The sequence below is a fragment of the Muntiacus reevesi genome, chromosome 2, assembly GCF_963930625.1.
Source record: "Muntiacus reevesi chromosome 2, mMunRee1.1, whole genome shotgun sequence".
Taxonomy (NCBI): Eukaryota; Metazoa; Chordata; class Mammalia; order Artiodactyla; family Cervidae; genus Muntiacus; species Muntiacus reevesi.
In genome coordinates, this window is record NC_089250.1 from 204,843,979 (window position 1) to 204,906,291 (window position 62,313).

A 62,313-nucleotide genomic window follows, 5' to 3' on the forward strand; every position below is an offset into this window, starting at 1 on the left:
AGTGGGAAAATACAGATCTTTATATATGAACTATCTTAATTTTTAAATGTTGGGAATTAAAATTTGTAAAACCTCTCAAGCTTTTTTTGAAGTTTACTTTTAAACCTGAGGGCCAAAATACTTCTGTGGCCTGGATCTGGTCTGTGTGCTATAAATTTCCACCTAGGCTACTGGGCTGTCAGAGATGCTATGACAACACTTACTGTGGAACTTAGGTAAATCAGTTTACCTCCTTGAACTTCAGTTAGCTCATCTGTGAAATGGACCCACCTTTGTGAGGAGATCAGGGGTGTAAAAGGCTTAGCATAACGATGGCGCCCAAGAGGCGCACCACACAATAAATGGCAGCGATAACTTGGGTGCCTGTTGGTAAGTATGTTCTAAAGGGGCAAGGTATCCCAGAGACCAGGAAACCCGAAGGCAATGCCGGGAAAGCAGAAAAGATGGAAGAAGAGGCAAAAAGAGGGAAGGAGAGAGGTAAGGAGGCAACAGGGTCCGCCCTCCAGGCGGGGCGCCAGCGAGAGGCCCAGGCAGGGGCGGGAGCGCACGTGGCCTATTTCGGGCGGAGCAGACGCGCTTGGCCGCCACGGAGACCTCCGAGCCGGCCACAGGAAACGAGCTTTGAAGGTAGGTCACAACTAGACTGCGAGGACGTTGAACACCGAGTAGGCCGGCCTGGGGCCTTTGGGAGTTAGGGGATAGCTGAAGGCGCTGGGTGTGGGCTTGCCACCCTCCCAGGGCAGTTTGGGCCGGACGCCTGGGTCCTCTGGCCTCTCCCCCTCGGGGGCGGAGTTATGTGTTCTGAACCAATGGCCGGTTGCCTCTGAGGCCCCGCCCACGCCCCGCCCCCGGAGTCGCGGCGTCGCAGAGTGCCCAACCGCCCGGCGCCCTGGCCTGGGGCAGCGCGAGCGCCCGAACCTGCGGCTGGTGAGTGCGCACCCCCCAGGGTCTCCGCCCCGATCCCGCCTCCAGCCCGTGCCCTAGAGCTCCGGGCCGCTGACCCAGGCTCCTGGGAGTGACTCAGCGCGGGGAGGGTGGCGTCTCACCGGGGCTGGAGATTCGAAGTGTTCAGGGCCTTGAATGCCAGGATGAGTAGCGTGAACGAGTCTTTCGAGCTGGTCCCGGGACAAGGCTGGGGCCTAGGGCCGGGCTGGGATACAGGGAAGAGGGTCAGACACAGATCTGGGCACGGGAGGAGAAGCCACGGCTGCATCGCCTTGTGTGGGCCAGAGCCCTGGTCGGGAAGGGGGGCGGGTCCTGAGCTGACTCAGCTCCCTGCCCCAGGACACCAAGATGCCCGGTGAACAGCAGACGGAGGAGGAGGAGGAGGAAGAGATGCAAGAGGAGATGGTGCTGCTGGTGAAGGGTGAGGAGGAAGAGGGTGAAGAGAAGTATGAAGTGGTGAAACTCAAGATCCCTATGGACAACAAGGAGGTACGTGTCCCACACCATGGGGGTCCCATCGGCCCTAAATCTGGTGCAGGTCCAGCCTCCCTCAGTCAGAAGCCAGGGATCCTCCCCCTACTTTCCCTGGACTCTCAGGCTTAGAATCTCAGAGTTGGCCACCCATCCTTCTGTCCCACTGTCCATGCTGCCACAATACAGATGTCACGCCTACTGTGCCAGGCTCTGTGCTGGGTGCTGGAGAGTAAATGCCCTCCTCGGTTTCTCGTGGAACTTGATGTATAGCAGGGTTAGACTGACAAGGGTGTGGAAGGTTTAAAGAGGGGAGTTTTAAGCAGATCAAAGTATGAGTTAGATTTCCCCTTTCGGGACCCTAGCTGCCACTAGGTATATTTCTATTTCCCAGAACTCTACAAGACTCCCACCCCAAGCCACAGCAGCCCTTGTGTCCTTATGCAGGGTTTCTGGGCCCGGGTTCCCTGATTTCTTCCTGCACAGTGGCCAGTTCCCAGGAAAAGAAAGTTCTGCTGCCCCCTAGTGGGTGTGGTGGGGCCTGGGGGAGGGGGCTGGCTTCTGTGGCCTCCTCTTCCAGTCAAAATAACTATTTAGGGAATTCCCTGGCGGTTCAGTGGTTAGGACTCCATGCTTTCACTGCCTTGGCCCGTTTAGTTCTGTTTTTCTCAGGCCTCCTTGGCCCATCCTCCTAGCTCAGCCTGCCTCTTCCGGCCCTGTGAATCCCCTGGTCTCCTTTGGCCTGTAGGTTAAGAAAAAGACTCCAGAGTTAGGGTGAACTTCCAACTCCATCAGTTACTTACCAGCTGTGTGAGCTTTGGCAAGTTTAACCTCTTTGTGCCTCAGTTTCCTCATTGGTAAAAGTGAAATCATAATAGCACCTACTTCTTGGGATTGGAAGGATTACATGAGTTAATACTTGTAAAGAGTTAGAGCTGTGTCTGGCACACAATAAACATTCTGTGATATTTGTTGCTATTATTATTCATTCTTCCTCCTAAAGTTCAGGACTTTGGGCTAGGTCATCCTTCTGGAGATGTTTCAACTCATTTTTATCAAGGCCTCAATAAGGCTGAATCCTGGGGCTGGATGTGAACAGGGAAACCAACATGGAGGCCTAGACAGAGGAGCGAAGGCAAATAACTCAAGGCAGTAGGAAACGTTTCAGGGAAATAACTTTGACATGGGCCTTGTAAACTTAGTGGGAATATGGCAAATAGAGGAGGAGGAAGGGCATTCCAGGATGAGGACACAGCAAGTGCTCAGAAAAGATAAGGCCAGAGAAGCAGATGGACCAGAGAGTAAAAGGTGTTTGCGTATAGTCAGCCTATAGATTTGTACCTACTGTGTTAGGTTATGCAGTGCCATGAGACGCTTCAAATCAGAGAAGAGGCATGATCACATTTCATTTTTAGAAGAATCGTTGGCTGTTATGGGGAGACCAGGTCAGGTAAGGCTGATAGCCTGCTCTAAGGTAGTGGCAGCAGTGGTGGGAAGATGGAAAGGAGATATTTGGGAACATTGTTTGGAGTGGTTGGAGCTAAGGATGGGAAGGGTGGGGGTAGGCATGGCTAGTCATGAAAGGGCGGTAGGGCTACACTCTGAATGGTGTCACTTAGTGGTTAAAAGCATCAGCTCAAATCCTGACGACCACATTTACCAGCTTTGCCTTAACAGCTTTCTCAACTATAAAATGAGATAATGAAAGTAAGATCCTTGAAATCCAGAGTAAATATCACGTGGGTGACTGGATTTGGAGGAGAGTAGAAATATGAGTTACACACACACATCCCACAAAGATTTAGCACGGTGCCCACAAAATAGCTCATCAACTTGCTGTGTGGTCTCCTTGAGTCTGGGTTCTTATGAAATAGTGGTCTCCGAAGCTCAGTGTCCACATTCTGTAAGTCTCAGCTCTCACGTGGCCAGTCATTGTCCAGGACAGGCCCTAATTATGGTGCACACAGGGATTAGAGTAGTCTCTCACCTCCTATCAAAATCCAAACTATCTTTAATGAATAGAAAGATTTTCCCAGAGGGCTCTATGTGCATCCAATTCTGTCTTTTCCTGCTTAAAATCGAACCTTGAGTGGTTTTGTTCCCCTAAGCTCCCATGCCTGGCATTCCAAGCTCTTCATCCTTCAACCTCATGGCTTCATATCTAGTTGGTCAGCATCCTTCCCATGCCCCAGTTTCAAGTACACCTGACCTTGAAGACTTTGCCCGTGTGGTCTTTTAGCCTGTAAAATGCTCTTTACTTTTCCCATCTGCTTTCTCTGGGAGAGTAGTGTGCCTCTCTTCTAGATCAGTTTTCATTTTTAACATGCATACATTCCACTTGGAGATCTTGCTAAAGTGAAGATTCTGATTCAGTAGGTTTGGAGTGGGATTTGAGATTCTGCATTTCTAACAAGTTGCCAGTGATGCTGCTGGTCTATGGACCACCCTTCTTGTCGCAATGAGTGAGGGAGGTCAGGATTGTATTTTATACTCTGTACTCCAAAGAAGGGAGATTCGGACAGCTAAAAGGATCCAGGGGAGGGAGACAAGCTGTGGAGGTGACCTCAAACTTGTCAGTGAGATAGGATTGCATCATGGCTGAGAGAAAAGCCGTTTTGGACAATGACAGCCTTCCAGTGTAAACCCTGGCCCTGCTGATGGATCAGCTGTAGGGCCTTGATGGTCACTTAATTCTGAGTCTTCTATCCTTATTTTAAAATAGAGCTAATACAACCTAACCCAAAGGGTTGTGAGAATTTAAAACAAGAACATGGGTGAAAAGTATTTATTGCAGTTCCTGGCACATAGTGAGTGCTTAGTAAATGGCAGTTATTTATTAATTAGAAAAGTAATGGTTGAAGAAGAAACTGGAACATTTGCTCTTTTTTAAACTTAAGCAGAAAGGCAAAAATCACTAACTTTAAATACTTGGATTATCATATTATTAAACTATATTGTATCCCCCTAGTGCTCTCATGTTAAGAGTGCAGATACCCATTATTCTAATTTTAAAATCTGACAGTCGTGGAATTGAAAAGACATGTAAGTCTGGTATTTGCCAAACTTCATTCACGTGTCTATTGCTCACCTGTTGTGCTCATTTATTTAGTTGCCTTCTTCAAATAGATTCACGTTGTTTTGATAAATAAATTTACCTTCATCTGAACAATAATGCTGATAAAACTGTGGGTTTCATGAGATCTGTTGTTTTTCTAATAACCATGAAGATAAATACATGATGATCATGATGATAAAAGTAAGCCTACATAATACTTAGAAGCCTCTTGCATTCTGTGATGTGCATACTTCAAGTTGGGAAATACTTGATGTTACCTAGCCTACCTTGCCCTCCTTGGTTCAGTGAGGCAGGGGGAGGGAGGGATTTGCCTGGGGTCTTAATGAGCTAGACTCAACCCCTCACCAAGATTCTTCCTGGGGCACCCAAGGCCTCTCCTCCTGGAGTTGGAGACTCCAAGGGTACTTGTGTGAAGAATTTCTTTTTCCCAAATTAGTGAATCCAGGGTTAAGAAAGTCCTCAGGCTGGTCAGTCACCTAAAAGAAGGGTGCCAAAGAAAAAAAAAAGGGCCAGAAAAATATAGATATAATGAGAAAAATTCTTTCCACGATATAAACCTCATAGTTGTTAAAACCAGGGCAAGACTGGAAAGTGTGACCTTGAATTCAGACTGTGCCAAATTGCTGTGGGGAGTTTCTCAATTTAAAGTATCAAGTTGTATTTTAACCTTGAATCCCTCTTGGAGAGTGCCAGGCACTTGGAATCCAGCCGCTGGCACATCTTGGCACTCTGAGTGCAGGGAAGCAGTGTAGCCTACTGATGAAGGATGAGAACTCTATACAATCAGTCCTGACTCCCATGGGCTATATCAATTTAATCTCTCTCAGTTCAGTTTTCTCAGTTTCCAAAAGATAATGCCTGATCCTGGGGGTAGGGGTGGGGGAAGAGGGGTGACAGGAAGATTTAATACAATAATGTATTGTACATAACAACACTGTCAAATCTTACACTCTAATGTTATTATCACTAATATCATTGTATAAACTGTTGTAGCCAGGGTTGCCTTGGTTGGTGACTAATATTTCAAACTGCTTTGTTTCCACATTTCTGAAAAAGTGAAAGTGAAAGCTGCTCAGTCATGTCCGACTCTTTGCGACCCCTTGGACTATATACAGTCCATGGAATTCTCCAGGCCAGAATACTGGAGTGGGTAGCCTTTCCCTTCTCCAGGGGATCTTCCCAACCCAGGGATGGAACCCAGGTCTCCCACATGGCAGGCAGTTTCTTGACCAGCTGTCCCACGTTTCTGAGATGGTTACCAAAAAGCTGCTGTCTTTTTAAAATTAATTAATTAATTATTTTGGCTGTGCCAGTTCTTAGTTGTGGGCTGTAGGATCTAGTTCCCTGACTAGGGATTGAACCTGGGTCCCCTGCTTTGGGAGCATGGAGGCTTAGCCACTGGACCACCAGGGGAGTCCCCCAAAGCTACTGTCTTTAACAAAGGATCTTGAAGGCCCTGAAGCTGCTGTCAACAACTTCAGAAAAAGGCCTTACTACTCCCTAGTTGTCACCTCTCTTAAGCTGTTTCTTTATCTATAAAAGAATAATGATAACTACTTAGAGAAGTAGAGAAGAAGAATATGGTAGAGAAGGAATATGGGGAGACAGAAGCTAACGCTGTGTTATCCTTAATACATGCCTGGTTTTTCACTTGGTCATGAATTAATATTCTATTTACTTAGTCCATGAAAGTGAAAGTGAAGTACCCCATGGACTGTAGCATACCAGGCTTCTCTGTCCATGGGATTTTCCAGGCAAGAGTACTGGAGTGGGCTGCCATTTTCTTCTCCAGGGTATCTTCCCAACCCAGGGATCAAACCCGTGTTCCCACATTGCAGACAGGCACTTTACCATCTGAGCCACAGCGAAGCCCTGCTTAGTCCATAGTAGAGATTCAACATCATTTTTGCTAGGATGAGCCTTCTCTTTTCTATGAAGGAAGCAGTGTGTCCTCAGTACTCCTCTTTACTGTTAGTGCAAACTGTTTTCCCTTCATCTGCCTCTTATAAAGCATTTCTTTTTCTGATTTTATCTCTAGAGACCCAGACCTCATGAAACCGACTTATTCTCCAATTTTTTTCATTTCAGGCCTCAGAGTATTTGGGTTTCATGCTTGCTGCCTTTTGTGCAGCTTTAAAAAATGATAGGTGCTTGCTCTTAAAAGTTTATTAAAGAGTCTGAACTTGATTGTAGCCTGGCTGTAAGACACCATGCTCTCCTGGGTCTCTGACCTCACTGGCTGCTCAGTCTCCTTTGCTGGCTGCTTTGCATCTTGCCTCCCAGTTCTCTCTAGTCCCTGAACTCTTCCAGTCTCAAGGCTTTAAAAATCCCCCGCAGGCTGATGTCTTCCCAATGTACATCTCCAGCCTGGGCCTCTCTCCTGAGCTCCAGATGTGTCCAGGACAACTGTGGATAGGATCAGAAACAGACCACAGGTACCAACTCTTTGTTCCCCCACAACACGCCCCCCCTCCCTCCACCATTCTGTAGATGACAACACTGCCTTTGCAGTTGTCAAGCTCAAAATCCTTGGAGTCATCTTGACGCCTCTCTCTCATGTCTAATCTATCATCAGGTTGGCTGTCTCCAATTGCAGAATATATCCAGAAGCAGACCACTTCTCACCACTTTCACTTTCCACCTCTGTCACCTGGGTCCAAGCCATTGTCTTCTCTGGCCTGCAGTACAGGGGCCTTCTCGGTGGGTTTCTGCCCCTTCCCTCCTTCATTCTGTGGAACCTTTTAAAATATGAATCTTATCTGTCCCTCATTGCTCAGAACCTTCCGACATCTCCTCTACTGGTTCCTCATCAGATTCTCATTCAAGGATCTATGCTAAAATAACGCGCCTTAAGGACCACTTCATGGATTACTCCTCCCCGACAGCGTTCTGCCCTAGGCACTTTTTCTTGCCATTCCTGGAACGAAAAACTCCTGCCTCAGGGCCTTGTTTTCCCCTTTTGCCTTCTGGAAGCTGCTCTTTCACCTCCTTTAGGTAAAGGCTCAGATGACAACAGTGAGGTTTCTTAACCCTATTTAAGTTTGCACCATCCCCCTAGCACCAGCACCCCTTTTATCCATTCTTCCTGAAATTATGAATTAAAAAAAAAATGTAATGCTGAATCCCCAGTTCCTAGAACAGAGTCTGGCACATTACGCGCTCAATAAATTTTGGCTGAATTAATAAAGAATAGCTGGAACGACACCAGGCATTGTGATATGTGCGTTAATTATCTCATTAGACGCACACAACAGGACTGAGCGGTGCACCCCTTGGCCTTAACTACTATACAAACGGGGGACGGGGAGGCTGCAGCTGGCGGAGCCCCAGGTCTCCGGCTCCCGGGTCTCTCCGTCAGGGCTGACCTGTCCCCCTCTCCCCGCAGGTCCCGAGCGAGGCGCCAGCGCCGTCGGCGGACCCGGCGCGCCCACACGCGTGCCGGGACTGCGGCCGCGCCTTTGCACGCCGCTCCACACTGGCCAAGCACGTCCGCATACACACGGGCGAGCGGCCCTTTGCGTGCACCGAGTGCGGCCGGCGCTTCTCGCAGAAGTCGGCGCTGACCAAACACAGCCGCACCCACACGGGCGAACGGCCTTACGAGTGCCCGGAGTGCGACAAGCGCTTCTCCGCCGCCTCGAATCTGCGGCAGCACCGGCGGCGCCACACGGGCGAGAAGCCGTACGCATGCGCACAATGCGGCCGCCGCTTCGCGCAGAGCTCCAACTACGCACAGCATCTCCGCGTGCACACGGGCGAGAAGCCGTACGCGTGCCCGGACTGCGGACGCGCCTTCGGCGGCAGTTCATGCCTGGCGCGCCACCGACGCACGCACACAGGCGAGCGGCCGTACGCCTGCGCCGACTGCGGCACGCGCTTCGCCCAGAGCTCGGCGCTGGCCAAGCACCGGCGCGTGCACACGGGCGAGAAGCCGCACCGCTGCCCCGTGTGCGGCCGCGGCTTCGGCCACCGCTCCAACTTGGCGGAGCATGCGCGCACGCACACCGGCGAGCGGCCCTATCCCTGCTCCGAGTGCGGCCGGCGCTTCCGCCTCAGCTCGCACTTCATCCGCCACCGTCGCGCGCATATGCGGCGCCGTCTCTATATCTGCGCCGGCTGCGGCCGAGACTTCAAGCTACCAGCTGGAGCCACTGCCACCGAGCGCTGCCCAGATTGTGAGGGCAGCTGAGCCGCCGTTTCTTTTCTCCGCGGGGTGCGAGCCTCCAGCTGGGGAGGGGCACTCTGGGATTCCAACCTGGGGCTGCGTTAACCTGGACAACTCCCCGCCCCACCACCAGCGTCTTGAATAGGATGGGACTGGCAGGTCTGGCTGCCCTGGAACTGGGAGGCAGGATTCCCCTACCGGGATCCCTGGAAACGTGCCCACTTCCCCCTCATTACATCCCCTCGGCCCATGTTAGACTGAATAAAAGTATTATATCCTCACCCCATCCGTGCCTGTGAATGAGGTGGGCGGGGAGAGGCGGGCAGTTGGGGGTCTCCCTAGGCTTAGTTGAATTAAGTGAATCGGCATGGATTCAAGTGGGGCTATAAGCCCAAAAGGGTTCCAGGAACTGGGTTTGTGGGTGTGGAGTCATTCTACACTTGCTCCTTGGCTATGTCTTCATGAACTCAGATCTAGAAGGGTTCATAAATTTGTCACATCCGTGATCAACGGGTAATGCATTTTGCAGAACTTTGGTGAGTGGGCATGAACCTCATGCAGCTCAGTCTAGCAGAGAAGCAATAGTGGCAGCTTTGTGTGCAGGTGTATGCTCAGTCATGTCTCTTTGTCAGTGGTAGCCCACCAGGCCCCTCTGGCTATGTAATTTCCCAGGAAGAGTACTGGAGCAGGTTGCTATTTTCTTCGGAATCTTCCCAACCCAGTAATTGAACTCAGGTCTCTTGACTTTCCTGCATTGGCAGGCGGATTCTTTACCGCTGCACCACCTGAGTTTAAAGGCCTTCAGTGCTACATTATTACTAGCTCATTTTCATCCTCAAAGCATTCCAAAGTTAGGTAACTCACTTTACCTCTATTTCTGCAGATAAGCAGATAGGTACTGACAGCCAGTCAGTAGTCCCTTAGGGGACTGACAGCAGGCCTTGTCACTGGGACAATGATGGTGGAGCTATTGGATAGGAGAGGTCCTCAGTGCAGTCTTGGAGTTTAGACAAGCTCTTCTCAGAGGCGACATTTTTTTTTTTGGTGTGCCCTGGAAGGATCTTAGTTCCCTGACCAGGGATTGAACCTGCACCCCCCTCCATTGGAAGAAGCGTGGAGTCTTAACCACTGGACTGCCAGGGAAACTCCCTCAGAGGTGACATTTGAGCTGGTCTTAAAGTCAAGAGAGTTGGAGTTGGGGAGGTATGAAGAGAGCCCCGGAACCTGCATGGCAGACTTGTTAGAGCTTGCAGGCGTCCCTGGGGGTGGAATGTAGAGACAAGAAGCAAGGAGGTTGGCAGGAGACAGACCACTAAGGACATTGAAAGCCAGGTGAACGGTTCAGAGGCCACACAGAAACCTTGAGGGATTAGAGGGGAGGGAGGGATCTGACATATTATGGAACTAGAATTCATAGGAGTTAAAGTGGACCTGGGACACGGGAGAGTTGGGCTGATTTCACTTCTTAGCTTGGGGGACTGCAGGCAGTGTCACTGAGATGGGGACACAGGATGAGGAGCAGGAGGGGTTAGGTGCAGCCATTGTTGCAGCCCAGTCTGGACACAAAAATTTGGAGGCATCAGGGAGGTGACAGAAGTAACAGCTCAGGGGGGTCAGGTCTGGAAGCTATGGCACCACATCCAGAGAGGGTACTCAAGAACTTGAATCTGTGAATGAACAGCCAGAGGTAGAAAGAAAACCGAAAGTGTCTGGGAAATCTAGAGGAAAGTGTTTCCCAGAGGAAATTTAGCTGTCAGATGCTGCGCTGGTGACCACTGTGTGTGTATGAATTCAGGGAAAGCAAAGAGAACAGTTTCAGTTGAGGTGTGTGCATGCTCAGTCGTGTTGTGTCTGACTCTTTGCGACCCCATGAACTGTAGCCCGCCAGGCTCCTCTCTTTGTGGAATGCTCCGGGCAAGAATACTGGAGTGGATTGCCATTTCCTCCTCCACAGGATCTTCCTGACCCAGGGATTGAACTCGCGCCTCCTCTATCACAGGTGGATTCTTTACCCCTGAGCCAACAGGGAAGCCCCTCCAGGGAAGGGGTGGGGGTGAAAGCCAACCTTGAGTGGGTTAGGGCAGAAATGAGAGAATAAGGAAGCAGAGTGGGTGGCTTGGCTGTGAAAATCATGATGGAAGTAGCTGGAGTTTTGTTATTTTGCCTTATCAATAGGGAAGAGGCTTGATGATGCTTTATGGGCTGGTGGGAAGGGCTAATGGAAAGGAAGAGACCTTAATTATATAGAGGAGAGAGGAGATAATTGATCAAGGAGACAGGATGAAATAAGAGATCAATAAGATAAAGCTCTTGCTATCACTAATGGGAAGGTTTGGAACTTAAAGCAGTTCCAACCTGATGGATTCTCTTACCAGGGAAGTAAGAGAGGTCACTGGTTAAGAGGGAGTGAGGTCGTTAATAAGAGGACTGAGGCCAGTAAAGTGGAAGGCTTCATTTCACTGATGGAAACAGGGTGAAGGAGGCAGGCCACAGGTATCTCTGAAAAGGAAGTGATGTGCCTGAGGTCACACAACGTGTGAATCATACATTCCCAACAATACCTTTAGATAGAAGTGGAACAAACAAATTTGCCTTGGGAAGGAAGGCCGTGACGGGTTGGGGGGTGGGATGGCAAGTGTTAGGTATTCCAAGGTCCAAAAGAAAATAAGCCTTGTTCTGCTCCACACCAGACAGACCTGACCCTGATCTGTGTTGGGGGCCAAGGGAGAGGGGCAGAGGGCTCTCACAGCTCTGGGGTCTGATGGACAAGAATGGGGCCTGGGACTCAGGCCCAGGCTGGCCTTAACATATTTCCTGCCCTGGGCTCCTGAAAGTTTTGAGTTGAAAAGCAAACTGATAACAACTGCAAACTTAACAACTACCTACTATGCACCAGACACTATCCTAAACACTCTACATTTTTTTTTTTTTTTTGACTGAGTGGCATGTGGGATCTTAGTTTCACGACCAGGGATCAAACCCAGGCCCCTTGCATTGGAAGTGTGGGGTCTTAACCATTGGACCACCCGGGAAGTCCAGCACTCTATAATATAATAGCTTACTTAAACCTTACAACCCTACTAAGCAGATACCATTATTTTCATTTTAGATGAGGAAATGGAGGTACAGAAAGACAAAAATATAATGCACATCATGTTGCATGCTAAGTTGCTTCAGTTGCGTCCAACTCTTTGCAACCCTATGGACTGTAGCCCATCAGGCTCCTCTGTCCATGGGATTTTCCAGATAAGAATATTGGAGTGGGTTGCCATGCCCTCCTCCAGGGGATCTTCCCCACCCAGGGATCAAAGCTGTGTGTCTTATGTCTCCTGCATCGGAAGGCGGGTTCTTTACCACTAACACTACCTGAGAAGCCCCATAATGAACATCATCTAGTACCAAAGATGGCATCTGAGCCCAGATAGCCTGGCTCCAGAATCTGGGCTCCTATCCAACACTACATAAAGCCTCTGATCTTATTTAGAGAAGGGGAAGGGACTTAACATGAGATCAGACAGGGAACTTTCTAGAAATCAGATCTCTGCTCTGCAGGTGGGAGGTACAATAGAAAAACTTGGGAGTTGGGCTTACAGGCATTCTGGGTCCCCCTCTCCAGCATGGACTGAGACAGAGCCTCTCTGGCTGCCCCATGAAGAGTCTAGAAGCTGGTAACCGAAAGTTTTATTGAGGGAGAAAAAAACAGGAGGCTATCTTCTGGAGGTTCTGGGGCCTTAGACCTCAAGAAGTGTAGCCCCCAGGTCCATGATCTCTTAGGAAAGAACTAGAATGAGGTACCTTGGCCAGGCACCCTCTGCTCCTCAGAGGCCATGCTGAGCTGCAGGTTCTGTGCCCATGTTTCTAGGTTGAGACCTGACCTGTAGACTCAGAGGCAGGGTCTGTAGGCCCCACGGCCTGGTTTTCAGAGGTGGCCCCGTGGGGCAAGTCTGTATACTTGCAGGCAGAGCCACGGGATAGATGCGCTGGGTAGCGTCGCCGGTTGATATCCATCTTGGAGAGCACTGCTTGGGGCAGGTCTACATGGCAGCGGGCTGCCAATGCTACCAGGTAGATGAGGACATCACTGAGCTCCTCTTGAAGGGCTGCTCGTTCCCTGGGGGACCAGGCTTGGGGCCCAGGCTCCTCATCGGGCTTCCACTGACTGGGGACAGAACACATAAGACAGGCACACACACATAGATGCTAGCGAGGACAGTGGGTTCCACCTCTCTTAGGAGCAGCCCACACCTTGAAGCAGTGAACGCCCACTTCCTAGGAAGTTTCTTCCAGGACAAGTCAACTCATCTGGGCCCTGGACTCCTTATGGTGGGGAGGAGACCTCATCAGATGATTCATCCAGCCCTCTGTGTCCCTACCTAAGCCAAGGAGAGGACATTTCACTTTTTGGGACCCAGTCCTACCTGCCAACCCCCAGCCACTTCTACCCCAGACTAAACCTTAGACTTGGACCACTGCAAAATCTGCTAATTCATCTTCTCTTCTTACCCTACCATCTTTTAAAAGAACAAATTACATTTCATCCCTCCCCTGCTTAAAACTCCCCCAACTGGACTTCTCTGGTGGTCCAGTGGTTAAGAATCCACCTGCCAGTGCAGGGGACATGGGTTCAATCCCTGGTCCGGGAAGATTCCACATGCCATAGGGGAAGCTAAGCCCGTGTGCCACAACTTCTGAGCCCATGCACTGCAATTAGTGAAGCTCGAGTGCCCTAGAGTCCCTGCTCTGCAACAAGAGAAGCCACTACACCTAGAGAGTAGACCCTACTCACTGCAACTAGAGAAAGCTCACATGCAGCAACAAAGACCCAGCACAGCCAAAAATAAAAACGACACTCCTCCAACTGTGCTTGGAATAAAACCCAAACTCCTACCATGCCCTCCAGGTTCTGCATGAAATGACTCCTGTCTCTGCCAATGTCATTATCCACCATGCTCCCTCTCACCCCCCCTTAAAGTCACTCATTCTAGCCTCTTCTGTCTTGCAAACAGGCCAAACTGTCACAGGGCCTTTGCACTTACTGCTCCCTCAACCTTGAATGCTCTTCCTCCATCCATGCTTCCCATCAGGTCTCAGCTCAAATGTTACCTTCTTAGAACAGCCTTCTCCCTCTTTTTCTTCCCTCTCCTTCTTTCTCAACACCTCGTGTTATTTGCCTCCTAGAACTTGTCACAGTTCCATATCTTTTAAAGTTAGTTCACTTATTTATTGTCAGTCTCTTTGCACTGTGAGGGTATCCATCTTGTTCAAGGCCATATCTTGACTCTAGATGACCTAGCACCCAGCCGGTGCTCATGGACTTGTAATGAATGAATGGATTGCCCTCCCACACATCTGTGCCCTCATTTCTCCATGCCCCTGAGACTACCCTGGTTTGATCCTCATCACCTTTTGCCTCATCTACACCAGTCTCCTCACTGATCTCCCCTGACACAATTCTCCTAGGGGATCAAATCCACTCGGCAGGTACAGTGATCTTTCTAAAACTCAAATCGGGTCAGGTGTTCTGTCCAGAACTCCATTACTTCCCAGCCAAATCCTACCATTCTGTGTTCCTATCCTACCCATCTCTTCCGCAGCCACAAGAGATATATGTATTGAGTACTTAATGTGTCAGGTACTTGGGACACACCAGAGAACAAGACAGATACAAAATCCTTGCCCTTTGTCAAGAAACTTACACTAAAGGAATCTTACATAATCGCTTAAATCCTACATTCTCACTGAATTTAACTTGCCCTTTTCCATCTCACTACCTGTGCAAATGTGGTTCCCCCTCTCTGGAATGCCTTCTATAGAAGACCAGCCTTTCTACCCCAGAGGCAGAGGTAAAGGAAGGTTCCCACCACCCCTCCTCAGACCTGGGTCTGCCTTGCTGTTTTTACACCTTTCTCCCCCAGGAGACTGGGAGCCCCTAGAGGGCAGCAGACCCATAAGTCATCTCTCTGAATGCCCAGCAACCAGGTACAGAAGAGCCTGGTAGTGAGGAGCAGAAACTGGATCCATGGATATTTGATGGTCAAATGAATCCTCCCCTCCCCTCCCCTCCTCAATACAGACTCTTCCAGAAAGCCTGTCATCTACTCACAAGAGCTCTGCCAGCTCCCCCACTTCCCCCACCAAGGCCAGGAGGAGGTTCCGAGGCTGATGGAATTGCTCCCAATCTCGTTCAGCAGCGAACTCAGCATGGAGACGGCGGCTGGAATGGGAGAAAGGGGTAGAAGTCCAGGTCCCAAGGTTAGGGGATGGGGGAGGAGATGCAAGGCCCTGGCAGGTACTCAGTGAGATGCAATGGGAGCATGCAAGTCAGAGAGGATTCTCCAACTAATTCTTTGGATGGCCTAAACAAGTCATCTCTTTTTTAGAGAATTTGGTTTTCTCATCTGTAAAATGGGTGCATCCTTACAGACCCGAAACTATCGAAATCTAATAATACCCCCATTTTCATTATTTCACTTCTTGTTGCTGCTTCTGCAGTTTTCCTCCACCCGGAATAACCCTGTCTCTGCATATCTAAATCCTACTGATTTTACAGAAAGCAGCCCCAGGACACTTCCCCCAAGAAGCCCTCCTGGATTTCCTCCAGAAAGAAATGTCTTCGACGTCTCAACACTACATCTGCTCCCATCCTACCTCCCGCTCCTGGAGGACTGAGGCAGGGCAGAAGCATCACTGTACTCTGGTATGTCCCCTGCCTCTCATGTGTATAGTTAAGCCCATTTTGCAGAGGAGAAGGTTAGAAGTTTCGCCTGGGGTCAACCCCCCGAACTAGAACCTGAGCACAGCTACTAGCCTTTTTTCCCGAACACGTGGAGGGACCCTCCCCGAAAGGAGGGAGTAAGGGCAATCTCCCCAGCTCAGGCTGGGCAAAGACGGCTTACATGTCCTCGAGCGTTGGTTCCGAGCTGAAGCTGAAAGAGCCAGGAGCAGTAGCGTTCTCTCCTCTGGCACCTCCACGCGTCTCTTCACTCGCGGACATGCCGCCCACCCAGCTGCAGCCCGGATGGTCCGGGAGAACCAGGAGTCAAGCTCGGAGCCCCCGCCTCCACAGCCCCTGACCAATCACAGGCGTTTGTGATTGCTTCACAGGGGCGGAGCCAAAGGAAAGACCAATTATTTATGTGGAGTTCGCTAAATCCCTCCCCTTACCCGGACTGGACCAACCTGAGAGGACTTCAAGCAGGCGTTCCTTGGCTTCCGCCCCTGAATTCTTGAATCTTGACCGAGAACCTTAAAGATATAGGTACCAGATTGGACCAGGGGAAGAGACAAAGGGCAGAGGGTGGAGAGCGCAGGCGCGTCACTTTCCCTTTGGGACGCCAGATGGCGCCAAAGCGAAATGACAAAGCGGGGAGCCTCGTGGCGAACCCCAGAAATGAATGGTTTAAAATAGAGAGGGGAGTTTGTTAAAACGATACAAGAATGTCTCCAGGGTAAAACTGAGCCTGAGGAATGAACTAGAACTAGGGTTTTTGTTCAGTCCGTCAGTCGTGACCGACTCTGCGACCCCCTAGACTTCCCCATGCCAGGCTTCCCTGTCCTTCACTATCTCTCGGAGTTTGCTCAAACTCGTGTCCATTGAGGACTTCTCTATAACCTAAAAAGTAAAGAATCTGCCTGCAATGCCGGAGACGAGGGTTTGATCCTTGGGTCGGGAAGATACTTTGGAGAAGGGAATGGCAATCCACTCCAGTATTCTTGTCTGGAGAATCCCATGGACAGAAGCCTGGTGGGCTGCAGCCTGTGGGGTCGCAAAGAGTTGGACACGGCTGAGCCACTAAAATACACACACACACTTCCACTGAGTCGATGATGCCATGCAACCATATCATCCTCTAGGGGAACTAGGGAAGCTGTTTCAATTTTACATATTTAATCCTCACAGCTATTCATTCAGTCCTCAAATCAGCCCTCTGAGGTAGTTAATATTATAATCATCATCTCCATTGTACAGACACAGAAACTGAGGGATTGTGTAATTTAACAATACAGTTAGTAAAGTCGTAACCAGGTTACAAATTTAGGCAGTTTGGCTTCTGAATCTGGATTAACTCCTACACTATATTGTCTCAAATGGTGGTAAGTGCTATGGTACATAGCAAGATAGAAAGGATCTGGATCCTTGATAATACTGCTGAACCACTTATTTTTAAACAGGTTACAGAGATGCCCTGATTTAAAACTCTGGTTATATAAGATAATAAATCCCTTTATTGGTCAAACCACTTTTAGGGTTTTGTTTTTGTTACTTGTCTTTGAGAAATTGGACATTTAACCTGAGTAATTATTAATAAATCAAGGGGAATAGGGGACTTCCCTGGTGGTCCAGTGGCTAAGACTCTGCACACCCAATGCAGGGGGCCCAGGTTCCATCCCTGGTTAGGGAAGTAGATCCCACATGCTGCAATTAAATATCCCAAATGCCTCAATTAAATATCCCAAATGCTGCAATGACAGTCAAAGATCCTGCATGTTGCAACTAAGTCCCGGCACAGCCAAATAAATATTTTTTAAAAAACGTTAAAGGAAAATCAAGGGGAATAGAGTACTAGGTAGAGAGAACACCAGTGCTTAAAGCAGGGAAGGCTTGGCATGTTCTAAATGCAAAAAGAGTTCCAGTGTGGCAGGAATGCAGTGAACAAACAAGCAGGAGAATGGTGGGATGTGGTGTTGGAGAACTAAAAAGAGGTGAGATCAGATCAATCAACCATCGATTTTATTTCATATTTTATTTTATTTCGGATTTTAAATATGTGGGAGACTTTTGACGGATTTTAGGCAGTGGAGCCATATGATCATAGTTTGTATTTCTGAACCCTCTTACTGCTGTATTAAGAATGAGCTGGAGGAGGGACTTGTCTGGCGGTGCTGTGGATAAGAAGATAAGGAGGTGTCCATCTGCCAATGCAGGAGACACGAGGCCGATCCCTGATCCAGGAAGATTCCACATGTCGGGTAACAACTAAGCCAGTGCACCACGACTGCTGAGTCTGTGCTGCAACTGCTGAAGCCCACATGCCCTGGAGACCACGCCGCACAACAAGAGGAGCCACCGCAGTGAGAAGCTCTCATTCGGCAACTAGGGAGTAGCCCCCACTCGCCACAACTAGAGGAAGCCCTCACAAAGATTCAGTGCAGCCAAAAATAAATAAACAAATACTTTTAAAAAGAATGAACCAGAAGAGGGCAAGAGTAAGAAGCAGGGAGATGAGGTACTGCAGTTTTCCAGCAAGAAATGTTGGTGAGTTGGCCTGGGCTGATGGTGGGTGAAGATGAAAAGAAGTAGATGCATATCCTAGAGACAGACCTATAGACTTTGTTGGTTTTGAGCTAGTGAGATGGGAGAAAGGTAGGATCAAGCATGGCTTGCAGGTTTTGAGTGTTGAGCAGCTTGGTGGATGGATGGTGACTAATACTGGGATGAGGAAGATGAGGTGCAGGATTGAACACAAGAGGCATCAGAAGTGTGGTTTAAGACAAAGCAAGGTGAAGACCCATATCAAGTTGGCAGGTGGATTTATGAGCCTAAGGGTTAGAGGCAAGATCAGGGCTAGAGATTCAGATTTGGTAGTCTCTGTCATTAAATACTACTTGAAGTTAGGGAATTCAAGAAGAATAACTAGTACAAGAATCTAGGTAGGTAAGACTAAGATTTGGGATACTCCGACGTTTAGCAGTTGAGCCAAAGAGAAGAAAAGGGCTTCCATGGTGACACATTGGTAAAGAGTCGTCCACTTGCCAAATCGGGAGACAAAGGATTGATTCCTGGGTTGGGAAGATCTCCTGGAAGAGGAAATAGCAACCCGCTCCAATATCCTTGCCTGGGAAATCTCATGGACAGAGGAGCCTGGCGGGCTACAGTCCATGGGGTTGCACAGTCAGACATAACCAAGCGACTTAACAACAAGAGAAGAGAAGGTGAGGTAGGAGGAAAATTGACAAAGTGTGAAGTTAAGGACACTAAGAGGAAAGTGTTCCAGAGTGAGTGGACATATGATGCGGCTGAGCACCTGGGTAAAATGAGAGCACAGAATTTGCTACTGGATTAGGCAACATGGAATTTAGATATAGGAGGTGGGAGGAAGAGGGAGTCCTGGGTAACTCCTAGGTTTCTGGCTTGAGTAAATAGATAAATAGTTTTGTTATTTGCTGAAATGAGGACATAGAAGACCTAGAAGTTGTGGTAGGAGGGAAGATACTGAATTTACTTTGGGACAGATTGAGTCTGAGATCTAGGCAAAACATCCAGGCAATGTCCAGCAGGTAGGTGGATATACAGGTCTGAAGTTTGAAGCATTGAGCTGCCCTATGGATTTGGGTACTGAAAGTTTCAGGAGCCAAGTACCACCCCTAGCACCTTCCTTGGTGTTTACTAAGCTTCTCCAGTTGTGTGTGTGTTCAATCGCATCTGACTTTACTGCCCCATGGACTGTAACCTGCCAGGCTCCTCTGCCCATGGAATTCTCCAGGCAAGAATACTAGAGTGGACTGCCATTTCCTACTCAGGGAATCTTCCCTGACCCCAAGGTCGAACCCACATCTCTTGTGTCTCCTCCACTAGCAGGTGGATTCTTTATCACTAGTGCCTCCTGGGAAGCCAAGGTTCTCTAGACCAGAAGACAAACTCTTACTGGAATATAAAACACCACTTGGAGAGCAACTTTCTCAAGAGTCCTCTGCATCGCAGATTTTTTAAGAGTCAGGTTTTCAGGACTTCTAGAGTTTACAAATGGTCCTTGGAGACTGATCTGAAGGAGGAAGAACTCTCCCTGAGACTGCCTCTGCCCATCACCCACCCCCACCCCAGGAGGTTCCCTGGCAGAGCTGTAAAGCTCTTCCAAAGCATCCTGCAGGGACATCCAAGTTCTTTGCTCCCACGACATCATCCTCTAAAGACCAATCGGGACTTCTCTAGCAGTTCAGTGGTTAAGACTGCTTCCACTGCAGGGGGCCTGGGTTCACCCCTGGTTAGGAAATTAAGACATGTGTGCTGGGCAGCGCAGTTAAAACAAACAAAGGTGTTTCTCCATTGCCAGCTAATAAATGTGTAATGACAGAGTGGACAGAACTTTTTGCTGGAACAGGCAAACATGTAAATGCACACATACACCCTTGAACCACTCAAGAGTTTGGCCACCTTCCCCACTAGAGCCAAACAGGTGCAACTGGTTTCAGTAAGGCTCTTTGGGGAACCTTGGAGTGGAAGTGGCTGCAGCAGCTGGAGAACAAAGCAGCAGAGACCTGCAAACTGCAAAGGTGGTGTCAGGGTAGGGGAACCTGGGTCAGTCAGAGCTCCCAGAGACAACAGAGAGAGATGGGAAACTAGGACTCAGGTGATTGATTGGGAACCTACCTGCCAATGGCCTTGAGAAGACCGTTTCTCATCTTTGAGCCTTGATTTCCCTATCTATATAATGGGGATCTGGCCCAGGTGGCCTCCAAGGACACTTCATATGTGTGCTAGGAGGACCAGGACAATATGTATTTTGTCCATGGCTGGGTCCCAATAATCTACTTCAGTTCTGTTTTCTTTTCTTTTTTTGCCTCGCTAAGCAGTTTGTGGTATCTTAGTTCCCTAACCAGGGAACCTGGGCCCTTGGCAATAAAAACTTGGAGAGTCCTAACCACTGGATTGCCAGGGAATTCCCAGTGCTGTTCTTATTGGAAGTAGATCTGTAGGCCTTATTGGTTTTGAACTTGGGGATGGAAGAAAGGGTGCTGCTATAATTAAAATGTGCTTCCCAGTTGGTACAGTGGTAAAGAATCTGCCTGCAGTGCAAGAGACATGGGTTCAATCCCTGGGTCAAGAAGATCCCATGAAGGAGGAAATGGCAACCTGCTCCGGTATTGCCTGGAGAATCTCATGGACAGAGGATTCTTGCAGGTTATAGTCCATGGGGTTGCAAAGGGTCAGACACAACTGAGTGATTGAGCATGCACACATATAAATTTTTCAGGGGTAGTCATAACAGAGCCTTTTTCAGAAACTCCAGCCTAGCCTTGTCAGGCCAGAGAGTCCCCAACATCCTTAGAAGTCCTTCGCCAATCTATTTATCTGGCCATATCCCCCTACACACAGGCTGAAATCCACTCTCCCTGCCTTTGCTCACCCACTCCCCTTCTTCTGGAATGCCCATCCCCATTCTCTGCATATCCAAATCCAAATTCCACCCATCCTGTAGAGCCCTGCTTCAAAGCCTCCTCTAGGAAGCCTTCCGAAACTTCCTCCAAAAGGACAGAATTTGGTTTTATATAGTACTTCTTTCACTCTTACTGCCATGGCACTTACCACTTCTTACTTTAATTTGGGGGAGATTGATGACCCTGTTCTAGATCCACCCTCAGTCCAGTCTCCTAGAGAACAAAAGCAGTGTCAGGTTGTTTCCCAGGACCTGGTACTTGAATTATCTATACATACTAATTTAGAGGAGGGTATCTCATGGGATCCTCTCCATGACTTGCCTGCCATAGGTGAGTATGGCTATGTCTATTTTACAAATGAGGAAACTGAGACCCAGAGAGGTCTGGAGACTCATCTGAGATCATCCAGAAGGGCAGAGGCTGAAGCTCCCCAGAATTCCCCAGTGCTCTTCAGCAAGGAGTAAAAGGAGGCAGCTCACATGTGCCTGAGTATCTGCTGAGGTCACCTGGCACTCAGCAGGTGTGAGTGCTGTCCTTCTGTCCTTCTTTCTGTCCCTCTTCATCTTCCTCTCTCTCTACTTTCGATTTCCTCTCCTTTTTCTTTCCTTTCTTTGGCTCCCTTTTTCTTCCTCTTTCTTTCTCTCCATCACCTTTTAAGAAACACTTTTTTTTTGCTTTTTCTTTATTATTATTTGGCTGTGCTGGGTCTTCATTGCTACCCTCAGGCTTTCTCCAGTTGCAGTGATCGGGGGTTATTTGCTAGTTGCAGCGTGCAGGCGTCTCATTGCTGTGGTTTCTCTAGTTGTGGAGCACCGGCTCTAGGGTATGCAGGCTCAGTAGTTGTGTCCCATGGGCTTAGTTGCTCTGTGGCATGTGAAATCTTCCCAGATCAGGGATCGAACCCATGTCCCCTGCATTGGCAGGAGGATTCTTAACCACTGGACCACCAGGGACATCCTCCTTCACCTTTGTTACACCTCTGTTTATACCTGTGATTCTGTTCTGATTTCCACCCCAGGCCTGTCACCTCCCATTACCTGTTACTTCCACTTTGCTGCCCAGGCCCTCTTCAAGGAGTAGTTGGATGCCTACCTCACTTCCAACCCCCTAACCCTTCCTAGGTTAACTAAGAGGACCCAGGCCAGGGAAGCATCCAATTGTTTTCCGGCCCTTTTCTACTGTCCAGTCCAAGCAAGAAAATAAACCAGTTAGAGAGTTGTGTTCATTGATAAGCAGAACCAAGGCCCAAATTTCTTATCCAAAGCCTTGTCTTGAGAGATTGGTGGTACCCATTTCCACCACTAGGAGACACCTAGAGCAAGGAAAGTGTGAAAACAGACGGTGCTGGAGTCCCTGGTGTGTCTCACTCACTCACTCATTGATTCAGTATATCCTGAGCATTAACTGTGGGCCAGACTCTATTACAGGTGCTGGGGATATAGAACATCCTCTGCCATCTTGGAGCTTACACACTTGCAGAAAGGGACAATTAAAAAGTAAACTAAGAAGGAACTTTCCTGATAATCCAGTGGATGAGACTCCGAACTCCAAATGCAGGGGCCCTAAGTTTGATCCCTGGTTGGGTAACCAGATCCCACATACCTCAAACTAAGACCTGGCATGGCCAAATAAAAAACAAAATATCTAAGAAGCCAAGAAAGGGCTTCCCTGATGACTCAGCCATAAAGAATCCGCCTGCAATGCAGGAGACCTGGTTTTGATCCCTGGGTCAGGAAGATCCCCTGAAAGAAGGTATGGCACTCCAGTATTCTTCCTGGGAGAATCCCATGGACTGAGGAGTCTGGTGGGCTACAATCCATTGGGTCGCAGAGTTGGACATGACTGAAGCAACCGAGCACGCAGACACGCTAAAGCTAATAAATAGCATGATGAGTTGGAGAGTTGCCAGGTGTTGGCTGAGGTCAGAGAGGGCTTTTATGAAGAGGTTTTATTCTAGCTGAGCTAGGACTGAGAGTCAGCCAGTTGGATAGACAGATGGAGAATAAAGGATCTCGATTTGTTTGAAGCACCATAGAAAGGCTAATGGGCTAGAGTTCAGTGAGAAAGGCAGTGAGTGTGCCGTGAGATGAAGTGCCTTGAGATGAAGCAGGGGTTTTGTGGAAAGTAATTTGAGAGCTTTGAGCTCTGAGAAAACCTGATTGAATTTATCTATTTATTGTTAGATTACATTTTATTTTTGGCTAGAGTGGATAACTGCCTCATTTTTTTAAAATTTGCTAATTTTCTATGTTGTTGTTGCTGGCGTTTAGTTGCTCAGTTGAGCCTGACTCTTTTGCGACCCCATGGACTGCAGCCTGACAGGCGCCTCTGTCCATGGGACTCTCCAGGCAACAGTACTGGAGTGAGATGCCATGTCCTTCTCCAGGCGATCTTCCCAAGTCAGGGATTGAACCTGTGTTGCCTGCATTGCAGATGGATTCTTTACTGCTGAGCCACTGGAGAAGCCCCAATTTCCTATTAATTGTCAATAATTCTTTTTACATCTTCCGATTACCTTCCAATACAATTTTTCACACAATTAAACATATCAACACTCTATCAATTCAATTTTCCTATTCCTAGAAGCCTTCCAAGCTTCTGCTCCAGCATGAGCTGGTTCTTCTCTGTGCCTGGTGGACAGCTCTTAGCTGGAGAGCTCCCTTCACCTTTCAGCTGTGCTGGATTGTATTTCCTGGACCCTGTGTTTTTCCTCTTTCTCCGTTTGCTCCTTTGTTTTGCTGGAGCACATCTTCCAGCAGTTTCTTGAGAAAGAGTGAATGTGATGAAAACACTTCAATACCTTGCATGTCTTAAAAATATCCTTAGGCTATTTGTTTGGAAAAAAAAAAAAAGTTGCTATAGAATTACAGAGAAAATCACTTACCCTCAGAATTTTGGAAGTACTTTCTCATTGTCTTTTAGCTTCCAGTTCACTGCTGAGAAGTCTGATACCAGACCTTTGTGATCTCCTCTCCTCCTGGAAGCTTTAGGAGCTCACCATGATTGGAAGCAAGGACTTTAGCACCAGGTTGTTTAGTTAGTAGACTGCCAGTGCAACCTTGACCAAATTTCTCAATCTCCTTGCACCTCAGCTTCCTCATTTGCAAAATGGGGTTGTTGGAAGTTTACAGAAGTTAAACAGTGCCTGGCAAAGAGTATTATATAAGCATTTGCTATTGTTTTTATTATGGTCTTTTAATCCATGGTATTTTCACAATAGTTAATAATAAAATGAATGTAGGCCTTTTTCCACTCCCTGTGCGGGGAACCCAAAAGGCATGTTAACAGACACAACTTTTAAATTTCAGAAAACTTTCTTGTATAATTCTTTGTTTTCTTCCTTTTATATGCTTTATTACCTCTTTCTGGAACTCTCATATGTTAAACATCCTGGCCCATCTCTGATTTTCCTGTTTCCCCCCTTCATTGTGCATCTTTTTGTTTTGTTCTCCTTTCTGATAAATGTCAGCTTTACCTTCTAAATCTTCTACTGAGGACTTCCCTGATGGTCCATTGGTTAAGACTCCAAGCTTCCAATCCCTGATGGGGGAACTAAGATCCCTTATGTCTTATGGTGCAAATAAATGACAACAAAAGCTTCTGAATTTGAAGATTTTTAGCTGTATTTTTATATTCTAAGTGCTTTGCTCTCTTATTATCTTTCAATGGTTGCTTTTTCTTCTTTTATTCCTGCTTTTTTTTCTTTTGCTCCCTGTATAGTCTTTTTAAAGAGTCTTTTTTTTTTTTTTTTTTGCTTCTTTGCTTTGACTTCTTTCCAGTTGGAACTTGCCTCAAATGTCTGGTGATCCTTGACTGCTCCTATTTGACAATGAGGCATTAAAAAGAATGTTTTTAAGTGAAGCTTTCCAACTGGGAGGCTTCCTGGTACAGGGATTTTCACTGGGGGCTCCCTAAATGTTTGTATTTACAGGATTTTTTCCCCCTGAGCAGATGTATTTTCTCCAGAGATGTACCTTCCACCTGTGCCAGGCAGGGGCAATATAAGCTTCCCAGTGTTTCTAATAGCTTAGCTGAGAGAGTGGGCTGGACAATCTCATTTTTGTCTTTATTCTTGCTTTTCGTGAGGCTCCCTGTCTTCTGCTCTGCTAATTGCCCCTGACTTTATAGTATTTTTTAAATTCACATTTTCCAGAGACCAAACTGCCCTTTACCTACAGAGATGAGAGGCGTCATGTGGCTGTATGACACGGTACGGGGAGAAGTTTGAGAACTGTGAAGATCTAATTATCCTATGCATAAAGTTTTAACCAGTATCTTTGACCCCATCTTCCTTGGTGTATTTGGAACCTATCTCTTTGCTTCTTGTTAAGTGTTCCCCAACTCTGAAGGCATTTTTTTAGGGGGCAACACCTTGCAACTTTTGAACTGTGGTGTTGGAGAAGACTGTTGAGTCCCTTGAACTGCAAGGAGATCAAACCAATCAATCCTAAAGGAAATCAGTGCTGAATATTCATTGGATGGACTGAAGCTGAAACCGAAGTTCCAATACTTTGGCTACCTGATATGAAGAACAGACTCATTGGAAAAGACCCTGATGCTAGGAAACATTGAAGGCGGGAGAAGGGGACGACAGAGGATGAGATGGTTGGATGGCATCACCGACTCGATGGACAGGAGTTTGAGCAAGCTCTGGGAGTTGGTGATGGACAGGGAAGCCTGGCATGCGGCAGTCCATGGAGTTGCAAAGAGTCAGACATGACTGAGCAGTTGAACTTAACACCTCACGGCATGTGGGGTCTAATTTCCCCAACCAGGAATGGAACCCATGCCCCTGCAGTGGACGTTTGGAGTCTAACCATTGGACCACCAGGAAAGTCCCTCTGAAAGCATTTTTACTTTGGCCTCCTTTGTTCTAAGTTAATTACCCCTCTTACACCCACTTTCCATCTTCCAAGAATGGCTGACACCTTTCCTTTGCCATTTCTTCTCCCACCCTCTAGGCCTTGGGATTTATGACTGTTCATGATCCTTTGCTGTCAACACCAAATGTTATCAGTTGGTTCATTTTATAAAACTGTAAAAGGTGAATAATTCCAAAGATACAAACATTCGCCAGAAGAATTTTCAACAAAATTATTTCACTAGAAATCGCTTTATTGATGAAATCACCAGGAATTTTCAACACAAGATTTAACATCTTAATGTCCACCAAGGCCTGGGCTCTGGGGTTTGGTCTGCCTCTCCCAGTCCTTGAAGGGGTTTAGAGAGAGACGTCATTAACAGAGACCAAGTAAGGTGGTTGAAGGTCCTCCTTTCCCAGTCATTGGACAAGCTGCTCAATTCTTGTCCAGAGTAGGAAAGAGCCAGTGTTTCAGAGTAATCTAATAATTTGACATTGCATTTAAATCTCTCATAACAATTTCAATTTATCAACAGTATTGGTCCAAACTTATTTCTGATCTAAGTGTTTTTCATTTTGCATTTTTGGTGTAATTTTAATAAATAATCTCACTCCCTGTGCAGAAATCAATTAACCCCGTGCCAAGAAAAATACCTCAAACCTGAGTAATCTCCTCTTGCTCTTGGAAAGAGGAAATAGGGGGTTTTCTGCTTTTTCCACTCAAGAGATGACCAAATATACACCCCCGACCCCCCGAAGTCCAAAATGTTACTTCTGGCCTTGGAATGTGCAGCTTTTGATGGGCTGATTCAAATTACCTAGGAAGAGCAGCTGGAACTACTATGCAGGCAGCCTTCTTTGGAAATTTCTTCCTAAAATCAACTCTAGCGAATGGTCCATGCTTGTGTACAAAGGCTGTACAGTCCAAACAACTTCTGCTGTTCCATTTCACAAGCTAGGCTCAGAGGAGGCACTGGAGTTCTCAGGAGCAAGGGGAGTAGCAGTGGTCCCACGAGGCAGGACCTCAATAACGCGAGGCTTGTCAATGATCCGGGCTGTCCGGTTTCCCTTTTCCACAATACCGACGATCCACGCTTGATGACCCTCTCCATATTTTGAAGATTTGATTTCTGAACAAAAGCGAGCTGCCTGTTCTCTTGGCAGACAAATCAGTAGCCCCCCAGAAGTTTCTGCTGAGGTTCCTTGCAGGAGACCGAAGCGCCCACTGGCCTTGCTGATGGCAGCCATCTTGGCAATGATGGGCAGGTTATGAATGACAAAGGAGACCTCATTTCTTTGTTGTTTTGCAAGGTTCTGAGAGTGACCCAGAATGCCAAAGCCGGTGATATCTGTGGCTGCGTGGGCATTAAACGTGTGCATCAGTCCGGCAGCAATTCTATTGAGTGTAGCCATGTTGAACATGGCTTCCTGATAACCCAGCTCTACCTCTTCTCTGGAGACCACCATCTTTATCTTATTCCATCGTTCAGGATTATCCAGCCACTGGTGGGCATTGACGGCAACTTGGGTTCCTAAGGGTTTGGTTAACACGAGCACATCCCCAACAACGGCGCTGTCAGGCAGGATGAATTCATTTGGTTGACACACCACAGTGGCAACTCCACCGATGATAATCCAAGGGTTTACCACCGTTTGCCCACCAGTCACTGCAGTCCCTCCTTCCTCGGCAGCATCCCGAAAACCTTTAATCATGAGTGGTGTTATCTTTTCTCGCTCCTCCTCAGGCATACTCTGGCTGACGCTGAGTAGCATCAACATGTTGTCACACTCAGTAACGCCCATGGCGTAGAGGTCACTCAGCACGTTGGCGCACGCGATGCGCCCCATCATGTAGGGATCTTCCACCAGGGGGTAAAAGAAGTCGGTGGTCTGGACCAGGGACAGGCCCCCGTGTCTCAGGGGTATGACACAGGAGTCCATCCCAATGCCCAGGGTGGGGAAGGGAGGGCTGAGTTCCGCCCTCACGGGCAGACCGGCTTCCTGGGCCGTCTCTTCAAGGCCTCCGACCAGGCCCCGGCCCGGCGCGGGCAGCACCTCCGGTCGCGTCAGTCCCGCCAGGAGTTTGAGCAGCGTCTCCTGGGGGACCTTGCAGCCTCAGCCCTTCATGCCAGAGAAGCCGGTGAGACGCCAGCTCGGGCTGAGACCCAACGCCTGGGGTTCGAAAGGCCGGTAGTTCGAGAAGCCCCGGCCTAGAGGCAAGCACACCGGGCCCAAGGAGCCTTCCCCTGCCGCCACTGCCGCCATAGCCTCTCCGCCCGCGCCAGTCGCCGCGACTTCCGCCATTACGCCGGCCCGGCAAGGAGGGGGGAAAGAGGATGGAGGAGGAGAGGTCCCTTTTACTTTCCACTCCAGTTAGTAAGGCGTAACGACATTACCGCAGAGACTCTCTCTGGCACGACTCGCGCAGCCCAACTGCCGCCACACCACGCGCTCCAGGACGTCCTGAGGGAGAAGCCGCTGGCCTCTCCCTATTTATCTCGCTGGTGATTGACAGCCGTAGCAGCCAATGACGGCTTCGCCACCGAGGGGCGGGCTTCCTTTGGTCTAAAAGAAATACTACAAATCAACCACCAGCTTGCGAAATTGATCTCGGCAAGATTACTGAGCAAATGCTTTGGTTCACTTCCCTTGATGTAATTTAAATGATCTCTTAGGAGTGGTTGGCGGAGCTCTGATTCCCTAGAGGCAGTTTACCAAGTCCAGCATTTTCAAAGACAAGGGCAGATCGGTCACTTGGTCAACCTCAAGCCGGTCAGATTTGTCCAAGGGTCACTTGGTTGCGCACATGATCAATCCAGGGTAGAAAAATAGCCCAGGGGAAAAATCGGAAAGAATATTGGAGAGTTAGATATTAAGTTACTACCACTATGTAAGCAAACTGCAGCATCAACATAATGAAATGTTAAACGAGGACTTAGTCGGACACGACTGAACAACTAAGCACAGTGACTGAACAAGGACTTTAAAGCGTTTTGAAGGTGAAGGTGAAGTCGCCAACCCAGGGATTGAACCCGGGTCTCCAGCATTGGAGGCAGATGCTTTACCGTCTGAGCTACCAGGGAAGTCTTTTTAGGATTCTTAAATCCAGACACCTGCTAGGGTTTTGGTGCTATTTCCACCACTAAGCCTGTGCCAGTCACTTCCTCTCTCTTGGCATCAGCTGACTCATCTGAACAGTAAAGTAGCTTTACCTAGGGTTCCTCTAGTCTAAATTTTTTTTATATCCCTTTAGGTTAACATATATGAGAGTGTGTGGTGTATTCATGAAGGAAAGCTTGTCAATATCCGTTAAAATGATAGCTGCACTAAATACCTTTGACCCAGCCATTCCATTCTAGGACTTTATCTTTTAGATATACTCACCTATGTGAGTGGGAAATGATAGTTGTTTATTGCTGTGCTATAAACATACCTGAACAACTTAAATGTTTATCAATTATGATTAAAGTAAATTGTGATACATTTATATGATGGACTATAAGACAGCCATAAAAAAGAATGAGAAAGCATTGATATGATTATGCTGACAATAGTTACAGTTCTAATAGGCAGGATCCTAAATGCTCTACATATATTAACTAATTTAGTTATCATAAAGTTAGGATTCCTTCCAGATTTTTTTTCTTTTTTTTCTTTTCTTCCTTCCAGATTTTAAAGATAAGTAATATAAGACACAGAGAGATTAAATGACCTAATCAAAATCACCACCAATTTAGCATGAAGCTGGATATGAATCCAGGCAATCTGCTCCAGAGATCACCAAATTATATTGCCTATAATGTTTAAGAGAAACAAACAGACTTCAGAGAAGTATGTATAGAATGCTACAAGTTGTTGTAAAAGGGGGAAATATATGCAAAAAAATACTTCTGGAAGGATGATCACCAGAAACTGGTAATTTTGATTATCTCTGGGGAGACAATAAGATGATTAGGGGACAGAGATTTTTTCATTGTATTGTCTTTTTTATCTTTTTGTGTTAGAACTTAAAAATAAAATTTAACATTTGAATGTAATACTTAAAAGTAAATGCCTATGGGAGTATAAATTGGTGCAAACATTTTGAAAAAGAGTCTGACCTTAACTGATAAAGTCGGACATATGCAAACCCATGTGATTCCACCCAAGGACATGCCCTAGAGAAAAATGCTGCCCTTGTGCCGCAGATGATGTATACAAGAATGACTGTAAGAGGTCTGGAGAGGATTGTACAACGATGTGAATGTACTTAACACTACTGAACTTAAAAGTACTTCAGATGAAAGAAAGTAGTTAAGATGATAATTTTATGTTATGCGTGTGTGTGGTGTTTTGGTTTGTTTGCTTTTTTCTGGCTGAGCTGAGAGGTATGTGGGATCTTAGTTCCCTGACCAGGGACCGAATGAATCCCCTACAATGGAAGCACAGTGTCCTAACCACTGGATCACAGTCACAAATATAAAAAAAAATAGTAGATACTTATAGATTTTATAGTCCACCGTTACATTTGGTTTTTATTACTGCATAGTACAGTATGAAGTCCTGGAGTGAATTGGAAGGAACCAGAATGTTAGATTTAGTCTGAGCTGTCATTTTGGCTCTCCTAACAGCCTTAGCTGAGTTGTCTAATAGGTGGCTGTGTGGCCTAATGGATAAGGTGTCTGACTTCGGATCAGAAGATTGCAGGTTCAAGTCCTGCCACAGTCCCAAGGGGATGGGTTGCTTTTTGAGGGCTTCCTGGGTGGCTCAAGCGGTAAAGAATCCACCTGCAATGCAGGAGCCACAGGAAATGCAGGTTCAATCCCTGGGTTACCTCCTGGAGAAGGAAATGGTAACCCACACCAGTATTCTTGCCTGGAGAATCCCAAGGACAGAGGAGCCTGGTGGCCTACAGTCCACGGAATCACAAAGAATCATACATGAATGAAGTGACTTAGCACAGCACAAATCGTCTAACCTCCAGGAGCCTCAGTTTCACTGTTTAAAAGATAATAATACATATCAAATAGGAATGCTAAGAGAATTAAAATTTTTTAATGTGTGTAAAGTTCCTGGCTGATGGTAAACTCAAAATAAATGATAGAACTTTTATCATATAGTACTGATATTGTGGTTGTAGGTACTGAAGTTTAAATTCACAAATCTTGTAACATCTTCCAGAGTTTTTTATAAAAATAAATTCATGCATCTTTCAAAGGAAAAAGAAGAGCTGTAACAGAAAAACACGGAAATGATCCAAGTTCTTATTAACCTAAGAGTGCACAAATAAGCTGTGGTGTAACCATACAATGGAATATTATTTATCTTTAAAAATGAGGTATAGGCATCATCAATATGAATAATCTCAAAAACAGAATATTGAGAAGAAGAAGCAAGTTATAGAAGAAAACATAAACTAGGCTACCATTTATAAGCAAGCAATAATATTTTATTATTAATAAATATTAATATTTTATTAATAACAAGCAATAATATTGTTGAGATGCATACTTGATAAAGACTCTTAAAAGGTAAAAGAGTGAATGATTAAAAAAAGAATGAATGATTAACAAAGGAGTTATTAAAAGATTAGCATAAGAATTACTTCTGGGCAAGGATAAATGAAAGAACTTTTGGGCTATGTTAAATTCTGTTCCTTGGACTGAGTAGTAGTTACATAGATTTTCTTTAAATCATGCACATATATTTATTTTCCCAAGCTTTTTTGTAAATAAGCTATATATTTCAACATTTTCAAAAGAAGAAAATAGGCTATATTTCAGAATTTAAAAAAATGAGATACTGAAAAAGCAATAGATGTGGAAGCAAAGGACCTCTGGGTTTTATCTAATCTCTGGGTTTGCCCTCAATGAGTTGTCTGGCCTTGAGGAAGTTACATAACCTCTCTACACCTTAGTTTTAATTTCTGTTAAATAAGTATCATCTTCTCTGCTTCAGACCACATGAAAATCTCAACTACGAAAAGTTCTTTGCAAAATGTTCAGCGTATTGTTCATGTGAAGGACTCTCATCATTGAGTGAAAAACAAAAACAGTCTATGATGTCTGTAGTAACTTCATCTGGGTTAAAAACTGATTCGATTAGGTGGCCCTGGTTATATGTTCTCTAAGTTCTCTGGACTTTTCCTTCCCAGTATCTGGTGTAATTTGTACTTCTTTATTCGTGTGGTTACACCATGACTATCTATCTGTTCCACTGATCTGTAAGCTCCACAGAGCAGGGGCTGCTCAGTTTCACCCACCCTACCATTTATATGGCAAAAACATTCTTTGAATGAATACTTTATTTTATACAATACAGTTTGCTGAGCACACGAGTCATATGATGTGTGCTAAGTCACTTCAGTCATGTCTGATTTTTTGTGATCTCATGGACTGTAGCCCACCAGGCTCCTATGTCCATGGGGTTCTCCAGGCAAGAATACTGGAGTGGGTTACCGTTTCCTCCTCCAGGGGATCTTCCTGACCCAGGGATCAAATCTGCATCTCCTGCATTGCAGGCAGATTCTTTACTGCTTGAGTCACCAAGGGAGTCCCCTGCGTCATATGATAGTGCTGAGCATTTTGCGTTTATTTATCTCCTCATTTCATCCTCAGAGCAGCCCCAGGAAATCGGCATTCTTACCTCCATTTTACAGATGCAGAAACTGAGGTCCCTGATAGGTTAGGAGAGTCTTGCACAGGGTCACCAGCTAGGAATCAGCCTGGTGAGAATTGCAAATCCAAGTCTGTCCAGCCTGAAGGCTGGTGCCCTACCCCTCATTTTGGCGGGCCCTTTGAAAATACTAGTAACCCTCACCACACCCCTCAAGAAAACAGGGCTCTTTCTTTTTATAGGTACTTAAGGTAATTTTTTAAAAAATATTTATTAATTTGGCTGTGCCGGGTCTTAGCTGTGGCATGTGGGATCTTAGTTCCCCAACCAGGGATTGAACCTGGGCCCCCTGCCTTGGGAGCACAGGGGTCTCAGCCACTGGACCAACAGGGACGTCCCAAGGTAATTTTTTAAAATTTAGTTTTAGTTGGAGTATAATTGCTTTAAAAGTTGTGTTAGTTTCTGCTGTACAACAAGAATCAGCAGTAAGTATGAATATATCTGGGCTTCCCAGGTGGCGCTAGTGGTAAAGAACACACCTGCCAATGCAGTGGATGAAAGAGACAGGAGTTCAACCTCTGGGTCCGAAAGATCCCCTGGAGGAGGGCATGGCAACCCACTCCAGTATTCTTGCCTGGAGAATCCCATGGACAGAGGAGCCTGGCGGGCTACAGCCCATGGGGTCACAAAGAGTAAGACACGACCGAAGCAGCTTAGCACAGCACAGCACATACATATATCCACTCCCTCTGGAGTCTCCCTCCCACTCCTTCCTCTATTATCACCTGTCTAGGTCATCACAGAGCACTCAGCTGAATTCCCTGTGTTATACGGCAGCTTCCCACTAGCTATCTATTTTAAACATGATAGAGTATGTATGTCAACATTACTCTCTCCATTTGTCCCACCCTCTCCTCCCTCACCCCCAGGGACTCTTTTGGGGGGAAGTTTGTATCCATATTACTTCCTGTCACTTCTATCTGGGAGCAATGTTCACTGGGGCCAGTGCAAAGAAAGTCATGAGTTTTCCTTGGCCAGAGAACAACCACCTGGGCCAGAACAAGTTCTCGTGCCTTTGTGCCAACAGTCCACCTGGGTGGATCCTTGTGATTGCATCATGAACTTTCGAAAGCATCCTTTTTATCTTTTTCTTGTTTTTTCACTGAGAGATTCATTAAACTATATTTGCCATTCAGGTCAAAGACCGCAAGGTAGAAACCTGGAGGTGGAGGTGGGAGAGCAGACAAAAGAGAAGAAAGAGGGATTTTAAAGAATAAGATAATCTGAGAACCACCCCATCATTTTAAAGAAAAATAGAGGTATATGGTTGATTTACAATATGATATTGGTTTCAGGTATACAGAATAGAGCTTCAAAACTTACAGATTTATTCCACTTAATGTTATTATCAAATATTGGTTATATTTCTCCAGAGCTGTACAGTACCTCCTGTAGCTTACTTATTTTATACATAGCATCAGTAGTTTGTACCTCAATCCCTTACCCTTGTCTGTCACCTCTCACTCCCCCCATTTGTTTTTCATATGCAATAAAAGCCTTGGGGCTGGGGCTACTTATAGTTGTTTCCAGTTATAATCATTCAGAGTCATAACACTACACTTTAGGGTTCAGTGCACTCTTCATTTCATTTATTTTATTGAGTTGGCAAAAAAGTTTGCTTGGATATTTCTGTACCATCTTATGGAAAAGCCCAAATGAATTTTTGGCCAACTCAATATATACATATTTTTTGGCCCTGCCGAGCAGCATGCAGGATCTTTGTACCTTGACCAGGGATTGAACCCATGCCGCTTGCACTGGAAGTACAGAGTCTTAACCACTGGACCACGAAGGAATTTCCTCTATACACTTGGAAAATTTTGTTGTTGTGGGAAGATAGAGATTCTGTACAGTTTCCGTTCACTAAAACACTTCAGCAGGCTCTTTCCATTACATTTTTTTCCTGTTACATGATCACTGTCTTGTCATTGTCACTGTAGGTGGCCGTGTGGCCTAATGGATAAGGCGTCTGACTTCGGATCAGAAGATTGCAGGTTCGAGTCCTGTCACGGTCAGAAGAACAGATTGCTTTTTGAGGGCTTCCCGGGTGGCTCAAGCAGTAAAGAATTCGCTTGCAATGCAGGAGCCACAGGAAATGCACGTTTGATACCTGGATCATGAAAATCCCCCGGAGGAGGAAATGGCAGCCCACTCTAGTATTCTTGCCTGGATAATCCCATGGGCAGGGAAGCCTGATGGGCTACAGTCCACGGGGTCGCAGACTCAGACACGACTGAAGCGACCTGGCATGCACATCATTGTAGAAAAGTCACGAATTGCAACTTAGTAAGGAGGAAAAAACTTTTAAAAAGCACTTGAAATCCTTTCCCCCAGAGAGAGTGTTAATGACCCCTTAGTGGAGCACCGCTAAGTTTTTCTTCCTGTGCTACGGGGAGAGCCACCACTTCACACCGAGCCCTAGGGGGCGCCCAGTCATTCCCTCCAGGCTGTGTGGAGAAGCATACTGTGTATTTGGTGCTTTACATAAACTTACAAAAAAAAAAAAAAGATGGAGAACTACCCTAGCGGTCCAATGGTTAAGATTCTGCGCTTCCACTGCAGCGGGGACGGGTTTGAGTCCTGGTGGGGGAACTAAAATCCTTCATGCCTCTTGGCCAAAAGGAAAAAAAAAAAAAAAAAAATCTTGAACTGAATGAAAATACAACATATCAACTTAAACTTTTAATAATTATTTTATTATTTTTATTGTTATTTTACTTATTTTTATTTTTTGGCTGTACCTTGCAGCATGTGGCTGTACCGTACTCCAAATCAGGAAAGGAGTACATCAAGGCTGTATGTCGTCACCCTGTTTACTTAACTTATATGCAGAATGGTGGTGGTTTAGTCGCTAAGTCATGTCTGACTCTTGTGACCCCATGGACTGTAGCCTGCCAGGCTCCTCTTTCCATGGGATTCTCCAGGCAAGAATACTGGAGTGGGTTGCCATTTCTTTCTCCAGGGGATCTTCCCTACCTAGGAATTGAACCTGGGTCTCCTGTACTACAGGCAGATTCTTTATCAACTGAGCTATGAGGGAAGCCCTATATGCAGAATACATCATGGGAAATGTTGGGCTGGATGAAACACAAGCTGGAATCAAGATTGCTGGGAGGAATATCCATAACCTCAGATATGCAGATGACACCACCCGCATGGCAGAAGGTGAAGAGGAACTAAAGAGCCTCTTATTGAAAGTGAAAGAGGTGAGTGAAAAAGTTGGCTTAAAACTCAACATTCAGAAAACAAAGATCATGGCATCTGGTCCCATCACTTCATGGCAAATAGATGGGAGAACAATGGAAACAGTGAGGGAGGGGGGTTCAGGATGGGGAACACATGTAAATCCATGGCTGATTCATGTCATTGTATGGCAAAAACCACTACAATATTGTAAAGTAATCAACCTCCAACTAATAAAGATAAATGAAAAAAAAAAAAAACAATAGAAAGTGAGAGAGTTTATTTTGGGGAGCTCCAAAATCACTGCAGATGGTGACTGCAGCCATGAAATTAAAAGACGCTTACTCCTTGGAAGAAAAGCTATGACTAACCTAGACAGCATATTAAAAAGCAGAGACATTACTTTGCCAATAAAAGCCTATCTAGTCAAAGCTATGGTTTTTCTAGTAGTCACATATGAATGTGAGAGTTGGACTATAAAGAAAGCTGCTCGCCAAAGAACTGATGCTTTTGAACTGTGGTGTTGGAGAAAACTCTTCAGAGTCCCTTGGACTGCAAGGAGACCCAACCAGTCCATCCTAAAGGAAATTGGTCTGGAATATTCATTGGAAGGACTGATGCTGAAGCTGGAACTCCAATACTTTGGCCATCTGATGCGAAGAACTGACTCATTTGAAAAGACCCTGATGCTGGGAAAGATTAAAGGCAGTAGGAGATGGGGATGACAGAGGGTGAGATGGTTGGATGACATCACTGACTCAATGGACATGAGTTTGAGTAAGCTCTGGGAGTTGGTGATGGACAGGGAAGCCTGGTGTGCTGCAATCCATGGGATTGCAATGAGTCGGACATGACTGAACAACTGAACTAAACTGAACTAACAAATGATTACTCTTATCTATTGTTCTCTCTCTCTCCATTAGCATGTCAACAGCCTAATGGCAGGGATTGCTGTTCACTGCTATATCTCTAAGAGCCAGTGCACAAAGGAGGTCTTCTAAAAATATTTGTGAGTGAACCTGGGGGAGTCTCAAGCATCTATTACATGCCAGATATTTTCCAACCACTCTTTTATTTCTTGCTAGAAATAAATAGGGTGATCCTCTTTTAATTTTTTTAATTTTTAATTTAAACTGGGGCTTCCCTGGTGGTCCAGGGGTTAAGACTCTGTGCCCCCATTGTAGGGGTCTTGGGTTTGATCCCTGGTCAGGGAACTAAGATTTCACATGCCACAGTTCAGTTAAGCCGCTCAGTCGTGTCCGACTGACTCCTTGTGGCTTAGCTGGTAAAGAATCCGCCTGCAATGAAGACCTGGGTTTTATCCCTGGGTGGGGAAGATCCCCTGGAGAAGGGAAGGGCTAACCGCTCTAGTATTCTGGCCTGGAGAATTCCATGGACTGTATAGTCCATGGGGTCACAAAGAGTCAGACACAACTGAGCGCCTTTCACTTTCTTTCAGGTTGCTCATAGCTTTTCTTTCAAGGGGCAAGCATCTTTTAATTTCAAGGCTACAGTCACCATCCACAAGTGATTCTGGAACCCCAGAAAATAAAATCTGTCACTGTTCCCGTTGTTTCCCCATCTATTTGCCATGAAGTGATGGGACCAGATGCCATGATCTTTGTTTTCTGAATGTTGAGTTTTAAGCCAACTTTTTCACTCACCTTTTTCACTTTCAATAAGAGGCTCTTTAGTTCCTCTTCACCTTCTGCCATGCGGGTGGTGTCATCTGCATATCTGAGGTTATTGATATTCCTCCCGGCAATCTTGATTCCAGCTTGTGCTTCATCCAGCCTGGCATTTCGCATGATGCGCTATGCATATAAGTTAAATAAGTGGAGTGACAATATACAGCCTTGATATACTCCTTTCCTGATTTGGAACCAGTCTGTTGTTCCTTGTCCAGTTCTATCTCTAATTTGTTAGTTAGGGATAGATATTAAGAAGAAAAAGTAAAATCTGGAGAGAGGCGGGTAGGGAGTCTGGTATGTGAGCATGTGTGATTGTGGCCAGGGAAGGTGACCTTGAAGTGAAGATCTGAATGAAAAAAGGAATAAGAATGCAGACGCCTGGGGGAGAGTGTTTCAGGAAGAGAGAATGGCAATTGCAAAGGCCCTGGGGCAGGAAGGAGTGCACCTGGGGTGTTGGAACAACAAGGAAGCCAGAGTGCCCACTCATAGTGAGTGGGGAGAGTTAGAGGATATGAAGTCAGACAGACGGGCACAGCGTAACAAGCACAGGACATAGGGTTTCACAGGCCTTTGTAGGGTTGATATAACCTAACTTTTAAGCTTTTAATCTTCAGTCAAATCCCAAAGGTTCAAAATTTTTCCCATTGGCTTGAGCCCCCTGCTCTGGCCTGACACCCAGGTCAGGGTCCTCATTACTGGTCCCTGATTTGGACTTGACCCTGGCCATGTTCAATCCTAGTTCCCAATTCTCACCTCACCTGAACTTGCACCGTGGGACATCTAGCAAGAGCCCCTGCCTCAGAAAATTTGAGAAATGACACCCACAGCCACATAGCGATCACACTCTTAACCACCTGCCATCATCCCAAATGGCAGGAAGCTTCATCTCTGTATCTGGGGCAAACGTGAGAAGCCCTAGTGAGGCAACGCTTGCTGCAAGAAAAAGAGAGAAGCAAGGAGAGAAAGAGGCTGGGCGTGATAATGGTACTCAGGGAAGCGAGGGTTCTGGAATAAAGATAGAAATCAGGAGAGCGGCTTTGAAGATGGTGAGAGAGGAAGTCATGTGATCATCTAGGGGCACAGAATTCCAAACAGAGAAACCCCTAGAGCAAAGGCCCTGAGCCAGAGCAAGTCTGATATGGGCGGAAGAGCAGGAGGCCTTTGTGAGAGGTGATAAGTGGGTGAGAGAAGAGAAGAGCCGGAAGGGGTGACGTCAGAGGGGCAATGAAGAGCCTGACATGCAGAGACTGTGGGCCACCATGAAGCCTTTGGCTTTGGCTCTGGGTGAAACAGGAGATGTTGGAAACTTTAGACTAGAGGCCTGACATGACGACTCTGGCTGAGCTGGGGGCAGATGGATTTGGGAGGTAGAAGCAGAAGGACAGTGAGGAAGCTTCTACAAAAACGCAGGGAAGAGACGATGGTGGTTTGCACTCGTGGCTACACTGAAGATGGTGGGAGGTGGTCGGAGTCAGAACATTTTTTTGAAAGTAGAACCAACAGATTTGCTGATGACTTGGGTGCGGGATCTGCTGGGTGGAGGATCTTTGGGCTTTTTTCTCCTAGTAGCAAGAGGAAGCCACAAAGTTGGTTTCGAGCAGGGGGTTGACAAGGTTGCCTTTGTGTTTTTGAAAGATCACTCTGCTGCTAGGTCAAAGATAGCCTGGAAGGGAAGAATGCAGCAGAGGACAGTGAGGGATGGTGATAGCTTGGATTAGGAGGAAGTAGGTGGAGGGTTAAGCAAAACAGCACAGCTCTTCCTGCCTATGGGCCTTTGCACGAGCTGCTCTCAATCACCCCAAAACTGCCTATGGTTGACAAATGCTATTATCTTCAAGACTCAGGGAGTCCCTCCCACAGTGATTTCCTCTGTTCTAGCATTTATCATGCTAGGTTTTCTCTGACATCTGTGAGCTTCTCACAACGGGGATCACACCTCAGTAAGCTCTAAGAGCCCAAGGCCCAGCGCGAGGTCTGGTGCAGAGAAGGCCTTAAAGAGCATTTGTTGAATGAATAAACAAAAAGAATGTGAAGGAGGAAATAGATCAACACCGTGCTATTCGGAGCTCACCAAAGCACTGCGAATCTTTTATTATTGTTGTGGCTGTTTTCTGATTATGAAAGTAATATGTGCTGCTTATAAAAAATGTTACAGATATCAATCACATCATGTACGATCCCCCAAACCTCATCCTCTATACTCTAGAAACAAGACATCTCTAGTACTTAGAAATAACTATGTAGAGTTCAGGAAACATTCTCCCCCCTATTTGTATATAGATACACTAAAAAACAAAACGTTTAAGAGGCAGAGAGAAATGGAGAGAGAGAAGCTGAGAAAGACAGATTTCCTGCCTAGCAGACAAACAGATGTGACACACACTGTTTTGTGACTTGTTTTTTTCTACTCGCATTATCATGACAATCTTTCTTTGCTAAAAATCTACCATTTTTTGGTAAAAGGCTGAACAATATTCTATAAAATGGATTTGTTTAAGCGATATAAGCAAATTCTTATTCATGTTGGATATTTAACTTATTTTCTACTCTTTTTTTAATGTAAAGGTTTCTTTGGATATCCTTGTTGTATTTATTTTGAGACATCAGCTTTTTTTTTTCTTGGCTGGGCTATGTCTTCATAGTGGCATGAGGGTATTTCTCTACTTGCAGCTCTTGGGTTTAATCACCTCATGCCATGCCATGGTAATCTTATTTTCCCCACCAGGCAGCAAACCCAAGTGCCCTGCACTGACCACCAGGGAAGTCTCCCTTGAGACACAAGATTTTAGACGCAGATTTGAAACATGTGTTCCTCCTGTGGTGGTTTTAGGACTTGAGTTTGGGTCTTATGTGACTATTAGATATAACTGAGGATGTTCAGCCAGGAAGAGACTAAGGGCTGATATGAGCTGTGTTCACATTTCTCAAAAGGCTTCCAAGTGGGAAAATGAATAGACTAGTTCCAAGCATTTCCCTGGGCTTGCCCGGTGGATCAGCAGTAAAGAATCCACCTGCAAGTCAGGAGCCCCAGAAGAAGTGCTTCGATTCCTGGGTCAGAAAGACCCCCCGGAGGTAGGTGATAGCTTATGGTGAAAGGTCAGATTTGTGATCTCCAAAGAAGAAGATTTAACTTCAGGACGAGGGACCAGGCTTGATCACTCAAGAGCTTTTGTATAGCAGAGTTTTATTGAAGTATAAAAAGGGACAGAGAAAGTTTCTGACACAGACATCAGAAGGGGGATGGAGAGTGCACCCCTCACTAGTGTTAGCAAGGGAGCTATATACTTTTAAATTGGTTATTACAATAAATCGAAAGAATGTCTGGAGGTTGTAAAGACCTTACTAGCCCCACCCCCACAGTTCACACTTCAAGGTGGCAGGGTTAGCCAGGAGGGCTTCAGGAAGGAGACGCTGTCCTCAAGCAGGGTACGCTGTTGCTATATAACCCTTAGTACCGAGTTTAAACTGAGTTGCTTGTTGTGTAATCATCAGTGCTGGGCTTAAAGAAAAAAAACGTTTTATGTGACTAAGACTAAGGAATGTAGAGAAAAAAATAATGTTTGTCCTTTCCTCCTCCTTGAGAATTCCAGACCCCTATCTCTGCTTCGAGAGAGCCCCAGACCCCTTTCTCCTCCTCGGGGACCCCGGACTTCTTATCAATCTACCTAGGAATTGACTCTCTCATTCCCCGCTTTTCTTTTAGGAGAATTGTGTTGCCAAGGGAAAGGGGTGTTGTTTTCATTCCATGACTACTTCCTGCTGTTGAGGGGTGTGGTCCCTAAATTGTTGGGGCAACATATCCCCTTAATCCTCATACTGAGGGTCTCTGATCCAGGGGCCCCAAGTAATAGTTGGAGGAGGTTGTGGCACTCGTAGGAGCCTGGACAACCATTTGTAACTTAAAAGCTTTCAAATGGTTAGAAACAAATCCAGTTATACAGTTATCCAGTTATACAGATCCAGGGAGCAAACAGTAAAAACAGAACAATTACGATTATTACGATTAAGATAGTTTTCCACCATGGGGAGCTAGTTAACATTTCCCAAAGTGAGGTGCCTGAGGCTTCAGGAGAATTCATAGCCTGAATCATCTTGTTCATGTCTTTAGTAAAGTGAGTAACATTAGTGCTCATATTGGGTATTAATAATGGCACAAGTTCCTCCTTGTGCAGCCATTGGCATATCTAAGGCCAATCTGTTTTGTAAAACCACCTTTCTAATTTGTATTTGTTCATCATTAAGGGCTAAAACTTAGTCAGAGCACCCACTTGTAGCATAGCATCTTATCTGTAGTTCCCAGAGAGGGAAGGAATATTGCAGCCAGATAATCACACCAGTGAAATACTTACCTTGCCCACTGAGTTTTAACGTGTGGCTGATTAGTGAGGCTTCTCCAGAAGCTCTGAAAATATGAAGCCAAGAGTGAAAGCTAGACCTACGGTGCATCTCCCTATCCAACCAGGGGGAGGCCCTGCCCTTAGTTAAGAGCCCTATACCCAGTAGGTCCTGTTTGGAGCAAGCCAGTATGACTTGAGGGATCCAGTCCCTGTCAGTGCCTGGCCAGGCAAAAGGAGGACCTGAACTTGGATCGGAAAACATAGGAATGATCACATTGCATATTTCTTGAGGCAAAAATCCCAATTATTTCTAATCATTGTAATTAAGTTGTTGGCTAACTTCTGGGGATGGCTTTATTTGTTTCCAGCATATGGGAGCATTAATTAGTAGACGTCACATTTTAGGAGTTAGCCATATGACCTCATCCCATATTTGATAAACATCAGGTAGAAAACCACCAGATCTAGACCCATTTATCTTCTTATGTGCAGCAAAATAGTCATTAAACCAAGTTAAAACATAATCAAAATTAAAAGTTACATTATGCCCATAGTTACATCAGTCCATCTTAGGATTGTTAGATGTCATCAGATCAAGAAGAGGAGACATATGTGATTGTTGTTGGTGAAGGTATTCTCAGAATTGAAGGAAGTCCTCTCCTTGAAGTGGAGAAACTCACCATGGGAAGTCTTCAATTGATGAAGAGGGGAGTGCTCCGCAGACCCAGCAATTATGTGGCATAAGAATGAGCCCAGGACAGGAAGACGTTGTCTTGAGGGTCACATGGCAGACTCAGGACTTTTGGAGTCAGCAGAAGCAAGCCCACATAGATTCTCAGGCCCATCTCGGTTTCTGGCTCAAACACTGTCTTGTTTGCCTCAAAGGCTGGGTCAGGAGTTAACCTCCTGGTAATGTCTGTTGAAAAGCTAAAAGCTGAGTTACACAGTTAATTTTAAGACTTCAGGATCTATGACAATATCTGTGCACAAAAACAGTCTGTCATAGAGACAGTCCTTTCTTTGCAGGGGGCGGGCAGTTCAAGCCCTCATTAAAGCTATGGTTAGAACAGTTGTAAAGCAGCTGTAAAGTGGTAATGCAGCTGTCCTGTGTTTCCTGAGTTATCTTACATGGGTGTTTTTTAATAATGTCATTAGCCTTTTCAACTTTTTCTGAAGATTGGGATCTCCAGAAACAGTGTGAGGATGGTTCTATTCCTAGAGCTTTTGAGAACCCTTGAGTTACAGTAGCTTTAAAGGTGGAGCATTGTTACTCTGAGTTTTAGAATTTAAGATCCCACTTACATCATGAGAAGTCAATACAGTAAGATTTTGCCCATTAGTAAACTTATGAGCTTTAGGCATTTAGTAACAATTACACTTAAACAATGTGACCATAGCCTTTATTTTCAGTAACAAACAAACTCTGATCCTGTGGGCAAGCTCAAAGTTGGAGCCTGCAAGAGAGCAATTTGAAGAGCCTTATCCCATGGATGGAGGAGCCTGGTAGACTACAGTCCATGGGGTCGCAAAGAGTCGGACGCGACTGAGAGACTTCACTCACTCACTCACTCACTCACTCAAAAGCCTTTTGAGTAACTAAAGACAGAACTAGCCTGTTGGTTTGGGCCTGCTGAGTCTGTTATAAGTTTATATGAAGGCCAGGCAAGTTCCCCATAACCTGGAATCCAAAAATGGCAATAGCCTGTAATGCCCAAGAATCCTTTCAATTGTCTTAAAGTCATAGGTAGACTCTAGAAAGCATCCTTCAAATCAATGACTGAAAAATATTTGGCTCATCCAGATAGCCCCATTACGGTAGTGGATCGTGAAGAAAGCAGACTTTAGTGAGCAGAAAGTTGCCCCAGTGTCCAAAAGAAAAGACTAATTGGCCCTCCACAGTTATTCATACCCGGGGTTCCTCAGGTGTTACTAGGACAGGAGCTTGTGTGGGGACCCCCGGGCACCTTCGGTCCAATTGTTGTCTTGAGAGTCTGACCCCTGGGGCCTACACCTCGGAGGGCAGTCTCTTCTCCAGTAAGGTCCTTTGCAGACAGGACATGGAGCCGGGGCGACTTAGATGCCTGAGGGCAATCCCACTCGAGATGCCCCTTGTTTCCACAGTAATAGCAAGCCTGTCCCTTTTCACCTGGGATCCTCTGGGCGTTTTTCCTGAGGATGTTCCAGAGCAGATCTAACAGCCATTGTTGGGGCTTCTGTCTTTTGCCTGGTTCTCTTTTTCCTTCTATTTTCCTCCTTCTGCACTTTGAAGATCGACATTAGTAAACTTGTGGAGAGCCTCCCGTAGTCTATACTAGGAGTTTATCAGGAGTTTCCTTCTTTCTCTGTTCTGTGTCAGCAAACTTAGCATAGTTTAAAGTCTTAGCATGTGCTCACTTGAGTCCTTCAAGAATTATCTGACAAAGTGGCTCTGGTATAGGAACTACTTGGTATCTCTCTGCCCCTGTCTCATGTTCAAGCCATTCATCTCCAAAAGTAGTACCTTCTCTCAGAACTAGAGCTCTAGAGTCAGGAGTCAGCGTCTGTCCCAAGACATACATTACATCTTTCCAAGTAAGGTCATAAAGTAAAGTTAGCCCCATAAAGGCTTCTGTGTATTTTTCTGGATTCTCTAGATAGTCTTGACCGCAGTTGGTACTGTGAATTTCTACTGAGACTGAGCAAGCCCTCCTGGAAGAGTGCCCTGATTCTCAGCCTGTTCAGTTGGGATCCCCTGATTCAGGGGTGAAGGAAGAGGACAGGAAGGAGCTGCTGACAGTTTCACACCCAAATCTGCACCCTTAGGACATAAGTCTGACATGTCTCTCAGAGAGAGAAACAGCAACACATACGTCACTTCTACCCATTTCTCTTGTTTTCAACCAAACCGGTCTAGTTGTATAACAGTAATAATTGAGATCCTTCAACAGGTCAGCATTCCCCATCTTCTAAAGGATACTGTGGTCATTCAGTATCACAGAAGATCAGGAGTGTTTTTTTTAAACTCTGGGGATCAAATTTTCCCAGTTTTTAAAAATACATTTGAAAGAAGTGGTTCTGGACCTGTCAGCTCCCATCTGTAAGAGAGAAAAAAGTGGCATTCACAGCCGTGGCTTTCTTCCACTGGAAGTGTCCTTCCCTGCTCTAGATGGAGGTGTAGACATACTTTCCACCGCAGCTTTCTTTCCCTGGTCGGACTTAGTCTGTTCCTTACTGACGCAGGCATCTTACTCGTCCCTCCTGGCTCTACCACTGAGGCGGGGTGGAGATGCACTGGGGATAGGTCTGATGGCATCCCAGATTGACTTAGTTCCATACCGCCAAGACCTTTATTTGATTTCCACTTTTCTTCCGATGCCACCCAGAATGTAGCAGAGTAGCTTTCCCGGAATGTTTCCCAAGCTAGTACTACTAGGGGGAAGCATCCATCGTACGTGTGCCCATGTACATTCCTGAGTACAGTCCTGACCGCAGCAGAAATGGCGAGTTATAAAGGGACGCACAACAACCAAGATGTCCCTTCTGCGTGTCGCCATGCCAGCACATGTGACAGCAGAAGAGGTGGTGGAGGGTTGGCCAGCGAGGAAAAAATGACTTTTGTCCTCAAGCTACTAGGGCCAAGCCTTCCAGTTCATTTCCACAGATTACACAGAAAGAAATATCTAAGGAATTGAGATAAAAGCAATCAGAGAGTCTCCTCTGGCCCATTAAGACCAAGCGCTACCAAAGGAAGAAGCCCATTGCATTTCCAATCTGACCAGATCCTGTAATTCCTGATCTGTGTCCTCAAAAACCACATGGTCACCAGCATTTATCCATATAGATAGGAGACACAGCCGTGACAGACTCACTTTCAGGTTGCTGGCCCCTGAGGCAGGTAGCCGAGGGAGTAACCTCTAGCCTGAGAGGTGTTCCTGGAGCTCGAGCTCCACCTAGTTTCCGAACATGCTGCTGGGGCTAGAATTCCGTGCCCCTAGTAACTTTCTAGCAAGGCTTGCCTAGTCTAGCAAGGCTAAGTGCTTCCATACATGGGGTCTAAGTAAAAGTACATAGTAACAGCATGGATCACAAGTCCCTTGAAAGTCTATGATCTGACAAATTAGGTTAGTAGTTCTAATTCCCTACGCAATTACAAAATGGTCAAAGAGACCAGGAAAAGATGAGCAAGAAAGAAAAATTCAGTCCACGCACTTTGCCCATCTCTGGCCGCTCCCCTAGCAGGGACCTTGGGTGTCTCTTGGCCTTGACAGATCGGTATAAATCCCCAACAAAGCTCCCTTTTTTGGGACTGCCTTCAGTCACTATGAGGCACCATGAAACCACAGAGCAGGGCTCATCACTTGCTTCGCGCAGGGCATGTCATTCATTTACACAAGCACACTATAGAGTTAGTAAAGTAAAGCAGAAAGTGTGCATACTGAGAAAGCAGAGAGGCTAGAGCTCTGCACGTTCTTACCTTGTCCTGAAGATACCAGACGAGCTCCCAAGATGACAACTTGCGGTGAATGGTGTTGGATTTGTGATCTCCGAAGAAGAAGATTTAATTTCACGACCAGGGACCAGGGCTGATCTCTCAAGAGCTTTTGTATAGCAGGGTTTTATTAAAGTATAAAAAGGGACAGAAAAAGCTTCTGACATAGACATCAGAAGGGGGACGGAGAGTGTCCCCCTCGCTAATGTTAGCAAGGGAGTTATATACTTTTTAAATAAAGAAGCAAAAGGCAAAGGAGAAAAGGAAAGATATACCCATTTGAATGCAGAGTTAAAGAATGTGGCTCAGAGGTTAAAGCGTCTGCCTCCAATGCGGGAGACCCGGGCTCGATCCCTGGGTCGGGAAGATCCCCTGGAGAAGGAAGTGTTAACCCACTCCAGTATTCTTGCCTGGAAAATCCCATGGATGGAGGAGCCTGGTAGGCTACAATCCATGGGGTCACAAAAAGTCGGACACGACTGGTGGCTTCACAAGGAGAGATAAGAAAGCCTTCCTCAGTGATCAATGCAAAGAAATAGAAGAAAGCAATAGAATGGGAAAGACAAGAGATCGCTTCAAGAAAATTAAAGGGAACATTTCATGCAAAGATGGGCACAATAAAGGACAGAAATGGTATGGACTTAACAGAAGCAGAAGATATTAAGAGGTGGCAATAATACACAGAGAACTATGCAAAAAAGATCTTCACGACCCAGATAATCATGATGGTGTGATCACTCACCTAGAGCCAGGCATCCTGGAATGGGAAGTCAAGTGGGCCTTAGGAAGCATCACTACGAACAAAGCTAGTGGAGGTGATGGAATTCCAGATGAGCTATTTCAAATCCTAAAAGATGACGCTGTGAGAGTGCTGCACTCAATATGCCAGCAAATTTGGAAAACTCAGCAGTGGCCACAGGATTGGAAAAGGTCAGTTTTCATTTCAATCCCAAAGAAAGGCAATGCCAAAGAATGCTCAGACTACTGCACAATTGCACTCATCTCACACACTAGCCAAGTAATGCTCAAAATTCTCCAAGCCAGGCTTCAACAGTATGTGAACCGTGAACTTCCAGATGTTCAAGCTGGATTTAGAAAAGGCAGAGGAGCCAGAGATCAAGTTGCCAACATCTGCTGGATGATAGAAAAAGCAAGAGAGTTCCAGAAAAACATCTACTTCTGTTTTATTGATTATGCCAAAGCCTTTGACTGTATGAGTCACAACAAACTGTGGAAAATTCTTAAATGAAAGGGAATACCAGACCACTTGATCTGCCTCCTGAGAAATCTGTATGCAGGTCGGGAAGCAACAGTTAGAACCAGATATGGAACAATAGACTGGTTCCAAATTGGAAAAGAACATTGAGGCTGTATATTGTCACCCCACTCATTTAACTTATATGCAGAGTACATCATGTGAGATGTTGGGCTGGATGAAGCACAAACTGGAGTCAAGATTGCCAGGAGAAATATCAATAACCTCAGATATGCAGATGACACCACCCTTATGGCAGAAACTGAAGAAGAACTAAAGTGATGAAAGTGAAAGAGAAGAGTGAAAAAGCTGGCTTAAAACTCAACATTCAAAAAACGAAGAACATGGCATCTGGTCCCATCACTTCATGCCAAATAGATGGGGAAACAATGGAAACAGTGACAGACTTTATTTTCTGGGGCTCCAAAATCACTTGTGGATGGTGACTGCAGCCATGAAATGAAAAGACACTTGCTCCTTGGAAGAAAAGCTATGACCAACCTAGACAGCATATTGAAAAGCAGAGACATTACTTTGTCAGCAAAGGTCCATCTAGTCAAAGCTATGGTTTTTGCAGTAGTTATGTATGGATGTGAGAGTTGGACTATAAAGAAAGCTGAGCGCCAAAGAATTAATGCTTTTGAACTGTGGGGTTGGAGAAGACTCTTGAGAGTCCCCTGGTCAGCAAGGAGATCCAGCCAGTCCATCCTAAAGGAAATCAGTCCTGAATATTCATTGCAACGACTGATGCTGAAGCTGAAGCTCCAATACTTTGGCCACCTGATCAGAAGAACCAACTCATTGGAAAAGACCCTGATGCTGAGAAAGATTGAAGGTGGGAGGAGATGGGGATGACCGAGGATGAGGTGGTTGGATGGCATCACCAACACAATCGACATGAGTTTGAGTAAACTCTGAGAGTTGGTGATGGACAGGGAGGCCTGGCCTGCTGTGGTTCATGGGGTTGCAAAGAGTCAGACGTGACTGAGCGACTGAACTGCACTGAACTGACAATATATCAAAAGAATGTCACAAGGTTGTAAAGATCTTAACTAGACCCACCCCCACAATTTACATTTTAAGATAACAGGAACCCCAAAAAAGAAAAGATAACAGGATTAGCCAGAAGGTTTCCCAGGAAGGAGAAACTGTCCTCAAGCAGATACACTGTTGTTATATAATCCTTGGTACAGGGTTTTAAGAGTTGTTTGTTGTGTAATCATCAGTTCCCAGCTTAAAGAAAAAAACTTTTATGTGACTTTAAGTTTTATGTGACTAAGACTAAGGAATGTGGAGGAAAAAAGATGTTTGCCCTTTCCTCTTCCTTGAGAATTCCAGACCCCTATCTCCATTTCGAGAACCCCAGACCCCTTTCTCCTCCCTGGGGACCCCAGACTTATCAACCTGCCTAGGAATTTACTCTCTCAAAGGCATGGCAACCCACTCCAGTATTCTTGCCTGGAGAATCCCATGGATAGAGAAGCCTGACAGATTGTAGTCCATTGGGTTGCAGAGAGCCAGACATGACTGAAGCGACTTAGAACACAGGAATGCATGCACAAGCATTTCCCCAAGGCAGAACCAAGTCTAAAGCATGGGAGACATCCCTGACATTCCATTGGCTGGTACACTGCAATTCCAATGCATGGGGCACAGGTTCAGTCCCTGATTGGGAAGTGGAGATCCCAATGCCATGCAGCCAAAAAAAAAAAAAAAAAAGTTTGAAGAATAGAAGTTACAGGAAGGCACATTGGCATGTAATACAAGAAAGCATTTTCCTAAAGGCAGCAGTGCTGGAGACACAGTGAATCTCTTTGAGAAGTCATGTGTGTCCCATCTCTGGAGGTATGTGAGTGGCCCCTGGCTGAAGATTTGGTGGAAATTAAAATATGGCAGATTTATGTGAAGTGAGGGAAGCTTGGATTGGGTAATTCAGGAGTTCTTTCAAATCAGTTTTCTTATTACACTTCTAGCAGAAGTGAAAGTGAAGTCATTCAGTCGTGTCCGACTCTTTGTGACCCCATGGACTGTAGCTTACAGGCTCCTCCATCCATGGGATTTTCCAGGCCCGAGTACTGGAGTGGGTTGCCATTTCCTCGTGGAGAAGCTGGCATGAAGCCTTCGAGATCACCTTGGGAAGATTCTGACACATGGTGATGGGGAATGCACATTTCAGGCAAAAGGGATGGGCCGATGAGAGACTGAGGAAGAAAGAGTAGGACATGAAGCTAAAGAAGTTTCAGCCGTTATGTCATAAGATTGAAATTTACCCCAAATAACAAAGAACTTTTGGCACTTCTGCCTTGACCTAGCCTCACAACTTCTATTTGATTACCACTGCCCCTCCCAGGGATTGAGGATGAGATGGCCAGATGCAGGTTTATAGGCTGGTTTATATTTTGAATGTGACCCTGTTCCCTTGGCCTCAGCTGATTACTGTAGACTAGGCATTGGCACTGTAGCTGGCCCAGTCAGCTTCTCCCTTTCTAGAGTGTGGACATTTAGAGATTTCGGGCCCCATGGTCTTTTCATTTGGGATGAGGTTGTCAATAATGGGCAAACTTGGGACTTCCCTGGTGGTCCAGTGGCTAAGACTCTGCACTCCCAAGGCAGGGGGCCTGGGTTCGATTCCTGGTCATGTAACTATATCCCACAAGTTGCAACTAAAAGTTTGCATGCCACAACTAAAGATCCTGCATGCCACAACTAGGACCAGGTCAGCCAGATAAATAAATATTTAAAAAATAATAAAGGGCAACCATTTTTGAGCTTTGTTGAGAAAGATGGTAGAGAAAGGTGGTCTGCAGAGAGGAAGTGAAGGATGGGGGGAGATGGGGTGTGTGCTCTAGCCACCTGGAAGACTAAGTTGTTTTGAGGTCCCCCTGAGGACTCTGTGATATCCTTTAAACAGATTTATTCTTTTAATTTTAGCCAGTTCAAATGAACTCCTGGTACTTGCCACAATGTGAGATTTGGCCAATACTTTCTTTCGTAGGGAGTCAACCAAGGCTTTGAAGGGAGTTATCCATAGTTCTTGAAGGAGTTTCGGGAATATTCATCTGGAGGAGGGGTGGCAGAGAGGGTGAGGACAGTCGGATAGGTGATGAGACCTGAGAGGAGGCCTCCCTGATCACTTAGATATCCCCTCAAACACTTCATATGGTGCAAACACTTGTACAATAACCAGTCTTCCAGATTCTGTTTTTCTGTTTGACCCATTTTCTCTTCCTTTCTTTCTTCCCTCCCTCCTTTCTTTCTTTTTGACAATACAGCATGGCTTGTGGGACCGTAGTTCCCTGACCAGGGATCGAACCCCAACCCACAGCAGTGAAAGCACAGAGTCGTAACCACTGAACCACCAGGGAATTTTCCCTGACCTGTTTTCTAGGTGGACTCAAGCCTTCTAATCAGAAGATGGGAAATGTTTTCTTTTTTCCCATGGAGGTAGGGAGTCACTTTCTTTGCTGTAACAAATCAAACAGGGTGATGTTACTGATATCCTCAGTATACATGACTCAGGCCAAATTTGGGTTGTGGCCACTTTGGAAGTTCAAGAATGACTGGGAATGCCCAGAGAACTTTCGAGGTAACCCTACAGAAAACCTTTTCAGGAGAGAGTAGAGAGGTTTCCTGAAGGTGAGGGAGACTCATGAACTTGACCCAGGAATGAAGTTGCCAGAGGGGAGTTGAGATCTTTCCTATACACAGTGGGAAACAGATAGATACACCATCTAAGTGTATATATATATATATATCTGGCTCAGCCCCCTGAGCATAACTTAGGGTTCAAGAACAAGAGAAGTTGAGAAAGGAGACTAAGTGAAACCTCAAAGAGCTGCTTCACCAGCTGAACGCACTGGAGCCCAAGCAGTGGAGCCTGGGGACACTTCTACCATGATGTAAACTCGGAGTAGAGACAGATTTTCTCCCAATTCTATCACCCCCCTGGAGTCAACTTTGGCATTTGAAGGACTTGGGGCTAATTGCCTCAGGTCTAAGCTCTAGAAACCAAGGTAGGAAGCCTGGAGCAGCTCACACACCAGGGACTGGTACCTGAGGCCTTCTGAAATAGCACAGAAGACTGGCAGGAAGCTGGAGGTCTAGTACTAGCAGGTGGGGGTCAGAAAGCAACAGCATGGGAGGATAAAGAGGAATATGATCCTATTTGAACTCACAGAGTGCCGGGAGCCGTTGTGGGAGATCCCACCCATGACGAGGTCATGAGGAAAAACCTGACATGTAAGGCCGTTCAGGATACAAGGGACCCTCCAGGTTGGCCCTGGCCTCTACCCCACCCTGTATCCTCCCCCCTTTTCTGCTGTTGTTCTTGTTTGCCCTGTTGCAGATTCTTGTGTTGCCTGCCGAGAGCTCTCCTGCTCCTCCTTCACTGAATAAAGACCAACTTAAAACCCTAATTAATAAATCTCCTAGATGCTGGTACCCTATGAAGGGGCCAGGGATGGAAGAAATGCTTCAGTTCAAACCCTTTTGCTGGCATTCTGGCTTGTTTGATAAATGTGTGCTCCCATTGCAACAGATTAGCTGGTGACTTCTTACAGGTAGTTAACTTTTAAACTGAGAGTCTGTTTTGTGCTATACCTGCTATTTTTGCAATCCTTTGCATTTCTGTTCCATAATAATGTAATCCTATCTAGTTCCCACAGAGATGACACCTAATAGAAAGAAAAGAGACTAACCACAAAAAAGACAGGGTTGGCTATTGAAGTTGCTTAAAGTTACACCAGGTGCAAGCCATAAATTGTCAACAGACCTGAAAGCCAAAAGATATTATACATAGAGATTAACCATTAAAAAGGCCCTAATAGGCACAGAGTCCTTTGGGGGGTGAGGAACTCCTATCAGAGAACACAAAAAATATTGTTTTAAAAGTGGTTATTGGATCAACGTTTGACTGATGTTAATGTGCTGAGGTTGTGCAATGAAAACTATTGTTAATATAGTTGGAGATCTAGAAAAATAAGAGTTTAGCCCTAGTGTAAAAAGAATAAGATAATTGTTAATTTTAACCAGGAGTGCTAAACAGGGGCTGCCTCACCGGAGCCACAGAATCTTTGTGTGCTAAACTTTTTAGATAAATTTAGCTGAGAACTTCTGCAAAAAGACTGACTTTTATGTTAACAGGATTGTATTTCGATTATGTTGCAACCTACTGTATCATGAGAACTGCCACTTTTCTGTTTTCTGCTAAGCTCAAGGCCAGAAGATAATGTACAAAAAATCTATGGGAAAAGACTCTTATAAACAAAAAATATACAGAGAACACCTGGTTTCGTGAAGGACAAGCTGATATAATGCTAAACTAAGTCTGTATGCTTATCTCTCCCTTAGAAATGTACCAACTTAGGGTATAAAGGCTATGGTGAAAAATAAAGCAACTGCCAGACTCTGCTGCACATCCCAGTCTGGTCTCTTTCTCTCTCTCTCTCTCTCTCTCACTTGCCGATGCCGTTCATCCTGAGGGTTCCCTTGGATCCTGCTGGAGCTGGACCCCAACAACAGAGGTTGGGTCCTGTCCTCTGAGCTACAGTCAGAAGGAGGAACCAAGGCCCAGAGAGGTAAAGAGATTGATCGGCACAACATGGCAAGACAGTAAGGCCCCCAGCTGAGTCCCAGATCACCGGCCCTGAACTATGTGCGTTTTTGGCCACAAAAATCAATCCCCGCCCCCCAAAATCGACGCTACATCTAGAGATTGGGAATGGAGCCACTGATGTGAGGTTACCCAGGGACCATGAGGGTCCATGGATTGCAGGTGAATGCCCAAGGGGTGCCATCTTTAGGGGATCCCCACCTGTGGTATGTTCCACTCAGCCCTCCCTCCAGGTAGACAGAAAACCCAGGTTGAGTTTCTAGAACTTTAGAATGCATGGTCCACTTAGCCGTGACATCATAAGGGCCTTGGAAGAGGGTGATGGACTTAGTAAACTCCTCTCCCCTGACGCTCTGTCTCCTTCTCTGGGGAGTTCCACCTTCTAACCTCCTGGCAGCTGGGAAGAAGAGAAAGGAAACTTGTGGTGACCCAGATATTTGTGTCAGAACCATTCTGACCAAAGCAGCTTGTGTCAAGACACCCAGGAGGAAGTAGTGGGTGGGGAGCCCACGGCTGGGAAATAGCAGTTGTTGGCAGCCGGTGGCATTTACACCAGCAGATGTGCTGTGTGAATCTAAAAAGGGAACTCTGCCCTGATTTGCCCTGGGTTTAGAGGCAGTTGGGCCTGGTGGATGGTGGGTGTGGCAGGGAGGCCTCAGCCCCTTCCTGTTGCCAGCTACATCAACCAGAGACCCGCTGGACCCTGCACACTGGAGTCTCCCTCCTGCCACAACCTTGCTTAGTCAATATTTTATTCCTTCAAGAGCCATAGGAAAGGGACTTCTCTTCTGGTCCAGTGGGTGATAGTCTGTTCTCCCAATGCAGGGGGGCTGGGTTCGATCCCTGGTCAGGGAACCATTATTAGATCCTGCATGCTGCAACTAAGGCTCAGAATAGCCAAATAAATAAATAAACTTTAAGAAAAAAAAATGAGTCATAGGAAAGAAAAGGCTCAGTGTGAGAGTCCGAGTGGACTGGGACATGAGAGGCCATTAGGAGTGGACGCCACCTTCCACATTATCCCTGTGCTTGGCTCATGGAGCTCATATTTCTATCTCTCATGACACATATTTCTCTGCATGTTTGCACTGCCCTCTCCTCACTCATAACTGGCCAATCCTCTCTCTGTTCCCCAGTTCACATTCTGGCAGAAGCCAATGGATTGCTTACCTGCCACCAGCGTATTGTTTTGTATTATACAGCCATTAAGTAAATTCCTGGTTCTAGGAACTCAGCCTTTTTAAACTCCTTCAACCTCTTCCTTTAGGATGATACAGATTTTTGCTTCTTAAGAGCCTAGATCCTGGAAAGCAAAAGCCTCTTAACTATCCTTAGAGAAAAGGGTAGCCCCAAGCATTCATTCATTCAGTAAATACTTACTGATTCAATATTTATTCACTCTGCTCCAAGTACTGTTTTAGGTACTGGGCACACAGCAGTGAGGGGTTCCCAGGCGGCACTAGTGGTAAAAAACCTGCCTCCCAAGGCAGAAGACATGAGGGTTCGATCCCTGGGTCTAGAAGATATCTTGGAGGAGGGCATGGCAATGCACTTCGATATTGCCTGGAGAATCCCCCAAGGACAGAGGAGGCTGGTAGGCTACAGCCCATAGGGTTGCAAAGAGTTGGACATGACTGAGCGACTAAGCACAGAACAACACAGGGAAGATGTACAATCAACTGGATGACTAAGGAAACTAGGTCGTAGAAGTAGTTTGTTAGTGCTAAGGAACAAGAACCTCAAGGAGATGAGGGAAGGAGCCTGCAAGAGAACAAGTGTCTGGAGGTGAAAGGTGATCAAGGAGTCAGGAGAGCAGAGAGGCTGAAAATGAGTGAACATGAGGAGGGTAAGCTCAAACAGATGATGAGATGTCTGATGGATTAAAGCTGCATGGGCAATGGTGAGAACTTTGGCTGGTATTCTGAGTGAAATGAAAAGACGTTGGAGGGTTTTGAGCAAGAGAGTGACGTGATCTTTTATTTTTCTTTCTTTATTTTTGGCTGAGTCATGTGCTACGTGGGAACCCAGTTCCTCAACCAGGGATCAAACCCGTGTCCTCTGCAGTGGAAGCCTGGAGTCTTAACCACTGGACCACCAGGGAAGTCGACATATTTTCAAAGGACCCTTCTGGCTATAGCAGAGGCAAGGTTGGAAGCAGGACCAGTTAGTTAGGGGACTGCCACAAAATCTAGGTACAAGGAGCTTCTGCGTTGTTGGACAGGTGGAGGTGCTGGGAGAGGGTGATGCCTGGAGAGGACAAGGAAGCTCTTTCCTCACACCCTGCCCTGTCCATCTTTTCCTTCTGGCTCTTTCTGAATTATCAGTTCAGTCAGTCACTCAGTTGTGTCCGACTCTTTGTGACCCCATGGACTGCAGCATGCCAGACCTCCCTGTCCATCACCAACTCCTGGAGCTTGCTCAAACTCATGTCCATTGAATCAGTGATGCCTTCCAACCATCTCATCCTCTGTCATCCCCTTTTCCTCCTGCCTTCAGTCTTTACCAGCATCAGGATCTTTTCCAAAGAGTCAATTTTTCTCATCAGGTGGCCAAAGTATTGGAGTTCCAGCTTCAAACTCAGTCCTTCCAATGAACATTCAGGACTGATTTCCTTTAGGATGGACTGGTTGGATCTCCTTGCAGTCCAAGGGATTCTCAAGAGTCTTCTCCACACACCACAGTTCAAAAGCATCAATTCTTCGGTGAGCAGCTTTCTTTATAGTCCAACTCTCACATCTATACATGACTACTGGAAAAACCATAGCTTTGACTAGATGGACCTTTGCTGACTTTTAATATGTTGTCTCTGGGGTCGCACAGAGTCTCTGCTTTTTAATATGCTGTCTAGGTTGGTCATAGCTTTTCCTCCAAGGAGCAAGCGCCTTTTAATTTCATGGCTGCAGTCACCATCCACAAGTGATTTTGGAGCCCCAGAAAATAAAGTCTGTCACTGTTTCTATTGTTTCCCCATCTATTTGCCATGAAGTGATGGGACCAGACACCATGATCTTCATTTTTTGAATGCTGAGTTTTAAGCCAACTTTTTCCACTCTCTTTCACTTTCATCAAGAGGCTCTTTAGTTCTTTGCTTTCTGCCATAAGGGTGGTGTCAGCTACGTATTATTGAGGTTATTGATATTTCTCCTGGCAATCTTGATTCCAGCTTGTACTTTATTCAGACCAACATTTCTCATGATGTACTCTGCATATAAGTTAAAAAAGCAGGATGACAATATACAGCCTTGATGTACTCCTTTTCCAATTTGGAACCAGTCTGTTGCTCCATATCTGGTTCTAACTGTTGCCTCCTGATGGGCATACAGATTTCTCAGGAGGCAGGTCAGGTGGTCTGGTATTCCCATCTCTTTAAGAATTTTCCACAGTTTGTTGTGACTCACACGGTTAAAGGCTTTGGCATAGTCAATAAAGCAGAAGTAGATGTTTTTCTGGAATTCTCTTGCCTTTTGATCCATTGGATGTTGGCAATTTGCTCTCTGGTTCCTCTGCCTTTTCTAAATCCAGCCTGAACATCTGGCAGTTCACGGTTCACATACTGTTGAAGGCTGGCTTGGAGAATTTTGAGCGTTACTTTGCTAGCATGTGCAGATGCTGCTGCTGCTGCTAAGTCACTTCAGTCGTGTCCGACTCTGTGCGACCCCAGAGACGGCAGCCCACCAGGCTCCCCCGTCCCTGGGAGTCTCCAGGCAAGAACTCTGGAGTGGGTTGCCATTTCCTTCTCCAATGCATGAAAGGGAAAAGTGAAAGTGAAGACGCTCAGTTGTGTCTGACTTGTAGCGACCCCATGAACTGCAGCCCACCAGGCTCCTCGGTCCATGGGATCTTCCAGGCAAGAGTACTGGAGTGGATTGCCATTGCCTTCTCTGTGCTCTTATGCAAGATGAGTGCATTTGTGTGGTAGTTTGAACATTCTTCGGCATTGCCTTTCTTTGGAATTGGAATGAAACCTGACCTTTTCCAATCCTGTGGCCACTGCTGAGTTTTCCAAATTTGCTGGCATATTGAGTGTGGCACTTTCACAGCATCATCCTTTAGGATTTGAAATAGCTCAACTAGAATTTCATCACCTCCACTAGGTTTGTTCGTAGTGATGCTTCCTAAGGCCCACTTGACTTTGCATTTCAGGATGTCTGGCTCTAGGTGAGTGATCACACCACCATGGTTATCTGGGTCATGAAGATCTTTTTTGTATAGTTCTGGGTATTCTTGCCACCTCTTCTTAATATCTTCTGCTTCTGTTAGTTCCATACCATTTCTGTCCTTTGATATGCCAATCTTTGCATGAAATGTTCCCTTGGTATCTCTAATTTTCTTGAAGAGATCTCTAGTTTTTCCCATTGTACTGTTTTCCTCTATTTCTTTGCATTGATCACTGAGGAAAGCTTTCTTATCTCTCCTTGCTATTCTTTGGAACTCTGCATTCAAATGGGTATATTTTTCCTTTTCTTCTTTGCCTTTCACTTCTCTTCTTTTCTCAGCTATTTGAAAGGTCTCCTCAGATGACCATTTTGCCTTTCTTTTTGAATAAATAAATACTTTAAAAACACCTAGACATTACAATGGAAACAATGTTGTCCACCATTCCTGTTCTACAGTATTAAGTTGCAAACCACACCAGTTGCCCGCTGACAGTGCAGGGAATTCCGGAAGAAAAACAGGTGGAGCTTTCTGTGTTTGGGATGTAGATAATTCAGACGCGTGTCTAAGGAAGAGTGTCAGTGACCCCAGATGCTTGCATCTTCTCATACGTAGAAAAGTAGTAAAATCATTAATTTAAGATCTCTGGCTTGGTGATTAGATTAGTAATCTTTTACCAAGATGTATGGGCTTCCCAGGTGGTGCTAGTGGTAAAGAATCCACCTGCCAATGCAGGAGACTAAGAGACTGGAGTTCAATCCCTGGAACTGGAAGATCCCTTAGAGTAGGAAATGGCAACCCACTCCAGTATTCTTGCCTGGAAGTTTCCATGGCCAGAGAAGCCTGGTAGGCTACAGTCCATGGGGTGGCAAAGAGTTGGACAAAGCTGAGTGACTGAGCACACATATACCAAGATGTATGCTTGACGACATGTACTTCCCAGCCCCAGAGACATATATCCTGGCTTCTCACTTCCCACTTGAGAGCAATTCCTCAGAGCTATCTGAGAGGCCAGTTCCTGGGTATAATTCTCAATAAGGTCTCAGATAAAACTGAAATTTGATGCTTTTATGGTGTGCATTTCTTTTTGCAGGGTGGGGGGGGGCTTCCCTTGTGGCTCAGCTGGTAAAGAATCTGCCTACAGTGCAGGAGACCTGCGTTCGATCCCTGGGTTGGGAAGATCCCCTGGAGAAGGGAAAGGCTACCCACTCCAGTATTCTGGCCTGGAGAATTCCATAGACTGTATAGTCCATGGGGTCGAAAAGAAACGGACATAACTGAGAGACTTTCACTTTTCTTTTTTTTTTCAGTTGACAAGACCATCAAGAAAAAAAAAAATTGAGATATTGACAAGTAAAGAAAAGGAGAATTGGTAGAATTGCCATAACTCCTCTGAAAGACAATTTATTATTACATATTATTATGTATTGTTTTTGAAGATGTATATGCCTTGTGACTTTAATTCTTATGGATATATCATAAGGAAATTTATAAAGAATATACAAAAAGACATATACCAGAATTTTTATTGAAGCATTGCAACTTAATATCTATCAGAAAAAGAAGACTAAAAAAAAAAAAGAAAGAAAAGGAAGACTATATGTGAGCATATCCAAATAATGAAATACTATATAGCTGTCAAAATGAATAGACCAGAGCTATACATATCTGGGCTTTCCAGGTGATGCTAGTGGTAAAGAATCCGCCTGCTAATGCAGGAGACATGAGATGTGGGTTCAATCCCTGGGTTGGGAAGATCTCCTGGAGGAGGGCCATAGCAACCCACTCCAGTATTCTTGCCTAGAGAATCCCGTAGACAGAGGAGTCTGGCAAGCTACAGTCCATAGGGTCACAAAGAGTTGGACACGGCTGAAGTGACTTAGCACACATACATGCATTCATATCTGCTTTGATTGGGCTCACAGACACCGAGTTAACAAAGCAAAGTACAGAACATTTTATACAGTTTGGAAATTATTTTATGTCAATTAAAAATCATAAATATCACAAAATATATATTGTGATATTTATACATACTAAAATATAAAAGCATCACTACCTTCAAACAATTATAATTATTGCTTTGAAGAGAGGACATTGGGGAGATTACAGTATTATTTGTACTGATACACTTACCAAAAAATATAGACTAATCTGATGCAAAAAAAAAAATTCTATGCACAAAATAATGATGACTTGAACCGTGGAATGATCAATGATGAAGGTACAAAAGAACATAATATAGGGAATTCCCTGCTAGTTTAGTGGTTAAGACTCCACATTTCCAGTGCAAAAGCATGGGTTTGATCCCTGGTTGGGGAAGATCCCACATGCTGCAAGGTGTGGCCAAAAAAAAAAAAACAAAACATGATACAAAGTCCTGTTTGCTTTCTTGGGTGGAGCAAGAGAAAATTCTCTCATCATTTTCAGATGAACCTACAGAAAAATAAGAATGAAAATCATTTTACCCTAGAGAGGGCACAGAGGCTTGAGGCATCCAAGCCACTGATTCAGTCTTAGTTTCATGGATTTTGTGTAACCCGGAACTTCCCAATCTGAGATCTCACTTGTCACTCCTCTGTGAGGTCATAAGTTTGAGCTCATTTCCATGGTCCTGTATGGGACAATTCTTAAGTGGAACAACCATGCCATCCTGGAGAGAGCTGCATCTGTTGAGTCCAATCTATCCAGGGCCATCTTTGCCCTGGGCTTGTCCTCAGGTCGCATCCGCCATCACCATGCCAACAGGATCTGTTTCACACTGTTCATGTGATGCAGCCAAGATGACATAACAGAAACCGACTGCTGAAGCTGCTTCCTTAGAAGGAGGTGCAAGTATGACCAACACTATGTGAGTTTCATCCATTTTTCTCTAGATACTTGGTCTGTTTGAACACTGAGGAGACATTTGTAGCTTCCTGAAGCTACAACGTACAAGCAAGCCCCCCACATTCTGGGAAGTCAGAGGCCCAGTGGAGGAGAGAGCAAGTGATTCTTTTTTTTTCAAACTGAAAACCAGAATGTGATAAATATACAAAGGAGTATACCCACCTGCTGAAACATACACATAAACTATAATCCAAACAGTGGAGACTTTGAGATTGTTTCCTGAATTCCTTTCATCCCAGGTGCTCTATTCATTGCTACTGATACACTTAAAGTTTCTATAAACTTAAGCCCTAGCATCTAAAATTTGAAGCTGGTGTAAAGCAAGGATTCCCAACCTCTGAGATCTAAAATGCCCAATAAACTGAGATGGCACTGATATAATAAAAATAGAAATAAAGTGCACAATAAATGTAATGCTCTTGAATCATTCTAAACCATCACCATCCCCCTGACTCCCTGTCCAAGAAAATGTTGTCTTCCATAAAACCAGTCTCTGGTGCCAAAAAGTTTGGGGACCGCTGGACTGTATAGGAAATTCACACTGGAGATGGCTAATTTGACTATTAATTCTGGGTTAGATGTTCCATGGGTCTCCCTCGTGGCTCATTGGTAAAGAATCCAACTGCCAACACAGGAGACATAGGTTCCATTCCTGGTTTGGGAAGATCCCCTGGAGGAGGGTATGGCAACCCACTCCAGTATCCTTGCCTAGAGAATCCCATGGACAGAGGAACCTGGTGAACCTCAATTCATGGGGTCGCAAAGAGTCAGTTGGACATGACTGAGCAACTAAACAACAACAGATGCTCCGTGGTGAGAGGAGAATTATAATTTTTCCAAACAGATAAAATCTGTATGCATTTAACTACTAGAATAATTTTTTTGTCACGAAGAATGTACAATTCCAAATGGTTTTGTCGCTTTTTAGTTGCTAAGTCACATCCAACTCTTTGCGACCCCATGAACTGTAGCACGCCAGGCTTCCCTGTCTTCTACTTTCTCCTGGAGTTTGCTTAAACACGTGCTCATTGAGTCCGTGATGCCCATGATTATTCTAGAGATTTTATTCTGTTACTGTATATACTTCTGTGATGTTTGAATTTTAAAACGTGCATTCTTTTTGTAATTAAAAAATGAAAGAATTTGGTTAGCTGTAAATTGGAACTGCTGTACAGAGAATTGACGAAATCAGTCTGATTTACCTGATTTTAACTGAATTTGAAAAGGATTATTTAACATCATCTCATTACCAAGAGCTAGCTTGTCACATTGTAACTTCTTGGTAGTAGATTACAGGTAATCTGCCTGCAAAAGCTTTCCCCAGGAGACATTCCTGGTTAGGACTGGGACTCCATGCTTCCAATACAGGGGGTGCAGTTTCAATCCCACTTCGTGTGGTGCAGCCAAAAAAGCAAAAAAGGCTTCCTCAAGGCAATAATACTGGAAGTGATCTTACTGGTTGAGCAAGATCTCCTCACAACAGGAAGATAATCTGAAGTTTAGCAGCATTGCTTTCCCATAAACAAATACACTTCCTCTATTCGGTTGTGTTTTTAATATATATACATATATTTAATTACCCAAGTTGGGGTTTCCCTGGTGGCTCAGTGGTAAAGCATCTGTCTGCCAATGCAAGATGACACGGGTTCAATCCCTGATCTGGGAAGATCCTACATGCCTCAGAGGAACTCAGCCCATGCGCCAAACTCCTGAGCCTGTTTTCCAGAGCCCAAAAGTCACAACTACCGAGCTAGGTGCTCTAAGCCTGTGCTCCGCAACAAGAGAAGCCACTGTAATGAGAAGCCTGAGTACCACAACTAGAGAGTAGGTCCCTCTCACCGCAACTAGAGAAAAGTCCTCACAGCGACGAAGACCCAGTGCAGCCCAAAATAAATGAGTAAATAAAATTAAAGCTACCCAAGTTTTACATCTTTATTGTTTAAAAAAAATGTTTCTTCCAGAAATATGTAATCTGTGTTCTGCCGAGGTAGCCGCTCTGGAGTTTGGTTGTGTCCTTTCAGATCATTGTTTTTTCTACACAGTCATGATTTCAACTTCCATTTTCCTCCCTTCCTTTTTCTTTAGATATAAATCACACACCATTCACCATTCTCTCATATATTCCCAAAGCTGTGCAATCATGACCACTAATTTCAGAACATTTCGTGATTCTAAAAATATCTCTATACCCAATAGCAATCTCTCCCCTTCTCCAATCCCCGATCCTGGCAACCATCTGTCATCTGTTTTCTGTCCCTAGAGATTTGCCTGTTCTGGACATTTCACCTAAGTGCAATTATATAGTATCTGAACTTTTGTGCCTGACTTCTTTCACATAGCATGATTTTCAAGGCTTGTCCAAGTTGAAGCATGTACTAATATTTCATCCTTTTAAA

The 62,313-nt window shown here is 45.6% G+C and overlaps 3 protein-coding genes and 2 non-coding genes across 5 annotated transcripts; 3 read left to right on the forward strand and 2 right to left on the reverse strand.

Moving 5' to 3' along the window:
* The first annotated feature begins 816 nt into the window (after positions 1-816).
* On the forward strand, positions 817-8,937 carry ZNF771 (zinc finger protein 771). The gene is made up of 3 exons (XM_065924638.1): positions 817-927; positions 1,285-1,434; positions 7,878-8,937. The coding sequence occupies exons 2-3, from the start codon at positions 1,294-1,296 to the stop codon at positions 8,679-8,681; spliced, it is 945 nt and encodes a 314-aa protein (XP_065780710.1). The 5' UTR covers positions 817-927; positions 1,285-1,293; the 3' UTR covers positions 8,682-8,937.
* Positions 8,938-12,323: 3,386 nt separating this feature from the next.
* On the reverse strand, positions 12,324-15,717 carry DCTPP1 (dCTP pyrophosphatase 1). The gene is made up of 3 exons (XM_065924641.1): positions 15,554-15,717; positions 14,761-14,871; positions 12,324-12,816 (listed from the first exon to the last, which is right to left on the reverse strand). The coding sequence occupies exons 1-3, from the start codon at positions 15,649-15,651 to the stop codon at positions 12,516-12,518; spliced, it is 510 nt and encodes a 169-aa protein (XP_065780713.1). The 5' UTR covers positions 15,652-15,717; the 3' UTR covers positions 12,324-12,515.
* A 10,190-nt stretch (positions 15,718-25,907) lies between these two features.
* SEPHS2 (selenophosphate synthetase 2) lies at positions 25,908-28,163 on the reverse strand. The gene has a single exon (XM_065924642.1). It carries the CDS (start codon positions 27,976-27,978, stop codon positions 26,623-26,625), a length of 1,356 nt encoding a protein of 451 aa, XP_065780714.1. The 5' UTR covers positions 27,979-28,163; the 3' UTR covers positions 25,908-26,622.
* A 2,145-nt stretch (positions 28,164-30,308) lies between these two features.
* On the forward strand, positions 30,309-30,381 carry TRNAR-UCG (transfer RNA arginine (anticodon UCG)). The gene has a single exon. It is a non-coding gene; the product is annotated as a tRNA-Arg (tRNA).
* A 3,889-nt stretch (positions 30,382-34,270) lies between these two features.
* On the forward strand, positions 34,271-34,343 carry TRNAR-UCG (transfer RNA arginine (anticodon UCG)). The gene has a single exon. It is a non-coding gene; the product is annotated as a tRNA-Arg (tRNA).
* Positions 34,344-62,313: the final 27,970 nt, after the last annotated feature.

Coding starts and splice junctions, on each gene's coding strand:
- ZNF771 (XM_065924638.1), top strand. CDS start 1,294: ATGCCCGGTGAACAGCAGACGGAGGAGGAGGAGGAGGAAGAGATGCAA. Junction 1,435..7,877: donor TCCCTATGGACAACAAGGAG/GTACGTGTCCCA, acceptor CTCTCCCCGCAG/GTCCCGAGCGAGGCGCCAGC.
- DCTPP1 (XM_065924641.1), bottom strand. CDS start 15,651: ATGTCCGCGAGTGAAGAGACGCGTGGAGGTGCCAGAGGAGAGAACGCT. Junction 14,872..15,553: donor GAACCAACGCTCGAGGACAT/GTAAGCCGTCTT, acceptor CTCCCATTCCAG/CCGCCGTCTCCATGCTGAGT. Junction 12,817..14,760: donor GGGGAGCTGGCAGAGCTCTT/GTGAGTAGATGA, acceptor TTCTGTCCCCAG/TCAGTGGAAGCCCGATGAGG.